This window comes from Elaeis guineensis, chromosome 9 (assembly GCF_000442705.2).
Source record: "Elaeis guineensis isolate ETL-2024a chromosome 9, EG11, whole genome shotgun sequence".
Lineage (NCBI taxonomy): Eukaryota > Viridiplantae > Streptophyta > Magnoliopsida > Arecales > Arecaceae > Elaeis > Elaeis guineensis.
The window spans coordinates 71,483,399-71,555,487 of NC_026001.2; the positions used below are offsets into that span (position 1 = coordinate 71,483,399).

Below are 72,089 nucleotides of genomic sequence, written 5' to 3' on the forward strand. Positions count from 1 at the left end.
TTGAAAATTTGAGATATGTGTCATTATACTTAATTTATAAATGGCTCCCGATCGTAGGATCATTATGGAAATGATATTTAATCTGGAGAGATTGGTGCACAATCACTTTCTTAGGGTGATGAGTCTTGAATCTACGGTGTGAAGATACCGGAGCGAGAGTGTAAGTTTTTGTTAGGAACAAGGATACTGAACATGACCAAACATGAACAGTCACTAGGATGTCTATCTTCTCATTAGTGACTAATTTAATACTGTAGTAGTATGACTAGTTCTTTGACCTGCGATGCTTTGACTGTTCATAGTAAGGTTGCTGTAGTTTGACTATACTATAACTTGGTCTCCTAGCCATATGGAGTCTTCAGGTGTAATTGGCTGTAGTAGACTCATTATCGGAATAGGATGTGCACCAAGATAGGATCTATCGACCTTGATAGATGAAGAGTAGTCCTATGTAAATTATGAGACTGAATCCTAAAGCCCATGGCCATGGCAATATGAAAGATAAAAAGGTGTTTCTGTTAGATTTCACATCGAACTTGAGTCGATTGATTCTAACATATGATAAAAATCAGATTTAATGAGTTATCCTTAATCTATATGTTGTCGGAACTCACGATAGAGGAACCAAATTATACAATAACTGCCTTTAGAGGTTCATCATTCAGTTTTACTGGATTGCCATCACATATTCCTAGGTGTCACTGGTGGATTGTGGGATCAATTAAAATTATGTTGGTGATCAATAATTCTAATTGGCTGAATTAAAAAGAATTTCGATCCATCAAAAAAAATTTCGATGATGTTGCTGATAGAGTTCACAACATGTCTCACAACCAGATAGAATTGGATCTATGGGGTCACATAAATAAGGATGTTGGTCTAAGATTGCACAATTGGGCTAAGTGTATTCTGATTGGGTTAGGATTAATTAAGTCCTAGCTTTGGATTTAAGAAAATCATGCCGGCACATGGTTAAACTCATTTTCTCCAACTTGGTTTGGGTTTCCTATTAGATAGGATCTAACCAAATCTAAGCAAGCTCATTAGGACAACATGAGTTGGAGTCCCTGAAGCCTTCCATCATGTAAGAATTAAAGGATGGGTTCCACTTTCTACGTGAAATATTTGGGAGAGATTAGATGGGATGCCCCAAATGGATGAAATCAAAAGAAGAGCCACCTTATGGATAGGGACAAGGCTCATCTGAATTTGAAGAGTTCAAATTTAATTTGAGATGATAAGGATAAGAAGGAGATGGTTATATCTGAATTCAGATTTAAATTTGAATTCGGATTCAAATTTGAAGTGTTTGAATTTGAAACGTGGGAGGATTGGTTTAGGTAACAACAACCTTATCCATGGCACTCGCCCCATCTGAATTCCTCAATGATTTTGTGTGACAAAATGAAGGAGAAATCAAGGTGGGCAGTACCAAGCAGATTCCTTCTGCTTTAAGGCATTTGATCCTATCAAATGACTATAAAAGGGTGCCCTATCAAACTGTTTGACACTAGTGCTGATAATAAGAAAACTTCCACACCTCCTCTCCTCTTCTCCACATCATCTCCCCTCTCATCTCTGATCTTTGATTCTCTCCCACATCCAAAGGTGTTGGACGTTCCATCTGGTGGTCTCGAAGTGTTGAGTTTCGTTCGATCTATACGAAGAAATAACAAGGCCGCGATCAAGTACTAATCAAAATCCTATCAGAGATCAGATTCAAAATTAATCCAGGAGCTTGCAGATCCATCTAAGAGTAGACGGATCGAAAATAGAGAGAGCATCTTAGTCTGATCCAAGTGGATACCTATAAAAATCAGGCACATGTACGGCTCAACAGCGGATCTCAAATCCACAAATCATCGGACTGCAGAGTTTTTCTACTTGCACAAGGTGATATGATCACATTATGTTCTAATTTAAATTATTTAAATCTCTATTTTTTACTTAATCTAGATGCATGATCGATCTAGCCACGATTGAGATTAGATCTTGATCGGATCGCATGTCGGATTGAAAATTTTTGAATTCCACTACACCATGATCTGATCGATTGGGCGTGCAATCTTTCCTTCAATAAAGATAGTATTTGGGATTATAGCAAATTTTTGAAGGAGTTTTAGCAAAAGAAGATGCATTATAAGCTCCTTTGCATATCGAACAACTGCCTTCAGTGTCTTTCTAAAATGATGACTAATTATTTATCCAGAATGCTGAAAACGATCTGCCACTATTCGATTTGACTCTCTTTGACCAATTATCATCAAGAATATAGCAATCTTTTCTTCAACACTTATAAATCGAGAATTATGCAATAGATTTCTTTGTCTTAAGTCAGAGCAAAAGTTAAAAAACACACAATTGTCCATCCTAAATAAATCTGGACATCTATCTAGATTCTCAAGAATTATCCTCATAACATATTCAGCATCGGTCAACTTAGCATTTCTATATAGTTGCTTACATAGATACAAATTGTAGTACTCCTCAATTGTCGTTGTAACAACAAGCTCTATAGCATCATCTTCCTTTTTATCAAATAAAGAAATTTTCTTTATTTCCTCCCCATCACTAGAATCAGAAGTATTTAAATTTTTTTCAACTTTGGAGTCAATCTCCATTTCTTTATCACTGTCCATATCCTATTAGAATGAAAGAAAATAAGAACACAAATATTAGCATGGAACAATTCAAGTGATACATAATTTTTATAGCATCATAAATCCATAGCATAAAGTTTAAAAGATAATAGATCATCAATCCAAATAAAGCATAATATGCACATACATAATTCCTGATATAATATTCTAATACTTAAAGTCCACCTAAATAACTAAAAACCATATGAACATCCTACAAACTTGTTAACCACCCCAACCTACACTCACTTGATATTTCAATAAATGTTTTCCTCCATCTCTTGTCTTGCAATTTCTCAATTGCTTTCAAATATGTAGGCATAGTCACTTCTTCAATACTTTCAAGAACTTTAATGCAATTTGCAATTGAGTATTGCTCAGAACTCGAAGTTGCAGCTGTATATTGTTGCAACATCATATTGTTCCTTGTCTAGTTAGTCTCTACTAGGGATCTGATGGCATCTGCTATCTCTGAAACTCTTGATTGACTTCTCACACAATGGATACTCTCATTAGGGATTGGATCTCTTTGACAATGATGGTTTTTTGAACCACTAGACTCCCCATTTATACTAACATCATCAGGAGGAAGCTCATTGTCTTGAGAATCATTGCTATCTGACACATCTTGGGTGCTTGCCATCGTCTCTTTACCAGTAGCAGTAGTGTCCTCAATTATTGTTATGAGCTCTTCATATTCGGAACAAGTGGAAGTTCAAAATCTCTTCGCTTCTGGATGAACCTATAATAACAAATTTATATATGAGACATACAAGATTAAATTAATTAAGTAAAAATATAATAAATTATAGAAAAGTATAAAAGAAAAGGAAAACAAATGGTTACTTACAGTAATGTAACTTTCTTAGACATTATTAGGAGCTATAGCGGTTTTCAAGACTAGATCCCATTCAAACCCGATTGGTGACTTCTTCAAGTTAGTAAAAACTTTATAGCACTTCCTCAGTTGATTGAACTTGTTTCTAGAATTGCTTCAACTCATATTTCTTTTCAGGTTTTACAAAATTTGACATGTATTTCCTTCCAAGATTCCTTTGTAAATGTTATGGTTGACCTATTTCCTTTCTGAACTTACTCCATCATTAAATCTATGAATATGTTTTCCTGTTTTACTGTCCAATTTGCAGAAGATAGCATCTTCAAAACTAATGGATGATGGAACTCTAAAACTTGTCACCGCGCAGTTAATAATCTTAAGCAACTATATAACCAATTATAATGATAAAAGTTACTTGATTTATACCAATTGCATAACAGTAAGCAAGAAATTCAGCCTTTGGTGAAACTTTAAATCAAACTCTATATAGATTCAATCCTTAGTTAGAGTCTTATCATATAGTCAATTATTACTTAAAAGCTTGGACTTACTTTTGTTTGGTGCCAAATGAGTTGCGTGGAGGGATGATAGTATTCAGCTTATTCTAGGACTAACCTATCGCAACATAACATTAACATTTAAAGCTTAACACATATAAAGTCTCACTAATATTTAAAGCTTAAGAACTGACACATAGGTCATACTAATCTCATCTCTTAATGCAGAACTAACATATCTAGTTTATCAGAACCAACTGTTTGAAGATTATATATGACTTTAGAAAGGTGTGCAAAATCCAAATCAATCAGTATGTATGTCTACATATTTTATTACTATATCAATGAGTTTGTTTCATTTGCATGAGCACACATAGAAAGCCTCTTTACTATTGCTTCTACAAAAAGTAATAAATATGATGGATTCTAGTTGTTGGACTCACATTATTTTTCTGAATGTATATTTTAATTGGAAACTCATATATATTTAGCATGAATACATAATGGCTTTGAAATGTGGATGAGCTTAGGTAAAGTATGATGAATTACCACTACATCTGGTGTACAGTTCACATGTACATGAGCCTCTTGATATTAGCCGAATGTTTTAATGGAAAGCAGAGGAGAAGATTTGGATCTTCAAATGAACTATTTGTTGATAATGACTGATAACAGATGCACCATTTCATACAAGTGGATGTATGCTAGATCATGAAACAATCTTAGTTTTGTAATTAAAACAAATAGAGTGAGTCAGGCTTTTCTTCAAATAGTGAGAAAGTATGTTGTGCTCGTCATCACAGATATGAAAGGGATTTACATCCCTAATTCATTATTTGCTTGGTTTTCCATGTCTAGAAGCAAATATAATAAAATCAAGCATGGAAAGTAGTTTTCTAGCAACATAAGACCTCTTTGATGAAATTTGCAGCCAAAATATGGCCACCATTGAATTCGCTGCTCGCCGCCGCTTATCCTTGGATTTTTAGTTCGATCGTGATCGCATCGAGAGAGATAAGGATGTAGAGGTAGAGGTGGAGGAGTAGGGGTCCTCAGACTCGAAAAATACTTAGGTGGTAGAGGCCAGAGCCTCATTGATCGGTGGCACTTGTCGGCCAGACAGGCAGAGAGCCAAAGGGAGGGGGAGGCAGTGAGCATTGGACGACTCGGGGTAAATCGAAAAGAAACAAAAGTAAATTTTAGAAAGTGAAAAAAATTTATTTTCTATATAAAGTAAATATTTTTGATTTTTTTACTTTTTGGATTATTATCAAATGCTACTTTCTGATTTTTATTTTTTAAAAATTTAAAAATAAAAAAATATTTTTTTGAGGGGTAACCAAATGCACCCTTAACTTTTTAGATGGATGATTCTATTAACATCAAGAAATATTGACATGTAGATTGGATAAAAACCTTTTATATCATCCATGTTAGGTTTGACCATTCACATGCTATTATTTTTTTTTACTTTTTATTCTTTAAAAGCTATGCCCTTCTAATATACCCACTTATCCACGTGGATCATGTCTTCCCCAGGAATAAAAATAAACAAAGTTTTTAATTCAATAGTTATTTTATTCTTTTAATCCAAAAACTCATCCGAGCATCTAAATTAAATCTTTTTTGAAAAAACATAATGAGGACGTTTGGTTCGTAATCAAAATCATAATGAAAATGAGAATTGGAATGGTTTGGAATTGGAATCGGAATGATCAAATCCTCCAAAGTATTTGGTTCATGATCAAAATCAGAATTGGAATCGAAATTGAAATAAAAAATTGAATCTATAAAAAAAAATAGAGATTGAGTTGTATATAGATTGATCTATTCTCATTCTACTTTAGAATCGGAATCGGAATGGAATTTCTCCCAACCAAATGGTTGAAATAGGAGTCATTCATTCAGATTTCGATTTCAGATCCTCGTTTCTTTCAACTAAATATTTTTAATATATATTTTTAAAAATCAGACACTCCTTCGTAGTATTTTATTTTTTTTAAAAATTCTCAAACCAATTTACCGACTTTGCTTAATATGTCAGTAAATTCATCGCGAACTCCCACTGTCCCTGAGCATGCTGCATAACTTGTTTCATTGGATCTACAGCCAGAAGAAATGACGAAGTGGGGTCAACACGTGGTCCATTCCCATCGCTAAATCCAGATCTTACGAGTTACTGGACGGACGGCCCTGATGCATCCTCATGCCCACACCATCATCATGTCACACTCCTCCGCGGGTAATCTAACTCAAAATTCAAATCCCCATCAATAAATTCCAAAATAATTGCTATAAAATGACCTTTCTACCCTCCCCCATTTCAAATCTCTCCCCCTTCCTCCGTTTCCCATCCCAACGTCTCTCTCTCTCTCTCCCCCTCCCCCTCCCTCCCCTCCCCATCCTTCTCTCCCCTTTCCTAGGGTTCCGATCTCCGCCTCTCGATCTCTAGATGAAGGCCTTCTCGCACCAGAGGAACGCAAGGGTTCCACCCTCCGAAACCCTCACTCCTCATAAGCACCGGGCGCCGCGAATCCCCAAGGAGAACGTCGACCCCGGTCCTATCCCGCCGGAATCGTCCCCCTTCAGGTCCCCTTCCGTCGCCGGAAAGCCCCTTGTCGCGAAGAACCGGAGCCCGCTCCCCCCGCGGCCGTCGCTGTCCTCGAACCACGGCGGCAACCCCCTCAAGCGGAAGCTAAGCTTGGAAACCCTACCCGAGAATGGGGTTCCGGCCTCCATGGCCTCGGATTCTGGTGTTCAGGTATGCCGCTTCTTTATAGGTTTCTTGAACCCTAGGTTGGAAAAGTGGGAAGTTTTTCTTGATGGTTCCCCTTTTCTGCTTTCTTCTCCGTTGATAATTTTATTGGTTATCAGGTGATAGTGCGAATGCGGCCTCTGAACAAGGAAGAAGAAGGGAATCTAATTGCACAGAAGATTTCCTCAAACTCTATTTCTATCCTTGATCATGCCTTCACCTTTGATTCGGTTGCTGACTCCAGATCCACACAGGTGAGCCTTTCTTTTGATTCATTATCGATTCTGAACAGTAAAGTTTACATCTTTTTGTAAGTTTTAAGTACCAATATATCTATATAAGATACACCCTCATTTGCTTCTTGATTTATGTTTTAGGAAGATATTTTCCATCTTGTGGGACTTCCATTGGTTGAGAACTGCTTGGCTGGGTTCAACAGTTCCATATTTGCATATGGACAGGTACTCACAGCTTCCTTGACTTCATTTTTTTGCAATTTCTTTGTATTTTGGTGGAATTTAATGCCAAGAATATTAATTAGTCATCTGAACTTGATATGTTGGAAAAAGACTGGCAGTGGCAAAACATACACGATGTGGGGGCCTCCGAGTGCTTTGTCAGAAGATGCTTCAGCAAGCAATGAGCGAGGATTGACTCCCCGAGTCTTTGAGCGGCTCTTTTCCCGGATAGATGAAGTGGGTAACACTTGAATGCTTTGCTAAGTAGGGTACATAACTTGTCTGTACTTACACATTCATAATTGGTTCTAGGAGCAAGCCAAGCACTCTGACAAGCAGCTGAATTATCAATGCCGCTGTTCTTTTTTGGAGGCAAGTGTGGTTATAATACTTTGGAATATAAGCATTTCTTGCTAGGTTGCTATCTAATATGTAATTTATTTGATCGATATATTTACAGATTTACAATGAGCAAATCACCGACCTGTTGGAGCCTACTCAGAGGAATCTTCAGGTGAAAAAAAAAATAACTTCAGTGTTCATCTGTTTTCTCCTCCCTTAGCTGTCGCATACTCTTCTGTTTTTGATGATTTGACTGATGTTTGTCAGATTAGAGAAGATGTAAGAACCGGTGTATATGTCGACTGCTTGACAGAGGAGTATGTGTGTACCATGAATGATGTAATCCAACTACTGACAAAGGTGCATTTATTGGGATGTCTATCAAGACTCTTTGAAGTTATATGATGTAGTTCTTCTTTTTCCATTTATTACATTCAAGGAACTTAAAGAATTTTTCTCAACAATTTGCATGAAGCTGACATGGTAGTTGGTTTTAAAACAGGATTTGTTTGCATATTTTTCATAATACATTTCATATATTTGTGTGCAGAGAACATGTAATGCCCTGTAAATTTGGGGTTGAGTATTTGGATTCTATATCTATATATTTTTTTATTTTCCTTTTGTTTTCTGTTTTAAGTATCAGCCTGCAACAAGTCTTCCTCCATTCTTTTACATCTCTAGAGTGGAGCTCCTGCTGATCCATGGCCAGCAGCTACCACCATCCGAATAGGGTCTTTGTTACCTTCATGTTCTTCTTTATTATTGCTCTTCTTTCGTGGCTGTTTAGTTCATATTACCTTCTTTGTTACCTAAATCATGATCTCTTTACCATGTGCTGCACTGACATTTATTGATCATGAAGTCTCATTGCTATCCAAGTTTTACATAGTACTTTGGAAACACATCTTCACTTAATTGATCTCAAGTCTATTACATTGACGATGCCCTAGAGTTTATCTATCTGTAGACTATGTTCGTAATTGCAACAGTGATGTGCATTTGGGGTGGCAATTAATGAGTTTGGATCGAGTGGGGGCAGGTCACATTAAAGTCATATATCAAGGTTTATGGACCTGAACAGAACCCGACCCAACCTTTAGCCAACTCGCTGATCTGTAGCCGGCTTGTTGACCTGCAATCTATTACATCAGAATTTTTGCACTGAGGAGAGCTTAGTGTGAGGTCATGCATGGTCTTGGTGATGAGATCCTTGAAGATCTGCCATTCCATGTGCATGGCATCAAACATCTTGGTGGATGGGCGGGGGTCCCAGCCATGGTCGCTGGTGATGTCCATGTGGATGGTGCTGCACTTGACATTGTTGAGGTCGTCGTCTGCTGGGTGGACCTGCTCTTGGATCCGCCACATCTCCACCCACACCTCCACACTAGCAAGGTGGTGTTATTGCCGATGAAAGACCTCATGCATTTGAAGGTTTCCCAGGGAGGGACATGGGGCATGTGGTTGTGGAGATGGGAGGAGATGAGGTGGATATGTGAGAGACATAGTTGCTTATTGTCGTGGAGGTAGGGGACAAGGAGATAGGATGAGATGGAGAAGAATGAGGAGAGGTGGGTAGGGTTGGGGACCTTGAGCCCATGCTCCCAAGTCCCAGGTCAACTACCTTAGTTGGGTTAATGCTATTATTTTTTGGTTATCTTCAATACCACTCCTACCTTGGATTAATGCTATTATGTTGGTTCATTGGATCGTTTATCCAACAACTCATTCGCTTAACAACTTAAAATTAATATAACAATATATTTGAATGTTAATTGTTATATACATGTCTTGGCCCAATAGGTCGAGAGGCCCTGACCTGAACTGCTGGTGTGTTGGGATTGGCTGAACTGTACCTAACTTGTGAACCCAATTGGCTAGGTTAGATGGGTCATGTAGGGTAAACAAGTTAGGTTAGAAATTGCCACCTCTAGTGCATTGGAAATCTCTTGTTTTCCAAAGTAATACATAGAGCACTGTCATATATCTATATATGTAAGATTTTGTTGTGTTGGTGCAACAAAACATTGTTGCTATGTTTTCTGGTATTCTCCCCATAATTTTAATACTGTTTTCATTCATTCCCTTGTTGGTTGCGAAATTATTAGATAATCACTGAGTGAAAGTATTTATGGCCCTCGCTTTTGGTGCTGCATAAACGTTCAACTGCAGAAGTTAAGGGATTAAAGTTATTCATAGTGAACACGTACTACAGTGAACTCTATAAGCATATATGCATGTATGTGTGTATGTATGTGTGTGTATGTAATATGTATTTATGTATACATAAATATGTATCTATGTCTATGTACATACATGCATATGTCTATTCTGCATGTTGCCATCATGCACATATGGAAATTTTAGGTTTGCAGATACATGTCTTTTGGTTCCTGTATGATAACTCTATTCTATATATTGATTCAAATTATACTATGGCTGATAAAATAGGAATTTTATATGATCAATCAAGATTATAATATTAAAACAATTAGAAACCAAATGAATGGCATTGGTATAGCAGTCCATGTGAATAAATCCATACTACTAATCATGACTAGTGATCTAACCATCTTAAAACACATCTACATGAAATATAGATGTGCTTAGATGCTTCTAAAATGTAGGTTGAATTAAGTCATTGTATCTTGCTATTAGATTGACCATTTCATAAAAATGTGTTACAAAGACACCATAAGTCATTCTATTCCTGCCTTGTAATGTCTTTATCTCTTTATATTCCTTCATCTTCATTCTCCATTACCACATTTCTCAAGTTGATTTCATCCTCTAGTTCAGTACTTTCCTTTTATTTCCATATTTTCAGTTGGGGGATGCGTATGAGCCTTGCTTGTGTCAGTGCCTAAAACTCTCGACAATTAGGATAACATCATTTCATAAGAAAGGGAGTGACAAGTGCTTTTTAGGGGGAGGGAATTTTGCAGTAAGAAAGAATGTGAATGAGATATTTTTTGTCCCGTTGGAGGTGAAAACCATGTGATTGGGTGGAAATGGCTTGGTAAATCAGAGGTGGAGCCTGAGCTCAGTGCCTGAAACTCAATTAGGATAACATCATTTAATTAGATAGTCCACACTCCACAGTGAGGTGCAGAAAGAGAGTGACACTTTGTGCTATTCAAGGGGGTAGGGGAATTATGCAGTAAGAAAAAAATGTGAATGAGATATTTTTGTCCCATTGAGGTAAGAAACCACATCATTAGGAAATGGTTTAGTAAATTGGAGGTGGAGCCCCCTCTCTGAAATTGGATGACCCGGTAGAAGAGAAAAAGTTGGAAATCTTAATTTTTTTTAGAGCTATCTCGTGAGTCAAAGAAGTTGATTTTAAATTATTATAAACTGTGTGTTCGTATGAAGTCCTTGTTATAAGAACATGCACATTTTCATGGTACTCATTTATTTTTTTTTATTCTAATAACTTTTCCAAATCAGTTCACATTTCTCAGTTTTTGGAAACAGGTTCAGAACTTATACAACTGCTTGTTTGAGTTTCTAAAGTTTTAACTGAAGTGCTTTTATGGAAACATGTGTACATAGTCACATGGGAAGTTATCTTAGGGGCTTTTGCACAAATGCTGTTCTCAGCATGTGTAAAAGCTTTTCATTTCCTTAGAGTTTGGGACTGGCACTTGTCATATTACGTTTGTAAAAGGGGTGAGAGTATTTGAAAATGTTTTATGAATATACCTGTCGTTAAACATGTCCATATTCTTCAAAGTTCAAACACTCTTAATATTGACTAAAATCTGGAGCAATCTACATTAAGTATTTCTTTTGAAATGATTTAGATTTTGGATTAGAGTATTTGTGCTGTTGAAATATATTATTTTTTGTAATGTGTAATTTCCAACTATACTTTAAATTACTTATGGTAGTTCCTAAGTTCTAGACGATTGGCCTCACATTGTTTCCTTTTTGAGAATAACTTTCTGTTGAGCATTTTTTTTAAAGAAGTTCATGATTCATTGACAGTGCCCCTATGAAATACAGGGACTGACAAACAGGAGGATTGGTGCTACTAGTATAAATGCAGAAAGTTCTCGTTCACATTGTGTGTTTACTTGTATTGTGGAATCTCGATCCAAGGTAATGCCTTTTTGTGCTTTGTGGTTAGAAAAGCATTTGAAATGTCGGCTATGATATGTTGTTATGAACTTACTACTAACTATTCTATTTTATTCTGACCCTGGAATGAAACTTAAGAAGGCACTCTTTTTAACAAAGAGAAAAGAAAGACTTGCATGCTTTTAGTTAATATTAATTGAATTTTTTTATATCTTTTGGATAGACTTGAATTAGATAGGTTACAGACTTAGTAATTTTTGTGGAATTCTGTTGTCATATACATATGCATGCAAACACAGTTTGTTACACTCTATTAAGGATTATAAACTTTCATGTCCTTAAATATAATTCGTAAAATCTCTAGCCTTTTACATGTTTCTTTTGTCTTTTAATATCTCATTGTGCATGGCTGACGGAAGTAGTCTAAACTTTTGCAGAACCAACCCTGTTAATCTAAGCACTTTTTTGCAGCTTTTTAATAGCACAAGTCATATGATATACTCAACCATAGATTGCATTGCTTCATGTCATCTGACTAAATATTAAAAATGTGTTTTCTTATTTTAACATCTAATAGAATGTGGCTGATGGGCTAAGCAGCTTAAGGACCAGCAGAATCAACCTTGTTGATTTGGCAGGATCAGAAAGACAGAAACAAACTGGTGCGGCAGGAGAACGTTTAAAAGAAGCAGGAAATATTAATCGTTCCCTTTCACAGCTTGGGTATGATTTCATTTTTCTTCAACTTAATTCTATTGATTACATGTATACTCTACTTGAATAAATGATAAATCTAGTACGTTCATATATTTCTATGAAATCAAATGAATCATAATAGCACATTCCATCTGTTTAGTCATACACAGAACTATGGACAAGAGTTGGAACATTGTTATAAAGCAACGAATAAATAATATGGGATAGCCCGATATCTATGAATGTGTGGATATACACTTTTCATTGTATATGCTGTTTTAAAATTTTGTTTTTTTCCATAAGCCAAGTTTAACCAAATGAAATAGCACATATTATTTTTCTAATATTAATTTGTTAATTTGTTTTAAGTTCATAAAAATCCTTTTTAGAGTTTTAATTTTTTGGCTTAAAATGTTGAGACTTGGTTCGTTTGGCTTAGCAAAACCAAAAATGAAACAAAATGTTTAATCTCAAGTCAATATAATACATAACACGTATGAATAATTTTCCACATGAATTTGTCAATATGAAGAGGGCATGGTGAATCTTAACTTTGATTTGTAAGGAGATGCTATCACAATCTGAACTCAGAGGATGAAGAGATTTGGGTTCGGAACTTCTGGGGAGAATCAATTACTGTCATGTGATGACAGCCCTTGAGTGCTTTATTTGTAAAGATAATGGTATAATATAGGCAACACATGTGCTTCAAAAAGTATAAGCATGTCATATATTGATTTCCATCCATCAAGATCTTTCATGGTGTGTGGTGTCCCACACTGTTTTAATACTTGGGATGCATTAGCATGAAATGTGCAGCACTGTCAACAGACATGCCTAATGGATGGCATGACAAACTAGAAAATACTTTTTTATTTGACTATTAGGCTACCTTGTCTGATTTTTGGACACAGTTTAAACATCAAGGAAGAATTTGATTTCATTTAGTATCCTAAATCAAATTAAAAATTCATATTGTGGTTGATGAACACAATCTGGTTATTTGTGTAATGATATTTAAAGAATTTACCACCAAACTATGTGAAACTAGTTTCTTATCTCTTGCCCTCTCTCCTCATTCTTTATCTTCTCTTCTTTCCTTTTATTGTATTGTATAGTTTTTCCATTCTTTTAATGAAAAGGCGGGTGGGCTATCTCTCCCTTTCCCCTCAAAAGAAACAAAGAGAAAGAGCTTTTTTTAAAAACTTAGAAGTTATGAATGTGGGAAGTGCATTTTTATTAGTGTAATTCTGGTAATCTTAATTAGTTTGATGGGATTCATAGCAAAAATTAGTTTGATGGGGTACTGAACCATGCTGTCTATATTGAATGTATTTATTGCTATTCTGCCATACAGGGGGAATAGATTGATATTTTCTAAAACAGGCCAGTTTATGACACACCTACATGTAGTGTGCATATAAATTTTAATCATGATAGAGACCACATGGCAAGGTATGCTGTGATCCATCACTTAAATTCTGGCATTGTACGAGTGATACAGCTATGAAAGAGGTTTTAGTGTAGATGTTGATGTAACTCCACAATTTCTTAGAAATATGAGAGACAATAGGTGTGTGAATAGTAAACATTATGCTTGGAGTCATTTAGCAAATTGAGTGACAATAAACATTATGAGTAGATGACTCTTCACAAATATCACCTTGGGTGCAACAACAACAACATAAGGCCATTGGGGGCATCCTAACTTGTTAACCTGTTGGTTTTGAAAGTGGTTGCAGACTGAGAATGGATGCAAGACCAAACCCTTTAAGTGGACATATAGGTAAAAAACTAATTGAACTTTATAAATATGTAGAATCTGTCACTAAATTTGAAATAATACATAAGGGAATTATATTTGATGCCTTGAATGAAAATGCTTTGTTGGCAAGACAAGTGCAAGTGATGAATAGATATATCAGCACATCATGGGTGTATTCTGCTCATGCCATGTTGTAAGAGTGGGTTCTTCAATCAATCTGGAGCCTTTCCAAATTGAATGGTGATGAGGAGTTGGAGTAGGCATGCATATTTAGAATTACGTTCAGTGATGTGGAAGAAGTGGTCTTTCCTTTGAAGCAATTAGATGATCCCACATGTTATATCACCATAATGAGTGCACATGGCAACAAAGTCATGATCCATCTGCTAAAATTGATATGGAAAGTTTCCTTTTGAGAGTGGTTCACTATGGCATTGCATTGAGTTGCTGGAAATGTTGAGGCTTAGAAGACCAATCATGGAAAATGAAAGAACATGAGTACTTGAGGAATCTAGTTGCATCATATATTGCACAGTAATTGTTAGATCCTGTTATACATCTGCAAACTCTAGAATCATTAGAAGACAATAAGAGACTTTGAGTTTGAGAATGTAGTAAAAGTTCTGTGTTGGTTGCCACTTAAAGGAGCTAGGGTGATTATCTCCTAAAACATATGTTGAGGGAGTTTATTGCGAAACCTTGAACAATGGCACAGCTAAGTCAAAATATATATATTGCTAATGAAATTGGTTGTGTTGGTATATTTATAAGGTGGTAACATCTTCATGCTGATGCGTTTTCTTGATGATTATCTTTCTTAATGTGTGAATTGTGAACCTTTTTTATATTAGCTAGGAAGTACATTCAATTAGAATTTATTGTTTTTGCTATAATAAACTTGGAGGGCTAATCATGTGCCAATTCCTTTGAAGTGTTTCTATTTACTAGTATGCTAGTTGAACCTTTTAAATGCCTGTTGTTTCTTGCCCAAGTAAGGTAATTAATACGTCCTGACCATTACAGTTAGAAAATTATATTTTGTAGAGTTCACAGCTAGAAGGATGCTCCTTTAGTTTGTAGTCTATCGTCATCTACCTCCTTCACTAGTGGATTTGTTTCATGGAAACTTCAATTAACTTGACATTCACTATAGTGGTCTTTTTTCATTATATTGCATGTAAGAATGAATTTTTGGTCATATAAAACTAACCATGTTGGTATGTGGAAAGCATATTGGTCAGCATTCCCCAGTCATATGTTCAAAGAATGTTTTATGTACCTGAACCGGAATAGCTAACATTTCTTCACCAAAGAATGAATTCGTTCATCTACACTTTTCTAGAGAAAATGCACAATTCTATATGACATTTCATATATAATGTCTTAATTCTGTTTCCTCTAATAAATGCAATCATTATGGGAGCTTCAGTTCTTCTCCATATATCAAATTAACCCTGGTTTGGTGATTTTTCTTGTGTGGGAGTTGCAGGAACTTGATTAAAATTCTTGCAGAAGTTTCACAGTCTGGAAAACAGAGACATATTCCGTATCGTGATTCCAGGCTGACATTTTTACTGCAGGAATCTCTTGGTGGTAATGCTAAACTAGCAATATTATGTGCCATTTCCCCATCACAGAGGTAAAGTTTCAGAGACTCTGGAGCTATGTTCCCCCAATTTCCGCTCCTCTTTTCTATTTTGTAAGGAATTTATTGATAATTGCAGCTGTAAGAATGAAACATTAAGTACCTTGAGATTTGCACAGCGTGCAAAAGCCATAAAAAACAAGGCAGTAGTAAATGAAATAACACAGGATGATGTTAATGTCTTGCGTGAACAGATACGCCAACTGAAGGTAGAATGCTATCATATGTTCATCATTTATTAAAGGTTATCATTTAATGAGGTTTACCTGCAGTTGAATTAATTGTATGAATACATTTTCAATAGGATGAACTTCTACGAATGAAGACCCATGGAACCCAATCAGAGAACAATGGAAGTTATTCAACAGGATGGAATGCATTGCGGAGCTTGAATCTTTTGAGAAAGAGCCTTAACTGTCCTACAGCAGCATTACCCGTTATCAAAGATGACAGTGATGAAGAGATGGAAATTGATGAGAATGATGTCGAGAAGCCCCATTTCGAAGCAGGCGTACAGCCATCTTCTGAAGACAAAGTACCTGCAGCATTAGAGATTTCAAAGGAGGAGGTAAGGTCCTGTAAGTCTGATAATAAAATGGTTCTTGGAGATGAACAGTCAGGTTATATATCTGGGTCTGGCAGTGGCACTGATCAAGTCGATGCAGTGGAAGGTTGTGAATTAGAGGACAAACAAAAGGCACATATTTCGGTTTCAGATCCACCACAAATTTCTTCCAGTTCTCCAAAATCCATCATATCACCATCCAGCCTTAGTATTGTGCCATGCCAGACATCCCCCCTTCTTCAGTCACCTACATTAAGCACCTCACCGATGGTCGAAAATTGCAGCAGGAAGAGTCTTAGGACATCATCGTCGAAGTCAGCATCTCAGAAAAATATGCTAGAAAATGTGGAAACTCATTCAGGGGATCTAAAGTTATCCTTTGCAGACACTTCAAATCACAATTCCGTGAATGCTTCTATCATGCAAACCTGTAAGAAACTCCTGGCACCAACTGAACATTTGGCAGCCAGTCTTCATCATGGTCTTCAAATTATTGGTAACCACCAGCGTAGTTCGGCTATAAGGAGGTCATCGTTCATGTTTCCTATTAGACCTGTTGATGTCAAACCAATGAGGCCAGCAAGCAAGGTTGATGCTGGTGTACAAACACTTGTTCAAGAATCAGAAATATCAGAAATTTTATCTACATTTATCTGTAATCATTGTAAAGATAGAGCTTCTACGGATGAATATAGCAATGGAACAGATTTGCAATTAGTACCTATTGACAGATCAATGTCTTCAGACAAACAAAAGATACAAGTTCCCAAAGTAGGTTTAAAAGCATATGCTTAAACGTTATCTTTATTATATTGGTATTTCATATTTTCTTGTAAACATTTGTTAGACTTGTTGGACCTAGGTTAACACATTGTACTAAAGAGGGGAAAATTTATTGTGACCTGTAGGCAGTGGAGAAGGTATTGGCTGGTGCCATCAGGCGAGAAATGGCAGTTGAAGATCAGTGTGCAAAGCAAGCTGCTGAAATTGCACAGCTAAATCGTTTGGTTGGGATCCTTTTCCATCTTTCAGTTACTGAACTTTTCAATATGTGCCGTACTCTCCTCATCGTCATGACTTTTGCAGGTCCAACAATATAAGCATGAACGTGAATGCAGTGCCATAATTGCACAGACACGTGAAGATAAAATTTCTCGCCTTGAGAGTCTTATGGATGGTATTTTGCCAACAGAAGATTTCATGGAGGAAGAGTTTGTTTCACTTATGAATGAGCACAAGGTATTTCAGGTTCTTCTGCCAGTTTCATGAATTTTTTGGTTTATGTAGTTGTCAGATTCAAGGTTCTTTATGAAAATGTCTCCATCAATATTAACTGTACTTATATCTACGATTATTATGGCAAACACAGCTTCTTAAAGAGAAATATGAGAATCATCCTGAAGTTTTGCGGGAAAATATTGAGCTTAATAGAGTTCAGGAGGAGTTAGATCGGTGCAGAAACTTCTGTGATATGGGTGAGAGGGATGTGTTGATGGAAGAGATTCAAGATCTAAGGGGCCAACTGCAATATTACATGAGTTCTTTGATGTCAACTCAGAAACCAAATCCACTGCTTCAGTTGGCTCATTCAGTTGAACCCAATTCAACACCTCTTAGCCCAATATCAGAGTTGGCTGAAGAAAGTGCTGATGAGAAACTTAAACAGCAGAGGTGTCACTGTGATGAAGCTGAAAGTAAGTGGATTTCTATTTCTGAAGAGCTTAGACGCGAACTTGAAGCAAGTCGCTCTCTCGCTGAAAAGTGGAAGTGGGAACTTGATTCTGAGAAGAAATGCTCAGAAGAGCTGAAAGAGGCATTGCATACAGCAATGCAAGGTCATGCCCATATTCTGGAACAGTATGCAGAACTTCAGGAGAAGCATATTGCTTTACTTGGGAGGCACCGGAAGATCAGTGATGGGATTGAAGATGTAAAGAGAGCAGCAGCAAATGCTGGGGTTAAGGGAATTGAGTCCAAATTCATTGATGCCCTTGCAGCTGAAATTTCGGTTGTAAGAGCAGAGAGAGAAAAAGAGAGGCGCTATTGGAGGGATGAAAATAAATGCCTTCAGGCTCAACTTAGGGATACTGCTGAAGCTGTGCAGGCTGCTGGAGAAGTGCTAGTGCGGCTAAAGGAAGCAGAGGAAACTGCTGCACTTGCTCAGGTAAATTTACTTGCAGTTGCACAAATATTTGCTGCAATCAATTTGGTTGCTCCAATGCAATTATACAAATGCACATGCATAGAGTTGTGCATGCTTGTGTGTGTGCAGTGTGCATCTTGTTTGGGATGGAAACATGATACTGTAGATGTGACTGAGATGAGTAGGAATAACAATACATAGGAAAACTAGCCATACCCTAAAACCCATCAGCTAGGTAAGTTTTTGGTAGTCTAAAGCATTCAATATATGAATATGTGAATGTGATCAGATACATGTGCATGGACATATGTGCATGAAACAGATAGGAAAAGGCGTGAAATTTGCTTCAATTTTGCATGTCTGTCTGCTTGTGTTTATGTGTGTTTATAGAGAGAGAGAGAGTTTACAGACCACAAAGCTTCTTGCTAGTTGCATATGTTGCATAAGCCAAAAGGTGCATGGAGATCAGGACATTATCACTTTAAAGACTAAGCAATATCCACCTTTTCTTATGTAGTGTTAGGGGTAACAAGTTGATTCAGTCTAGGCCTAGAGTCATTGTTGAGCTGGGTCAGTTTGGGCTTAGAGTCAGTCTTAGTCATAAGCTCAAGTAGAAGATGGTTGGAGGATAATTTTAGTTACAATTCAGATAATAAAACCACAAGCTTGAGTTGACCCCAGATGTGGACCTACTAAAGCACAGGCCTTATATCTTTTGAGCCAAGTCTTCAAGCTATTTTGGTCGGTCTGAACCAATTGCACCCTTGATGCACAGGTTTTGGTGCTTTTGTATGGTGTTCATGGTTAAAAGATTCCGCTAGCCAGTTCCATGGTGCTTGATGGTAGCATATGTGGTAGTCATGATAGATTTGGAGTATCACAAGGGACATGTAGCATGGAAGTGTGGCTGGTATGAAGGTGTTGCTATAGTTAGGGTATGGCTGTGCTTATCCACCAATCATGTACTAGCCACTAGGAGTATGTAACTTTCACATATGTGATTCATATACAACTGCCAAATGCGTGATCTAATTCGATCATTAGCTAAGCAAAATTATGAACCATACACAAATAAGTATAGTCTTTGTATGAATAGAATGTATTCAATTGAACACCACTTGACTGGTGATCAATCATTGGTGGTTCTCACCCTTCTTTGAATCATCTAGAGGCCCTCTTAAAGTAGCCTTCTTGCATTGAGATGTCTTCTAGAGGAGCCTCACCTGTCATGCTGCAGTTTCTCTGGTTTCATTGCAAGTTTTAAATGTAAAACAAGATAAACTACTTTTAGTGGTGTAAAGAACAATTGGACCTCTTTGACCTTTAATTCGATCAAATATTGATGCAAACAACAATAGAAAATAGAGTAGATAAACTAGAAAATAAGTGCTGAAAATTTTCAGAAAAGCAAACTAATGCCAAATCTTTCACAAACAACTGGTACTTGGAGTAGATCAAAATAGGACATCAAGTATTCACCCAAAACTAGGAGAAATACTTGAAATCTAAACACTTATCAAATTGGGACAACAGAGAAAATCATTGGCTTTTGTTAGTCTCTCGTGCGTACCGCAGTGATAGAGAGATCGGAAGGCACCGCAGGGTTGACTCCTCAAAATCCTAGCCTCCTAATGCTTCAAGACCTTAGCTGGTGAGTTGTAGCTCTCTCTAGAATCTCTCTTCAGGAAAAATGACTAAAAGTTAATGAAGTTGGAAGCTTCAAACTTATATCTACCCTAAGGCTTCTTGAGGAAGTCGACACATATTTCATAAGAACCCCCCAAAAGACCACATAACCTCCTAACATCCCACGAACATAACTTTTAATACAAAAACATCCCAAAGGCACATATAAGAATTGATGCCCTTGACCAAAGTCCAAAATGTGAACTGACGATATTACCCTTGCACCTAATTAATAAGAAGATAATTGGAATACTACTACACATATTATTTTATATAATATGTATACATTTGCATTATCCTCCCCTCGTTAGAAAGAACTCGCCTCCATGCGAGTTGCCATCTTGGCAGCCTTGCATTTATCAGCATCCACCTTCATAAACTCCTTTTCACTTATCTATGAGTTGTCATGATCAGGCTTTCCTACCCATTTGACAAGGAATTGGAAGTATGTACCAGCTCTAGTCTTGATCTCTCGTACTTGGATTACCCTTTCAATAGTATTTTTCATGTTTCTAGGCACTGGGTTGATGCTTCACCTTTAGTACTATGCATTTCTGATCTCAAATCACCATGAAAACTATAAAAATCAGCAACATTGAAGATGGGGGAAATATCTAGACCATAAGGGAGCTCAACTTCATAGGCATTTTCACCAAATCCATGGAGGATTTTGCAGGGCCAATCTTCATGCTTTTTAGCTTGTGATAAGTGCATAGTGGAAACCTTTTCTTTTGAAGAAAAACCATGGCCCAATCCCAAACATTGTATGCCTTGAACCTTTGATGGCGATTAGTAACTTCTTTGTATCGTTTGTTCACTTTATCAACTTCCTTTGAACCTCTTCTTGAACTTCTTTCAGATTTTCTGCATAAGCAATAGCATCATCACTAACTCACGGCTGATTTGATACATCCATAAGGTCAACAACCTAATTCAAATTCTGCCCATACACCAACTGAAAAGGACTCTTCCCAGTCGACCTGTTGATAATGTTGTTATAGGCAAATTCAGCCTGTGGTAGGATTAAGTCCCACTACCTAATGTTGTCTTGTATAAGGCACTATAACAAATTTTCTAAGTTGCGATTAACCACTTCCATTTAACCATTTGTTTGGAGGTGATACGTACTGCTGTATTGCAAGTTGATCACCAACAGCTTCCATAAGGTCTTTCAAAAATGATTAAGAAATTTGGAATCTGATCGGATGTGATAGGCATCCCATGCAATTTGACCACTTCTCAAAAGAAAAGATTCACCCCATGAAAATTAGCCATCTTGGAGAATCGATCCACAATGATGAAAATGGAATCAACTCCCTTTACTGTCCTTGGCAATTCCAACACAAAATCCATGCTAACTTCAACCCATGGATCTATAAGAACCAGTAATGGGATGTACAGGCCTGTATTTTGCTACCGTCCCTTGGAAACTTGACATGTATGACACCTATCAGCATGTTGATACACATCGTGTCTCATAGTTGGCCAAAAGTACTTATCAGCCATCAAATTCAATGTCTTCTCTCTGCTAAAATGACCTCCAAGACCCCTTCCATGTAGTTCAGCAATTAGAAATTCCCTTAGGGACCCCTTGGTATGCACAACTTAACACCTTAGAACAAGTACCATCATTAACAACATATTCTGCACACACTATGTTGTTCTTTGCTGTATGTTTTTCAAGTATTTCTTGAAAATAGGGATCCTCTGAGTGTTGCTTCTTAATCACCTCTAAGCAAACAATACTAGTATACATAGTCTTTAACAAGTAGACCCTTCTACTCAAAGCATCAGCAACTTTGTTTTGCACACCAGTCTTACGTTGTAGGAAAAATGTGTATTCTTGCAGAAATGCCACCCATTTTGCATGTTGTCTATTTAGCTTCTTTTGAGAATTTAGGTGTTGCAAGGCTTCATGATTTGAATGCAAGATAAACTCCCTTTAGATTAGATAATGATGCCAAAATTTCAATGCCTGGACAATAGCGTAAAACTCAATGTCATCAGTTGAATAATTTTGTCGAGCTCTATTGAGTTTCTCACTAAAGTATGCCACCAAATGTCCCTCTTGGCTTAAAACACCTCCAATCTTAACCTTAGATGGATGCATCACAATCCACTTCAAAGAGCTTATCAAAATTCGGTAAGGCTAGTATTGGTGCTTTTGTCATCATTCTCTTTATGTCTTGAAAACTCTCTTTGGCCTTTCATTCCAAGTGTACTTTCCATCTTTGAGGCATGTTGTAATTGGAGCTATTATAGTGCTGAAGTTCTTAATAAATCTTCTATAAAAAGTTGCCAAGCCATAGAAACTTTTGATTTTTATCAATGTCTTTGGAGTAGACCAACTTGTAATGACTTGAATCTTCACCGGATTCACCTTTACACTCTTGATTGGAACACCAAACCCCAAAAACTCTAAATTTTCTACCATAAACCTGCACTTTTTAGCATTTGCATACAACTAATTTTGTCTTAGAAGCTTTAGGATTTCTACATGATGTTTGCTATCCTTGCTATATACCAATATATCATCGAAGTAGACAATAACAAACTTCCCGATTAAAGATTTTAGCACCTGATTCATGAATTTTATAAAAGTGTTGGGAGCATCTGAAAGCCCAAAGGGCATAACTAGCCATTCGTAAAGCCCTTTTTGGTCTTGAAAGCTGTCTTCCACTCTGATCTTATTCTTATTTGATGATAACCGCTCTTCAAGTCAATCTTCGAAAAGATTCCAGAGCCCGATAACATGTCCAGCATATCATCGAATCTTGGGATTGGAAATCTACACTTGATTATTATCTTTTTAACAGCTCTACTATCCACACATATTATTCATGATCCGTCCTTCTTAGGAGTTAACAAAGCTGGCACAGTGCATGGATTTAAGTTTTCTTAAATAAAGCCCTTCCTAAGAAGCTCCAAAACCTACCTCTGAAGTTCATTATGCTCTTTTGGACTCATCCGATAGTGTGGTAGGTTTGGTAGGGTAGCCCCATACCAAATCAATGTGGTGTTATATCTCCGTCATGGGAGGTAAACTATCGGGTAATTCTTCGGGCATAACATCAGCAAATTCCTCCAAAGCCCCTTCACATTTTCAGGCACCATTTGTGGCTGCATTTCTTCCATCCCAATGAGAACATACACAACTCCACTTTCTTTGCTTTCATCTACAAGCTCATTCATATTTAGAAGAGAAGATGAACACCCCTTTCCTTGTGATATTATCATCTCTCATAGGTTTCAACACAAGAAGCTTCTTCTTATTACCATTCTTCACAAAAAAAGAATAAGTGTTCTTGCTGCTATCATGGAGTGTACCTCGATCATATTGCCAAGGCGGCCAAGTAGAATGTGGCAAGCATCTATTGGCACCACATCACAATACACCGTTCTTTAAAAGATCCAAGAAAAAATTAACAAAACATCTTGAGGAGACAATTTCCTTATTTCCTTTGTTAAACCAAAGAATGCGATATGGTTGCGGGTGTCTCTCTAGCTTGAGTTTAAACTTATCCACCATCTCTTGAGCAATCGAATTCTCACTATTTCTACTATTAATAATCAGATTGCAAAGCTTTCCTCCCATGGTACAATGCATTCGGAATATGTTCTTGTGAAGCCACTCATCTTTGTTGTTAACTGATCGTGCAAGCATAGAATGTCGGATGATAAGCACTTAGCCAACCTTATCACCTTCAATTCTCTCTTCCTCAGCATCAGATGCCTCGCAAGCTTCAACTTGTTGATCCACATCATCCACATTAGCGAATTTTTCTTCAAATGTGTCATGATCTTCAGCCAGATTAACATGAACACCAGTCCTTTTTGGACACTCATTGGACTTATGCCCAACTTCAAAGCACCTATAGCACTTGTTATTCATAAGCCCTTGAGTGTTTTGTTGTGTTTGAATTTCCTTCCAATTGTTGGTAGTCACTTGTTGATTAAGATGGGTGGGAGCTGCTATCCGCCACTTCGAGCAGTATTACTTGCCTTACTAGTTGATGCACCACTGCTGCGATCATTCCTAGCCTTTTTAAAGGATCCATGATGAGTTGGGACTCAACTTTTAGTGCAAGTTGATAAGCATCACTCACTTTAGAAGGCCGTTGTAAGCTCACTTGATCTTGTATGGCCAATATGAGACCATTCACATATCTGCTGACCCTTTGGCTCTCAGTTTCAGCAAGATTACTTCTCAATGATAGTCTATGGAACTCTTGGGTGTACTCCTTCGTAGTCTTCTCACGTTGCCTTAAGTTCTGCACCTTTTGGTACAAAGTCTGTTCATAATCTCGAGACAAGAATTGAGCTTTTAACTTCTTTTTCATCTTGTCCATCTTCTAATCTTCCCTTTTTCCCTTGATTCTTGATCATTTTGATAGTGTTTCCACCAAGTAGAAATGGATCCCCTTATAGCTTTGCTCTTACAAGTTTCACTTTCCTTTCTTCAGGCACTTTTTCCAATCAAAATAACTTTCAATGCTGTCCATTGAGTCCAAAAGTTCTTCTACTTCCATGTCTCCATCAAATTCTGCAATATGAACTTGAATCCCATATTCTTTAGAATTTTGTAGAGGATGTACAATGCAAGTTTTCTATCGTTAAGGCCTCTCATTATGATGTACAGATCTTCCCAAATCAGATCTGCATCCATCACTAGAGCTATCGCTTTCTGCCTCTGACACATGATCTAGTTCATTTTCAGCCTCCCTAACATGATCAGATTCTTAGTCACTCCCATCCCCATGATTACGATTATTATTAGTTGAATAACCAAATGAGTAAGTTGCGGAACTTGCTCTTGTAGCACTTTAGCGCTTTAAACATCTTAACAGTAACATATCTGCCTCTATTGTCACGGTTTCCTCTTCCACCTCTTGCGGTCATCATTCTAACAATCCTACTTAATAAACCAAGAATGAACAACCACAAGGAAAGAACTTGCTCTGATACTAATTTGATGCAAACAACAACAAAAAATAGAGTATACAAACTAGAAAATAAGTGCTGAAATTTTCAAAACAGCAAACTCGTGCCAAATCTTCCACAAACAACTGGTATTAGGAGTAGATCAAAATAGAACATCGGGTATTTACCCAAAACTAGAAGAAATACCCGAAATCTGAATACTTCCCAAATTAGGACAATAGAGAAAATTAGCGGCTTTTGCTAGCCTCGTGCATACTGTAGCAATAGAGGGATCAAAAGGCATCGCAGGGTCAACTCAAAACCCTGGCCTCTTAATGCTTCAAAATCCTAGCTGGTTTGGAGCTGTAGCTCTCTGCAGAATGTCTCTTTAGGAAAAATGACTAAAAGTTGATGGAATAGGCCGGAAGCTTCAAACTTATATCCACCCTAAGATTTTTGAGGAAGCTAACACATATTATATAAGAAACCCCCCAAAAGACCATATAACCTCCTAACACCCCAAGAACATAACTTTGAATACAAAAATACCCCAAAGGCCCACATAAGAATAGCTGCCTTTGACCAAGGCCCAAATGGTGAAATGACGATATTACCCCTGCACCTAATTAATAAGAAGATAACTAGAATACTACTACACATATTACTTTATATACATATGTATGCATTAGCATCAAATATGAATGGTGATGTTGGCATTAGTCCATCCTAAATGGAGTCAAGGCTTCTTGGGATGGTTAAGCATTGATTTAAAGGAAAAAGTAGAGTACACGGCCATATTGCCACTAGCCATATTGTACCATGCATTGATGTAGTTGGCACCTCTATTAGCTGACATGTAGCGCTGTGAATTGGCATGTCTTCGTACAAGAATATACACCCTACCCTCCTCTGTGCCGCTTCCTGGAAGCCACCCTTTGAAAAGAAGAGACTTGGCTTTCCATATTTAAGACCAAACTGCCTTCTCTTCATGCAGGGACCTCCACCCAACTTTCGCCAGAAATGCTAGGTTAGTTGGCTCCAAGCGTCTGAAGCCCAGAACCCCTTCTGACTTAGGCTTACATACCTACTCCCATAAGTCAGATAGATGCCTTTGGATTCGACGTTCCCTTACAAAAGGAATCTCCTCTGGATTCTCTGGATGCATTTTCTAAAAGATTTCCCCCCAAAGAAGAGCAAACATCTCTGAAGACTGATTATCCCTGTCTCTTTAGCCCCACTTCCAAATGTGTTCTTCCTATGGCCATTTCCAGGCCTTTCCAGTCAGTTAACAACAGCATTTTGGGGGCTACTGGTGAATTTGCCTTTAAGCTTAAGAGATAACACATGAACACACCCTTAATTAAGTAGCAGTATGATCTTTCGTCTCTGGACTGGGACTAAGCAAATGAATTTATTAGTTCCATTCAAGTACAACTAGATTTGCCACTACACTTGCTATTTATCCAGCTTCAAGCAGCTCTCTAGTTACCAGCACGGACAAGTCTTATATCAGTAGCCAGTAAATAAATGTAGAGGCACAAAATTATCAATTGAGCACCACTTCATATTTGATGCATCAACAAGCACTTAAGGCACCAATAATAATATCCCAACTACTAGAGGAAACAAGATTATATGACGTAAGAGACATTGTTTTATTATGAAGTAGGACTGCTTTTGTCTAAGTGCTTTGACAGCTTGCTGGCCATACATTGAAATATTAGAAAAGAAGATCACTTAAAGTGGCAAATAATTGCCTAAGCATAGGGGTTGGTCGCATGATCAAGACTGAATGACAGATAGATGTGAATGTCTATAAAATGTATGACGCAGACAAGGCAGAAAGAGGATGCTCTAAATGCAACAAAGTCCAAAATTTTGGCCCTTAGGGTAGATCATTCACATAATAGAACTGGGAGGATACATTGGTTCAAAACTGTGCTCAAAGATGCTTTCTGTTGATTTTCTTTTTCCACTGACATACTACTCTCCTTTTACTAGGACTGTGGCTTTAATCCTACCAGAGCAATTGGGTGTTTTAAATTAAGTATCCACACCATGGATGATCATGATTTATGACATCTAATGTACCTGGAACCACCCATATGTTTTGGAGTTCATTTACCATGTATTTCTGGTCAGCAAAATTAATACCAGTTCTATGTAGTTTTGATTGCATAACCTTGACCTGCTACCCATCTTATCTGAAATTGATTTCCCCATTTTCTTTTTCTTGAACTCATTCCTGAGTGGTTGAATAAGAAATGTATCCTGTTTCATAAAAATAATCTTCAATGTGATGGAGGATTCCTTAATAATATTTATTTGTGCTGATAATTTTTGAGAACTTTTTTTGTTGTGGTAATTACAAAGAACTTGAATTATAGGGCCCTTCTCTCTGCTTCTGAAAGTTATATAAGGCACTATATTACTGTTTTTTCAGTTTTAGGCCTGACATTTTAAGGAATGCTTGGCAAATGAGGACCAGCCAATCCCAAATAGTTGGGAGAAGGCTGGATTGTCCTGGTTATGCTAGAGTATGGCATATAACAATTTCAAATTATGTTATTGTTGCTAATTTAGAAGTTATTTTGGTTACCTGTTTGTAATTTGTTTACAACCACAAGATTTAATGACTGCAGAGCATTTAACATGATAGTGTTTTGAAGCCACCTTCTCATACTGATTGGCTTCATACTCTCTCTCTCTCTCTCTCTAAGCAATTGTTTGGTTCATACTCAAGTTCTTATTTTAGGTTGTAAAAATGAATTAGTCAATGATATTGGAAAGTCTATATTGAATATTGGGAGTTTGGTATTTTTTTTGTTGAATGGTACAAATTTAAAGACAGACATCGTATGTGCTGGGGCTTTGCTCATAATGTCTTATTTGTCAAACCTTAAAATTCAGTGTTGGATACACAAACTGATGGCTTTTATGTCACGTCATTATTATTATGAAGTTGGACTTTGTCTTAACCACCCAATCATATGCAAAGAGCCTTTGGGTTTCAACATGATGGAATTTAAACTTGTTATAGGCACTTTCTTGGCATTATTTACTGAGTCCCTCGTTGAAAAAAACAACAAAAGTTGATATATTAAAGTGTCTCTGGCTGTGGGTTTATTTTGACAGTTAATGAAGTTCAAGTATATTAAGGCATTACATGTTCGGCAGACCAATGAATGGGAGGCTTTTTGGCTATATTTCATTGTTATTGCATCAGTATTTGGCATTGAATTTCTTCTAGATAAACATGCCATATCTTCCTTTTTTTTTTTTTTCAGAAGCGTACGTTGTTGGCAGAACAAGAGACTGAGAAAGCCTATCAAGAGATAGATAATTTGAAGAAGACTTATGAAAAAGAGATTTTATTATTAAATCAGTTTCTTGCGGAGTCACGTCTCCCAAAAGAAGCTCCAAGAACTGCAGAATTTGATGATCCTGCTGCAGCCAAATATGATGGTGGGAGGACTCTCACTGATCAACCATGGGTACAGGAGTTCGAACCTTTTTGCCATGAGGGGAAAATGAATTTTCTAAGGGCACAGATCCCAATTCATGGTTTTCTGGTTATGATCGGTGCAACATCTGAAGCAATAAAGAACTGGATGTCAGCCATCTGTTTGTATCACAAAAAAAATGTTGTACACTCAATTATTGATAATATCTGCTGTCAATTGGTTATATCTACAATTTCTGGCTCTCACTGGTTGTGAGGACCTGTTGTTATTTCGATCAGGTTATCTCGTGTCACATTCATGTTTTGTATGATCAGAACAGATCTATAAGAGCCGGTTCTTTGTATTGTTGTATGAATTTTGAATATAATTTTCTAAATTGATTATCCATTATTCATTAAGACCAATTGCAAACCTTATTGCACGTATCAGCTGGTTATCCTAGTTCAGAATATGGTAATGTAGAAGAAATCTAACAGATTTGTTCTTGTTCTTTAGATTTGATGCTTGGAAGGAGATTTTGGGATATTCATTTCCTTAGACAGCAAGCTTATTACCGCAACTTTCCTTTTCCTGCAGTTTGAAGAATTCATTTAATCTTTCATAAACAGTTATGATGTGATAAGATCATGATCCTTTGTCACAAGCAAACAGAACTTCAGTCGCTATCAAGTGGATAGAATGGCCATTTCTTGGAGGGTCATCTTCGCATGTTACGGAAGGCGTCTTTCTATGATTTCATAATTGTGCTCTGAACCATCTTAATCACTTCCCAATTCCTTGACTATTTTCTAGTCATAAATCTCTTAACTATGCTTTGAAACAATCTTAATGTCTCCTGAGACATCCCATAAGCACTAGCATGTTCATGCTTGCAAGTTGCAACAAACAAGTTTAATGAGAACGACATGAGGTTGGCTTCATTGCCAGTTGGTTGACGAAGATATTTTGAACACTTGCGAGTGTTTGGGTTGAACCCAACTTACCTATAACGTAGACATGACTCTCCAGTCTCCATAAAGGAAATAAGTAACAGGATAACATAGGTAAAGTCAATGGATTAGGAGTGACAACTCCATACGTTGCTTCAAAACCTACTTTTAATCCTGAACCCATCCCTATTTTGTATCGATCAGCATGCTCAATTACCCTGGGTGGGTCCCCCTCCCTTTCAATAAAAAAAAAGCAAAAAAAAAAAAAAAACATGCTCAATTACCAAAAGGGAAATCCATATGTAACTAACTCTTATCTCATTTAATCCAAGGTAGTACAATCCAAAAGTCTCGTTTCTGTCACACTAGGAGGCTCTAACAACTCCTAGAAAAAGGTCTACAGACTGATGGAAGGTGTCCACTTGCTAACACAAAGCAATGGCCTGAACAAGATGCTAGCTTGCTCTTTCCCCGAGCTTGCTCTCATTTCCTTGTTGCTTTGGATGTCAAGAAGATGGTGTGGAGAAGGGGGGGACGAGTCTTCAAGTGGTTCAGCGGCAATGCCCATTTCTTCTGCTGATTTGAAATCTAATGCAGACATCCTACCTACAATGCATTTGGAACACTCCCTGTGGAAGGACTGGATTGTGGAGAGTCTATAGTATCAAAGAGACCATAAAACAGAGGTCTCATGGCCTTGTCCCCCCCACCATGAATGTAATTGTGGACCAAACCCGAGACATCAGAGGACCGTGGGAATGAACTCAGAGAATCAAAATACTCTGGGCCGGGGTAAGATTCAAACCATAGAGTTTAAGCTTGCAGAGGGAACTGTGAGTCCCCCACTTTTATTGTGGGGAAAGGGAGGCAATTGGATCGCAACATTTAATTGCTATGCCTCGATACATTTAATTAAAGCAGACAATATGGGCCCTACATCAGCAGTAATACATCCAAAAGCTGAATTAGTGTAGGAGGAAAAAACACATACACTACAGGAACAAAGGAGGTTGGAGAGCGACATGAGCAGTCCCAAGATCTTATTTTGATAAGGGAAATATGCTCGCAAATCTGAGCTGCTCGTGCTGCACTTGCAGTTGGAAAGTAGCATTGCAGGTTTTGCTGATTAGGATGGTTGGTGAAACCAATGATACCTAACAGCCTGTGCTTTGCCACCAGCCTGAGTGAAAAGCAATGCTTGTTGAGGTGAAAGCAGGGGAGGACATCACCAATGTGGAGCTGATGGGAACTACAGAAATTCTGGTTAATGGGCCTGGTAATCATCATGTCTACCCCACAAACTCATCTCAATTCCTCCTAACTGTTTCCTTTCCCATCACTTTGGACCACCACCTCAACATCCGTATTCACCCGAAAGCTCAAGGTTTGTCTACCAGAGCTAGTTGCAGCGGTGCCGGTCCCAGTTCTTGCAGGAAATTCCCATAAAAGTAGCCACAAGTATCGAGCATAAATGCAAACCAAGCATTGAGCTCTGGCTGAGGATGAGACTGGGGAGATGATCCTTAAGTTTTATAAAAGTAAAAGTAGAGAAGCGGACATGCAGTGATGATTAGCTGCGTCGACCTCAGAATCAAAAGGAAAACACCCAAATTATGCTGGCCTAAATTAGAAGGTGGCAGAAGATAATGACATGCAACCTTCTATGGCCTTCAGCTCCTCATGGTATTTACAACAAAAGCATCACCTGAGGCATTTGTTTACATGCAAGCCTTCAAACATTTGTGATAACAAACTAACTGATGATCAGAACCAAGGGGGTATTTGGTTCGCAATTAGAACCAGAATCAGAATGGATTGCAATCGGAATCGAAATGATCAAGCCTTTCAAAGCATTTAGTTCATGATGAGAATCGGAATGAAAATTTGAAAGAATAGGGATTGAGTTTTAGATAGATTGGATCAATTCCATTTCACTCCGAAATCAGAATCGGATTAGAATTCCTTCCAACCAAATAGTTAGAATGAAAGCTATCTCTCTCCGTCTCAGTCCCCAACTGTATATAACCAAAACACCTCCTAAACAGATTAGAAAAGAGGGACAAACTACTCTTGGGCAGCGCCACTCCATTCCTCTCCAAGAGCAGCAGTCTCCCGTGGCAGTCGTGGATTGGTGCGTACATGGGAATCCTGTGGGTGACAGGTGGGCTCGATGTACCATCCCATCAATCACCGCACTCTGGTGCTCCGAGTTGGCACTAGAAGGGTGTGGATATTGGGTTTGTCACTGTGATCTTTCTGAGAAACGGCCCCCATACTTGAGGGAATCTAATCCACTCTGGAATCCAGTTCCAACATTTTTTTCTTCTGCTGTGAACTGTAAAGCTATAGTAGATTGGACTTTAAAACAAGTTTTTTTGCTCGACCAATCCTTGTCGAACTCAAATTTGCCAACCTGGTCAGTTTGATGCTATTCCTCTCATAACAGGGTTGTCTACCTTGCCATCACTGGAGGACAGCTTACATTGGTGTTTCGCGGAATAAAGAATGGGGTCGCTGGGAGGTATATTTCCAGTGTTAGGTAGGGCATGTAACGTATAAAGGGAAGACAAGGTGTTTAGATTCCGCATAAGTGCAGCTGATCCAGCTCAACTGGTTAGTATTAAAGTGGAGAAGGTGTAGGATGTTTCAATTCATCTCCAGGACTTGAAAGAGACCAGTTGTGTCATCTCAACAGCTGTTTACAGAAAAAAGCAACTCATTTTCCACAAATTAAGGGAGCAACAGTATGCTTGAGATGATTCAGCTTTCAACACCTCTCCAAATTCATCTCACAGAGGACCCGATGCCGATGTGAGAATTGCAATGAACAATGATAGGAACATCATGAATTAAGAACTAATAGTATTCTCATGATAATAGATTACAACATCATAATACCGAATTTCCTCTTGCTCTCGCACTCACCGGTTACAATCTTACAAGTGGTGTCAAAGAAATCTTTGCACAAATTTTGCGCTCAGACCTAATGGTTTGTTAGTTCAAAGCTTCCTGTGCCATCTCGAACCAACATCTCGATATATACAAAGGTCTCTCTTACTCTGAATTCAGAGAATTAGAGTTCAATCTTCATGTGATTTGTGGGAATTGTTCCTGCACTTGGATCCACAGGTTATCAGTTTTCTCCCCAAAATCCTCCTCCATTATGGATTGACAACCTGACAGAAGTGGTCTTCTAATTCAATTACCATGGAAGCCCTGCGAGGAAAATGCATTCTCCTGGCCCTGCCCAAATCCCATCTGAACAACACTCTGGAGGTCATCCTCCCAGAAAGTCCCAAGCTGAAGAAACAACATTCCTTTTATTAATTTGTCATCTATTCTGGTCTACAGATAACCTCATGGCTATTCTCTGCTAGCAGAATATATGCCATGTTAATTCAGCAGTGAGACTATTACCTGAGAGGTGGCATCCCCAAAGCCATCGAGGGGAGGTGGCTGCATGCTTAGACTTCGATGCAGAGAGGTGTCCAATGGGTCTAATGAGCACTGGTTCTCAAGGCCATTGGTCACAACACTCTGCAGAGAGGTCCCCTGAGGTTGGTGAGCATATGAGAATGCTGTGCTGGTGGCGTCTAATGGATAAAGCGGCGGTGGCGGCATAGGCCCACTCGCTTGATGCATCTAAATTCACAAAGGCAATCCAATTTAAGGCACACAGAAATTAGATGGATGGATGGGTGCATTTGGAAAGATAACCGGTAAGATCACAAAAGCTTACATCTTTTGGGAGGAGATTTTCCATATTGAAGTCTAACCTAGGATTCACGGTTGCCAGCTTCATCGAAAGGAACTGAAACCAGAAATTTAAATTCAGATTAAATTTCAGTCTTCTCGGAGAGTTATCTCGAAAATGATCGATCATTCTACATGCATACCTCAACTTGGCGCTGCAATGACTGTACATAGTTTATAATCTCATCAAGCATAACTGCTTTCCCAGTTACCTACAATTTCCAAAAGTTTCAAGCTTACACTCTGCTCATCAAACAGATATGTAAAAGGCTCATGGGTAATTGGAGCTTCTGATCATCAAGCATTGGCACAAAGTTTTACCTTATTGCAACCTGGCACTAGATCTTGGAGCAGTTTCATCCTTTCACTGATCTTCTCTCTTCTAACCTGGTAAATTATGAAAGAAGGCATTGACAAAAGAGAGATCAAGACAATTGCAAAACTGAAAGGAATGCTTGTCAGTTGCGATTGGCACTTTCTGCTTACCCTTTCGGCAAGACTGTGGCTATCGGTGGCTTGGCCTCTTCGAGCCCTGACATGGATATAATCTTTCGGAGGCTCGGGGGCCTTGACATTATTCTCCTTTCCCTGTTTTTGACCAGCATCACCACTAGAAATTGCACTACCATTTTGCTCGGCCTTGGGCTTAACCGCTGTATCTTTGTCGCTTCCATTGGTTTCAGCTGGTTTACTTCTCTTTGGACTGGAATCCTCCTCCTCCGCCATCTGGAATTGGAAAAATCTCAAACTTTATAATGCCGAAAGAGTGAATATTACATATTGAATTGAGAGAATAAACAAAATCAAAGAGCTAACTTTGGCCTACCTTGGGAGGATTTGTGCCAGAGGAGGGCAAAGGTGCCTCCTTTCCTTTCCCCTTTGGAGGTGCCTTCCGTTTCCTTGCATTGTTCTCACTGTTGCCCCTCAAGGAGGCTTCCCCACCAGCTGCAATCCGATCGGATGCCGATGATTCCTCCTGCCCACTGCCGAATTCTCCATTGTCCAGTATCGAAGACCCCGACATCCTACCGCCTAACTTAGACCTCATTCCCATCTCCAATTGGGCTCTCTCCTGCATTGCAATCTCCTTACCATTCTCTGAAATGTCCATCTGAGAACCACCTCCCATCAGAGACTGGCTGCTCGAGACCCTTGACAGCTTGCCGGTCTCCGACGGCCCGAATTGGCCGGTAAGCCCGCCATAGCTCCTCCCTCCGAAGCATGACCTCGCGGCCCGCTCGGCAAAACCTGGGTCGGCAGCGAATGGTGATAGTTGGGCGGTGGGCATCGCCATGTTCCCGGAAACCGGCAATCCTCCCCTGCCCTCCATCATGGACAAATTGAGCTTGGGAGGGGAATTCAGGGGAGTACTATAACAAGAGGTGTTGGCACCATGGTAGCGAGAAGTCGGGGAGATCTCGCCGGAGCTGCAGATGCTGCCGAGGCGGCCGATGAGCTCCCGGATGACGACGCTGTCGTTGGCGGCAGCGGTGTGGGGGTTGGAGGACGGCGACGACACGAGGGAGGAGAGAGCCGAGTCGAAGTGGGTGCTCTGCTCGATCGTCTGGTCCCAGTTGAGGTTGAGGAAGCAGTCCGCAGCGGGGACGGAGGTCATCTCCGGCGGCGGCGGCAGCCTGGTTTCGCCGGCTTGCCAATTTAGAGCAGGTGTGGTGGTGAAAAATCCCTCCTTTTCCATTGCTAAGGCTCGTAAAAGAGGAAAAGAGCACGAAAAATAGATAAAGGTGGGATTTTTGTGAGAAAACTGGGGAAGAAAGAGAGGTGAGAGAGAGAGAGAGAGGGAGAGGGAAGGGGGGAGGTGGGGAAGAGGGGGGGTGGGGGGATTTGAAGAAGGGAGGAGGGGTGGTGGTGGAACACAGAGAGGAGAGGACAGGGAGTTGTTGACCTTTATATATATATATATATATATATATTTATAGATAATGGCAAGGAGGGAGGTAGAGAGAGAGAGAGAGAGAGAGAGAGAGAGGTGGTGTCACCGCGATCGGCGGTGAGGAGATGCCGGGCCTGGGACGTCAAAGAGAGCCGTGTCCCCCCTACTGCTGGAAACCCTTATGGGAATTAGCTCAGCTTTGTTGCAGAGAGAGAAGGGAAGGGAAGAAAAAAAGGGGGAAAGAGAGAGGGGGCTTTGAAAAGGGTGGGATGAGGAGAAAAGAGGGTGAGAAGAGGGAGTGGAGGGGTAGGGAGAGAGGTGGTGGGGTTTTAAGTTTTCTTTCCACAGCTATGAAAACGAAGTGGAGAGTGAACGACAGAAGGTTAAAAAGAAAAATTTTTGAAAACATAAAAATACGATCACAAGTGATTTTTAGGTTTCAACACTTTGGTTAAAATAAATAAGATTTTGGGCTGATTTAATTTTCAGATTTTTCAAATTTTAGTTTACCTACCATTAACAAAGGTTCTGGATCTTGCATACCATCTATAGGAGATTAAATAGTATTGAATAGGAGTCTATTTAATGGATGAAGATATGATTTTTATGAATAGCATGTGGGGTTTGTTCCATCATTTTTGTTGCCTTCAAGTATAAGCCATGCTCAAGAATTATTTTTACTGAGCATGACATTGGAATGGCTATACCAAAAAAATAAATCAATTATTTGTATATAAAAATTTTATGACTTCTAATTAAGTTTTATCTTTTTTCAGCCAATGTTGCAAAGAGAAGGCTCTCTAGTCAAGTGAAATTTTTTATGTTATTATTTTATATATGAACTTTGTAAGTGCAATGCAAAAAATGGTGTTCTAACAATGTAATAATTTTTTTTCAGAAATAAGTTTTATTCCCAAAAGCAAGAGTTAGCTTTGAGATATTAATTAGTATGAACAAAATTTATAGGTCAATGTAGATATTAATTTATCATGATCTTCACTTAATTATTGTCTGATATTCTTCATATAGGAGATAACTCTAATTTTTCTTTTAAATTTAGGAAACTCAATTTACTTTGCCGTATGGAAATTTATGAACATAAAAAATTTGGTTTAATCATGTAAAGAGTTCTTTAGATCACAAATTTGAAAAGTTTATTAGTATGATTTTGCAAAATTGACTCTTCTACTATATTGAAAATTTTGATTGGATATTTAAGTTGAAAATATCAAGATCTTAACTCAAATGAGTACAAGGTAATGATTAAAGCATTTTAATAGTCATTCTAGTAAAGCAATTGATTTAATTTGGCTAAGAATTAAACATCTATAAGACTTAAATGGTAATTTGTAAAATATTTTTGTGAAAGAATACTTTGAAAGAAGGTCATGTCCAAGTGCAAAACAATGCTTCATGTATTTTTATGAAAATGTTAAAGAAGAGTAATGGGGCTTTATCGGATATTTTTTTCTAGCAATCATGTAAAATATATGACTATGAAGTGCAAAACAAGACATTCGTTAATTCTTCTCCATAGAAGTTATAACCATGATGATTACAATGAACTATAATTCTTAGTCGATCTATACTTATAGTTATAAAAAAATATTTAAAAATATTGGTATAGAAAATTTACATGTTCGTATTTGGGATTGGAGATTGGGTATGGCAATGGTTAAATTAGTAGGAAAATAGAGAGGTTTGTGGACTAAGCTCTACGACGGAATCAAACTCGAGAAGTCAAGATGCTTCTAACGTTCACATTATATTAGTAGATGAATTATTTTTCTTTTATACTTTATCTTGATGGAGAAGAAATGAGCAAGATAAGAAATATTTAAAAGTAAAGTTGAAAGAAATTTACGAGCATTTGTAAGAGGTTATAGGATGTTGTCACCAAACGAGAGTCCTTTATGTATAGTTGTCTAATAGTGCTCTTAATGCTATTCTATCCCCAGTGCCTTTGGATTTCTGTTGATAGTCACATGCTAGTGAAGGTAAAATACATATATTTGATTTGAGTGGTGGTGGGCTTCCACCAATCCCCCTTCTCTCCCACCCCCTACTCTACCTCATAGAATAACCTAATTTAATATAAAGTAACTAATACAGTACATTCATCCCGTTCTATCTGCCACTTAAACTATTATTAATATGTTGGCAAAAAAATATTATTAATAAATATTATTTTTCAAAAATCAAGGTGAAATATGGGAAACTTTTGAAATTTTTATCTCTTGCAATCATTGGAGTCAAAGGAAGAAATGGTCAGTGGGGTTAAAAAGTCAGAGTGAATTGGAAGCAACAAAGGTTAATCAAATGGAGAGCATCATTAATTTATCATGTACTTGTTGGGTATTAGTATTAACACTTGAGGGGTTCTTAAGTATTAAATTAGCCCCCCCTCATGCCCGGGTCAATCATTGCAATTAATTCCTGCCTTCTCCGCTTAACCCGGACCCGGTCGGGTTCCCATGGCCCGGTTCAGTCCCCCAGGCGGCCACCATTCCCGGACATTTCTCGCCTGACCGTTTTGCCCCTCAAGGATCTAACATTTACATTCAGTTGAAAAGACAGCCACCGTTCCACCGGTCAAAATTTCCCTTTGTACATTGTTCACAACTTTTAAAAACGATCTGTCGCACGTGTTCACCTCTTCCCGTTGCAGACCCACACGTGTGAAACCAGAAGGTTGTGGTGTGGGGTCCAAAGCCAATAACAGAAAAGAGGTTGCTATTTATTTTGGATCTCGGAAACAAATAGTTAGAGCTGTAAATGGATCGAATTAAATGAATGGAAGTCGATTCATTTTGGCATGGACGATCAATTTTAGCTGTATAGTCATCCAATTAGTTTGGTGTTTGGACCACATGCTTTAAATTTAATTAATAATTTTTTTTTTTTTTTTTGGTAGCGAGTTAGATTCGGCCGGATAAGTTTGTGTTGAATTAGCATAAATCTCTTCTAACCTGAACTAGATTCCTACCGGGAAGTAGAAAGGATAAGATTTTATAATTTTCAAATTAATTCTCACTGGCTTTAAGTTGATTTTTAGTTAAAAGACATTCACCACTCCTATAAAAGAGCAGCAATAAGTGTGGCTTGAGGGAGTCCTAATAATGTGACTTGCCCTTAGCCAATCAATCCTTTATTCAATAATCAATATTACATTCAAGAGTCCCAGTCTAGCTAGAAACTATGCACCCAGGTGATCTTTTTTGGCACACATCTAATCACGCACCTAATCATTTTCATAGAAATCATGCATGGTCTTGACTTAAGATTCTTGGTGGGTTAGGCCGAGATTAATAGTGAGCAGCTAAACTTGTACAAATGCTTCTATCATTATCCATGAGCTGTAGGTAGGTTTCTGTTTTATTCTTCAGTGGACCATCCTAGTAGTGATTCAGATGAGCACCCCAAAATATGCTATCAAGAAATTTCATATATTTGAAGTTTCCATTATAAAGGTTCCGAAAGATGGAAAAGGTAACCATAAATTAGAAATATTGATCATATTGCTGGAAAATTTTCAGATTTTTGTTTCCTTCTCCTCTTGTGGTTGTTGTCACATGGCCAAGGTGGTTCAAGCAGTCGTAGCTGACCAGTTATGGTGTAATGATTTACTTTAGGTGGCATGTTTTTGGATCCATCCATGCTTACATATCGCATGTATTTTAGGACCACCTCACCAACCTCCTAGGAAGGTTGGAAAGGACCTTTCATGACTCATTTGAATTGAGAGGTCCACCTATTCTATTTAGGTTGGTTCTTATGGTCACCTAGTACCATGCATGGTCATAAGAAAATTCTCATCCTCATAAGTACACATGAATTCACCCGGTTATAGCTAATTGCAGTAGTAGCCATGGATGGCCTTGATGTTAAAGCTTCCCAATGGCTCACTATTAACCTTTGTCATACTTCTTCCAATGATATCTATCATTAGGAATTTAAGTATCATGTTAATGGATGCCTCTAGGACATTCCTGAAGCATGTTGTCCCATTTTTTATGATGAACATGACTATGAGGCATGAATAATCCCTTCCTATATTATTGCACAAAGAATTACTTCTCAGAAATAAATGCATAATGCCATCCAGTCTATAGCACTGAATTCCAACCGCAAATTCTATGATGATGATGGATGGGCTCACAAGCAAAATCTAATTCAAGATCAGTGGTGGGTAACGAAAACAAAGAATTGCCGAGTAAGATGAATCATTTTATTGAAGTGGTTAGCAAATGTGAGGAAGCGAGGTAAAATGAGACCAACAAGGTGCCTAGGTGTGCAAATGATTTAAATTAAGAAAAGATACCAAACGGGCAATTCAAATCATCAACATTCTCACATTAAAATAAGCAGTAATTTAGATATGCCAATTCCCAAACTTATTTGCTTAGGCTCTTATCCTTTGTTTGGTACGAAGAATAGATTGGAAGAAGGATGGATAGAGGAAGAAAGATGGAAAAGGAGAGAATAGATGGAAGAGGAACGATAGATGAGAGAGAGAAGGGATAGATCTTCCATCCATTCCCTCATGTGTTTGATGAAATATGGAAGATTGATAAAAATAATTTCTTCCTTTATTTGATATAGAAGGAATGAAAGAAAAATAGATGATATTTATATAATATTTTTACTAAATTATTATGTGATAAAAAAAATATTATTATTATTGATTTATAATACTTATTTATACTAAAGAAGTAAGCAACGTACAAACTTATAATCTTGATAATTTATAATTACCTAAAAAAATTATACAAATATTTAATTTAAATTTAATTTAATTAAATAATCTTATAAATTAATTATTTATGAATTAATATATATTAATTATATAAATAACTAATTAATCTATAATTTAATTTAAACAGTTAATTAATTTTATAATAATAATTAATTTGAAATATTAAATATAAATATAAAAATAGAAGATAATTAAAATTATTTAATTAAAATTATGAAAATTATTTACTAAAGTTAAAATAATTAATAATAAAATTTAATAGTATAGGATTAATACTGTAGATAAAATAAAAATATGTATAAATAATATGAATGAAAATAAATAGGTATTATAGTTTTGTCAAAAAAAATTAACAAGGGTTAATTTTGTTAATGCAAAAATCCATCCTTACATACTCCATCCATTTTTGTATTTTTCTAATTTGGAAGGATATAAATTTATGGGCCAGAGTGGATAGCCAATATCTTCTATTTATCTATTCTTTCTAAATTTTTTTAATCAAACGGTGGATGAAGACCATCTATCTTTTCAATCACACCTATCTTTTTTCTCGTAACCTCAATCAAATACAGAATTAGTTTCCTTCCACAGATCAAATATTCCATGACATCCAGAGCAATCATATGGTACTATTCTCTTTTTGAGAAGAGGATGGGTAAGATTTATTAGAAAATATGGAGAACATGAAAGATGGCGAAGGTAGCATGCGAACTCAAATAAGTCACCAAGTGCCAAACTCATAATAACTTACTGCATGAATTGGAGAATGATAGGCTTGTGCAATTTGAAGTTGGTTGTTTTGGATGATGAAATGGGGCACTTGGCAGTCACCAAAATTAAACGGAGGGAAGGGGGCATTTTAGGTTGTCATCCCCATTTGTCCACATAATGAATTCATGAGGATGGCGGGCAGTAGGTGATGCAACCACTCTTTCCATGATGGGCATATAATGCCAGCCAGCACCTGAAACAAAACGTCTCTTTTTCTTTACTAAAAAGTGGAGTTCTGAGTCTCTTGACTCTTGTATATATGGAGTAGGGTCCATTAGAAACCTGGCTTCTGGACTCACCTCTGTCTGCATGGCTACTTAAAGCTGTGCAATTTCGTCCATGGCAATAAATATGGAGTGCCATCTAATGGACGGCATGCCGACTGCCTGAAAGAACACTTGTTGGAAGGGAAAGACAAGATATCATCACTTTGGATTGGATAAACATTATCACTTTCCCATCTCCTGGGATTGGATAAACATTATCACTTTCTTAGTGGGCAACTCTTGAGCTTTTATTGCATATCTTTTCGGCTTAAGTTGAATGTCTCAAGGAGAAATTATATCCTATATGGTGTGCACCATGTGGCTGTGTATATCGATAAATACAGCCATTTGTTCATACAAAAGTGCACCAAGGTGGGTGCTTAATAATTGGAGCCTATTGGAATGAGTGATTGCTATTGACAATGTGCATGGCATTTTCTTATATCCCTTGGTCCTGACAAGAGAATCATTTTCTTGCACATTCCCAATAAATTGAAGGTTCGTGATTGGCTAGAATTATATGGTCTACAAATTCTACAACAAAAGTCAGTATATTAAAATCTTGCCGCAAATATTTTCACGACAAGATTTTGGTTGTTACATATGATTCCGTAGCTATAAGTTTTTATAATGACATAATGATGTCATTGGAAGGTTGTTATATATATATATATATATATAATGACATTTAATATCAACAATGGTAATAATGCTTTATTATTTGGTGACAATAGATACTACGGCAGAAGCACTTACTTTTGCTGACATATATTGTCACAAAAATCATTATCATATTAAATTCATTTTGGAGACCCATCAAATTGAGCCTCAATCATACGCATGACCAGTTCCTTATGGTCCCAACCGGAATGGTTGGTTTCATTGACTCAGGACAATTCTCCCCCCTTAAAATATATTTTATAATAAACTCCAATTCTCTTCCTTAAAGAATAGATAGATTGAGCGTAGATTAGGGATGCATTTGGATTGGATCAGATCGAATCATGAGTGACCTCGACCCAACTCTGTCCTTTAATCAGATACTAATGTTAGACCTAGGCTCAACCTAATAGAAGATCAAGTTGGATTGGGTCCGTGGACAAAAATTTTGTCCTAATAGATTATTCAGATCTGATTTGGGTTTGGATCGGATCCGAATCAGATCTGAGTATATAATCTCAAAATGCTGCAGCACCCATTTCTTAACTATGTTGAGGATCTATAATCCCATCTACTTTTTTAACTAAATTTCATTTTTTTTCTTTCTTTTTAATTTTTTTATTTAATTGAGACAAGATTCTTTTCTAAATGTCTTCTTTCTCACTTCCTCTATCCAATTTTAATTTGTAACTTTTATTGCAAATCTACTACGGCAGCCATTTGTAGATGGAAATCATGTAAGCAAAGTTTTATATTTTAATATTGAATAACTGACAACACTATTGTAATTAGTTGTATTTGGTATCTTCACAATATTTGTATAATTAATAGTTCAATCAAATGTAGCCAAGCTCCTGGCCAAGAAGCAAAAGCAAGCATCTAGTCATCTTTGCCGCTTTGATTGAAACTTTTGAGTATCGTTTGCCTACATAAGTTGTTGGTCCTCAAAGTCATTATCAAAAGCTAGTTATTTTTGACAATTTCACTGTATGTAGCTCGATATCCTACAGTCAGAACGACAAATGCTGTAAAATTCAATAAATTTGAGTCCCATCAAAAGGTTTTCAAAAATGATTTATAGAAGGCTTGTAAAGAATAAATCATTGCTATTGATTGATCGAACAGTTTCATTATGATAAAAAATAAAATATTAAAAATATAATAATATTTTATTATTTTCAAGTCTTTATTTAGCTTTTTTTTTTTTTTTTTTTTTTTTTGACAACAAGGAGAGGTAACGATAAAAATAGGAATGTGAAAGCTGAGCTCAATACTAAGATTAAATTAAATTAGATCATTAAGCATAAAATCTAAAACATCTTATAAAATTAAGTGAATCGAATCGGATATGAATTTAGTAAATCTAGTTCTAATCCAAAAAGTAGAATAGATTCAATTTTAAAATCCGATCTAGCTCTATAGATCTTTTAATGTAGATCAGATCAAATCTAAATGGATCAGATCAGATCGGATCAATCTGACCCAACCTTAATGTAGATTTAGCCTCTTAATAATTAAGATAAATAATTAACTTATAATATTGCTATAATAAAATATATCTATTCTAAAAATAGGTTTTGTTGAATTTATTTACAAATGTAAAAGAATCTGATGCTCTCTCAATTTACATCATGAAACCTATTTCTTAGATCAGGTGAGTTCTTGCAGAAGTATGTAAATGAATAGCGAAAACATATTATTTGTAGCTTTTTATTTTTGTAAAAAATAATTGAACATTTATAGTCCCAGTTTTTCTTAACAATGTGAAATTTTGGATATCAATAAATACCTCTTTATCTATGAAATATAAATTATTGTTAAAAATTTTCAACTTTTAATATTTAAATTAGAAAGTTAATCATTAGTAATTATGCATATTTTAAACCAAGTGTGACTGATTGACTTGACTCTTTTGGCCCCAATAGTCCCATGTTTGCATTTAATGACTATTAGTGTTTTTTGTCTTAACATAATTAATATTCCTACCACGATATGATAAATAATCACCGAACTCTTATAGGTTGCAAGTGACAATTCAAATTCCTCAATTGGATGCTAACAAATTTTAAATTAAAACCAATAGTTGGAAACGTCTGAAATCATAAATTTTATATTTTTCCCAATATTTACGTTCAAGAAGAAGAGGTTTTTTTTTTTTTAAATTGTTGATCGGATGGACTTAATAAATTGGTTTGTCTTTGTACACAAATTACTTTATATATTTATATTTATATAACAATAAAAAAAATTATTGTAGATATTTATAGGCACAAAAATTTGCTTGTCACAAAAAATTATCACCTTCATGATGACTTTTCTTGCCACAAATTTTTTTTAATAACAACAAATAATTTTTCATCAGCAAAAGATTGGGTCTAAGTTTTATTTGATATACAGTAATAGAATAATTTCTTGATGGCAAAAAAATTTTTTGACAAATACATACCATTTATAGACAATGACAAAGAATTTATCTAAAAAAGTTTAGAGGCTTTTATAATATTGATGTATTAAACCAGCCTCAAGATATGTGACATCATCGTATGAGATCAAAGAGATGTCAATTTGAAAGTATCAGATCTCAATGGACTAATTTACCAATTAGCAGATTCAGCTCGGTATTATATCGATCTGAATAAAGAATGTCTTTGCATTCTGTTTGAATGACGTCTCGCTAGCAAAGAAATGATCAGATCGGATATTTATCGACCTCAATTTGAGTACCTCATCTAGGATAAATGTTATGATATCTCTATTTCACCCCGATCATCTATCGAGGTAAACTATTATAGTGACAGACTTAATTGTTCTGTGAACGTCTGCAGTGGTTTCCTCGACCAAGCCACAGCTGGACACGATCTCATGTCCAGCTCATATATATAGCTGCTCGCTAGCTCACTTACAGGTGGCTCTCTAACTATCTAACAGACTCCTTTAATGGTCTAACAAACTCTAGAACGGTCTCCTCAATCTCTCTATAAATAAAGGGTCAGGGATCTTCCATCGATAAATTTTACTTTCTGAAACTAGAAGACACTCTGCTGGTAAGAAATTAAGCCAGACTCTTGGCTTCCACCTAGTCTTTTTTCAATTCCACTCAATCTCTCTTGCTCTTCTACTCTTTTCCACTTATGTTCTCAAGGCTCAAACTGACTTAAGCATTGGAGGGTCATAGGCCGGAGGATCTCCGTTCAATTTCTTGACTGGTTTTGCAGATTGAAAGAGTTTTTGTCAGATTGCAAGGATCGCTCCAACCTAATCTCAACCCTGTCGATCTACTCTACTCCAAATTTTGAGTCTTGCAGCAACAGATGGGTATTAGAGGAAGGGCCCTGATTTTTTTTGTGAAAAAGATGGTTAAAGCATGAGCTCAGCACCCCTCTCTCTTTGCTCCAAAAGAAAGAGCATTTAAGGTGCCACCACAGTATCCAATTATTGTTGATCCTCAATAATTCAGCCTCCTTGTTTAGCAAGTTCAAATCCTGACAGCAGCTGTTCAACAGTTTCAAAAGAAGGAACAATCATCGAAAAAAGCTCCTATCCCAAATGCTTCATCCCAGCACTGCCCTCAATCCGCCGATCAAGATGAACACCAAATTGATGAGGCTGACAACGAATTTGCCTTAGTATTTTGAAAGTTCAAAGAGGAGACGATCTGGAGCATAAGATCTTGGATCTTGAAAGATGATCGATGGAGCTTTAGGTAGGAGGTTGATCTCAGAATAAAGATAGTTTCAATCTTCAATCTCCATTCTCTCATAAAATTTTAAATGAACCAATTTCGAACGGTTTAAGATGCCCACCATCGAGTCTTTTGATGGCTCTATTGATCTGATGGATCATATCAAAGATTGCAGGACCCTCATGGCTTTACAAAAGACTTCTGATGGCCCATTGTGCATTATTTTTCCTGCAACCCTCAAGAAAGTGGCAAGGGTGTGATTTTTTAGATTCTCACAAGGATCCACCTCTTCTTTTGAGTTGCTTGGGAGACTGTTCATCACTTATTTTAATACTAACAGACCTCATTTGAGGCATGTGGATAGTCTTTTCTTTGTTCAGCAGTAGGAAGGAGAAGATCTCTAGAAGTATGTGGCTCATTTCAATGCGGTCATCCTGAAAGTAAAAAATTTAATGAATCTATTGCCATGTCTGCTTTGAAGAGGAACTTTGGAGCAACTGTCTGATTTTTTTCTTTGAATAAGAATTTTTTGAATTTCTATGACGAGATGCTTGATCGGATGTATAAGTACGTCCAGGCCGAGGAGGAGGAGGCTATCTTAAGGTAGGCAAAGAAGGATAAAAATAAAAAAAAATGATCAAGGAAGAATGATGAGCAGACTGAAAATTTAAATCGATCTCAAAAAAATATGAAGTCAAGAAGCCCACCTCGGTGCTTTAATTCTTATGCCCCTCTGTCCACTTCTCGAGCTTAGATTCTGATAAAAATTGAAGGGAAGAGATATCTTCGAATGCCTAGTCCATTGAAGGCCCCTCCAAAGAAGAGAGACAAGCAGAAGTATTGCCGCTTCCATGGAGATCATAGTCATAATATCGAGGAATGTAGGCAGCTGCGAGATGAGATAGAAATCTTGGTGCATCGAGGTTACCTCGGCAAATATATTAGAACAGCCATAACTAAGGAATACAGGTCTCCAGCAGAAGAAATTTTGATGATCACAACCGACCAACTGTTGGTGTTATCAATATAATATCCGGCATCTTACCTGGCACTGATGACCCGCTTCCCATGAGGCAGAGAACTAAAGATGTTATTTCTCTTTTTGAAAATGATGTAAAAGGGATCCATACCCCTCATAATGATGCTGTCGTCGTCTCTATGATGATAGCAAAATATGATGTAAAAAGAGTTCTTGTTGATAATGAAAGCTCTGCTGATGTATTGTTCTATGATGCTTTCTCAAAAATGAATCTGATCGAACAACTCAGGTGGATCGATACTCTTCTCATTGGATTCTCAGAAAATCTGATGGCAGCTGAAAGAAAATTACTCTATCAGTTACAGCGGAATAGGAATCAAGGCAGTTAATGGTGCAGCTCATTTTTTTGGTAGTCAGAGTCCCATCTGCTTATAATGCTATCCTCGACCGACCTGATCTCAATGCTCTCAAAGCCATTGTCTCTACTTACTATCTGCTGGTGCATTTTTTGACTAAAGAGGGTGTTGGTGAAATATGTGACGATCAGACGGTGGTTCAATAGTATTTTATGATTTTTACTAAAATAAATCAACCAACGAAAACTGTACCAGTTGACATATCTGATACATTAGATGAGGTTAGAAGAATCTGAGGTAAACTGATAGAAAAGCTTAAAGCCATTTCTTTAGGAGATGATCCAAAAAAAACGATCCAGATCGATGTAAACCTTAAGCCTGGTTTAAGAGAGAGAATGATCAAATTTTTATGACCAAATGTTGACGTCTTTGCTTGGTCAACTTCTGATATATCTGGCATCCTTACAGATGTTATCAGTCATAAACTAATTATGGATCCAAATTTCAAGCCAATTCAGTAGAAGAAAAGAAGTTTCACCCCGAAAAGGCAAAAAGCCATCGATGATGAAGTTGACCAGCTTTCAAAAGTAAGATTCATCAGAAAAGCTCATTATCTGAAATGGATAGCCAATGTTGTTATGGTCAAGAAGGCCAATGGCAAACGGAGGATATACATCGACTATAAAGATCTCAATAAAATTTATTTGAAGAATAATTTTTTTTATCAAGAATTGATCAGCTCGTAGATGCTACCTCCAGTCACAAGCTCCTCAGCTTTATAAATGCTTTCTCGGACTATAATCGGATCCAAATGGCTCTAGAAGATGAACAAAATACTGCTTTTGTCACTGAAAGAGGTTTGTATTGTTACAAAATGATACCTTTTGGTCTTAAAAATATAGGTGCTACATTTCAATACCTCGTCACTAAAGTTTTCAAGCAATAAATTGATCGAAATATGAAGGTCTATATTGATGATATGATAGTAAAGAGCACTGAAGAAGATCAATATATTACTGACTTGAAGAAAGTATTTGGAGAACTTAGAAGGCACCAGATGAAGGTCAATCCTAATAAATATGCCTTTAGAGTTGGCTCAGATAAATTTCTTGACTTTCTCATTAATCAAAGGAGAATAGAAGCTAATCCTGAAAAGATTAGAGCATTATTATAAATGAAGTGTCCGACCTCTATTAAAGAAATCCAGTAGCTCACCGGACGAGTGATAGCCCTCAGTCGATTTATTTTCAGGTTAGCCGAAAAATATCTTTTTTTTTCAAAATATTAAGAAATATCAAAAATTTTAGCTGGACAGAAGAATGTCAGACTGATTTTGAGGATCTTAAGAAATATTTTGGCTCTCTACTTCTTCTTTCTAAGCCATTCGAAGGTGAAGAATTATACATCTATATTTTTATTTCACCTTATGCAGTCAGCTCAGTTCTTATCCAGAAAGAAATAGACATTCAAAGACTTATCTACTATACTAGCAAATTGCTACGAGATGTAGAGATCTAGTATAAAAAGATCGAAAAGATGATATATACTTTGATCATGGTAGCCCAGAGACTCAAGCCTTACTTTTAAGCTTATACTATTAAGTATTGACGGATCAACTGCTCAGATCAATATTACAAAGGGTTGATACTTTAGGTTGGATCGCCAAATGAGCTATTAAATTCAGTGAATTTGATATCTACAACCGACCTCGAACTACACTTAAAGGCCAGATACTAGTTGATTTTAATGCAGAATGCACTATTCCAGATGATGGATCAATTCCGACAAGTCCTAAAAGTGATGATTCATTCTGGATTCTACATGTGGATGAAGCCTCAAATTCTCAGGAAAGTGACGTTAGTTTGATTTTGACTGGTCCTGAAGGGCTCGTGACTGAGCAGGCTCTGAGGTTCAATTTTAACACTTTCAATAATAGTGCTAAATATGAAGCCCTAATGGCGGGTCTTAGAATAGCAAAAGAGCTCAGAGTCAAAAAATTAAAGGTGTTTACAGATTCACAACTTGTCATCGGTTAAGTCCAAGGTCAATTTGGAGTCAAGAATTTCACGATAGTCCGTTACTTACAGAATGTCAAAAAGCTATCTGAAAATTTTAAAGAGTTTGAAGTACTCCAGATTTCTAGATCGAAAAATATCCCGATCGATGCTCTATCCCACCTTGCCACTTCAGATTTTTTCGAACTGAATCAGAAGGTACTGATTGAACTATTGGACAGGCTTAGTATTGAGGTGCTCTTTATATTTAAGATCAATCATAGGTCGAGTTAGATTGATCTCCTCATAAATTACATATCTAAAGGAGTTCTACCTAATGACCCAACCAAAGCTACAAGCATTAGAAGATAAGCTCCATGGTATATTCTTTAAGAAGGCCACTTATATAAAAAGTCTTATTCTCTTCCTCTACTTCGATGCTTGACACCATATGAAGCTAACTACGTACTTTGAGAAATACATGAGGAGATATGTAAAAATCATTTGGAGGATAGGCCACTTGCTTATAAAGTAATCTAATAAGATTACTACTGGTTGACTATTTAAAAAGATGCAGCTGATCTCGTCAACAAGTGTGACCAATATCAAAAGTATGCTAATATCCAACATCAATCTACTGCTAAGCTTATTTCTATTACCGTCCCTTAGTCCTTTGCAATTTGGAGGATGGATATACTGGGATCTTTCCTAGTAGCGGCAAGCCAAAAAAAATTTCTGATGGTAGCCATTGATTATTTTATGAAATGGATAGAGGTGGAACCTTTAGCCTAGATCACAGAGACAAAGATGTAAGATTTTGTCTAAAAATCTATAATATGTCGATTTGATTTATCTCGGATCATCATCACTAATAATGGTCGGCAGTTTGACAACCTCAAGTTCAATGAATTCTGCTTCAAGTTTTATATTGATCATCAACTCACTTCAGTTGGATATCCATAGTCAAATGGTGAGGTTGAAGTAACCAATAGAACTATCATTCAAGATTTAAAAATAAAGCTCACTGATGCAAAAGGATTGTGAGCTGAAAAGCTGTAGAGTGTACTATAGGCATACTGAACCATGTATTGGATTTCGACAGGAGAGACTTCTTTCAGACTCACCTATAGGACTGAAGCGATAATTTTCAATGAGATTGGCCTATTATCTGATAGAGTCAAAAATTTTCATGAGATAATCAATTCTGATCGATTGAGGATCGACTTGGATTTTCTTGATGAAGTGAGAGAACAAGCCCATATCAGAATGGCGACCTATAAGCAGAGAATTGTCAAGTATTATAATGTCTGTGCAAAATCAAAGTTATTTCAGAAGGATGACCTCATCTTGAGATGAACTAAAGTCTCAAAACCCACTGAACAAGGTAAACTAGCTCCCAATTGGAAAGGACCCTATTGGATCACTGATATAGTTCACCCAGGGGCTTATAGAATTGAGAATTTAGATGGGTCTGTTATTCTTCGTACTTGAAATTCTAAAAATCTCAAAAAATATTATCAATAAAAATATTCTAACGAGTCCTTTCTCATATGTCATGTTTTTTTTTTTATCGAAATTCTAATTTCAGTCCGGTAAGACCCCAAAGGGCATACACATTAATCTGAATTTTGATCCGATAAAGTCTTGAAGGGTATACACATTAATTGGATTCTAGTCTGGTAAAGCCTCGGAGGGCATACATATCAATCCAAATTTCAGTTCGATAAATTTCAAAGGGCATACACATTAATCTGGATTCCAGTCCGGTAAAGTCCTGAAGGGCATACATATTAATCTAAATTTCGATCCGATAAAGCTCCGAAGAGCATGCATGTTAATCTAGATTTCAGTTCGATAAAGCCCCAAAGGGCATACATGTTAATCTGAATTCCAGTCTAGTAAAGCCCCAAAAGGTATACATGTTAATCCAGATTCTAATCCGATAAAGCCCAAAGGGCATACATATTAATCTAGATTTTAGTCTGATAAAGTTCCGAAGGGTATACATGTTAATCCGGATCCTAGTCCGATAAAACCCCAAAGGGCTTGATCCCCCCATCAACCAACAAGTCTTATTCTGAATATAAGACTGAGAGGATCTTATGTCGGTTTTGAACCGATATGATACTATATTGATCTCTAGAGTGAGACTGTCTTTGGATTCTCTTGAAAATATCGATCTTTGGATCGAATCTCAAACTTGCTCCGTTCAAGATCGTACAAATAAAGGTACGTCCGAACCTTGATTTTCAATTAATTGATGATGGATGAATTTAAAGTTATCAATTTTTGATTCTGTCGAATTATAAAGATATGTGTGGTTATTTTATCCTGGCAAGTAATGAAATTTATTAGAATGCATGAATTAAATCATGACATTTGGAAAAATATTTCTTGCATTGATATGCAAAGAAAGTATAGAAGCGGGAAACCGCATCGGGTTTACATGTTTCAAAATGGAAGAAAAAAGAACAAAAGAAGAGGACCTATATCAAGTCAATACATTATGAGAAGAAAAAAAAAATTTACTGGATGATCACCAGTGCATCGGAGCTCTCTTTGGTTGGTTCTTTTTTGGCTTGCTTTGGCTTCCAATAGTATCGACGGTAGCAGGCTCTACGGCTGGAGTGGACTCCGATTTCTTGTCAGTCTCAAAGACTTCAATCTTTATTGGAGGCACCATAGATATAGGCTCCGTGGTGATGGTTCCAGTTATATTCACCTCGGTAGGAGACTGACTAGATTTTTTTGCTGGCTCTTCTATCGCTTTAGGGGGCGACTCAAGATCTCCCTTTACGCCCATCTCGACTGCCACCTTTGGAGTGACCTTGAAGATATCTACTTGGGGCTACAATTTTTTGATTAGATTGTGGCACTAACTGAAGGTGTAATCATATGTGCCCTCGGAGTTCTCGGATGCTTCATCCTCGAACTCTTTGGAGGCTTTGTATATCTCCACCACCTTAGCCATCTTGTCCTACTCCTTAATTTGTCTCTTCAAGGCCTTTATGGCCTTCTCATGAACCTCATTGGCCTTCTCTACTTCTCTAAACCTCGGCTCCAGTTCATTATTCCTCTCGACGATAGTATGCAGATCAAAAATCTTTTTCTCCTTTTCATTGACCTTTCGCTGAAGATCTAGTAGGTTTTGATTTTTCTCCTTCAGTGCCTTCAACCTTTTTTCTAGTTGATGTTTGAGTCCCGCAATGAGTTCGAACTCATTTTTCTTCTCTTCCTGGAGAATGATCAGATTGGCATCTATGGCTTCTTTATTTTTCAACAAGTAGGCCATGTTCTCATACACGACCTTAAAGTCGACAGGACTTGCAAAACAAAGATTCAGATCGGTCATTCATCGAAGTAAAAAAAAAGAAAAAAAAAGAAAGAAAAACTCACATGCATGAGCTGTTCGAATCCGTGGTTGGCAATCTTCTCTGATTTATTGTTTCGATGCACCTTCAGATCGACAGTCGACATTATTGACTCGAGAAGATTGCAGCCCAATCGGAGCCGCTCTAAAAGTGACATCCTAGTCATGACATCTTTTTTGGATGAACTTGATGGGGCCACGAAAGTTGCGATCGGTTTGCATCCAGTCTCTTTGGAAGGCAGTGCAGGTTGGGCAGTGTTGTTCTTGATCCTCACCATAGCGGGTTGACGAGGTGGGAGTTCCAGTGATAAGGCCCCGGGAGAATTTTATGGTCCCCGAGAGGCTTCACTTCTCCCTGAGTTAGCCGAAGAAGGGATCACTGAAGAAGATCAGGACGCTGCCTGGGCAGTATGAGGCACCACACCTTTGATTCTCTTCAGTGTAGGATCAGTAGTAGATGACTTTGGTTGATCCTTTCTCTTCCTGTCCTCCACCTTTACCGGATTGAACCTCATTTCTATATTTAATAGGTATTTAAGAATAGTAAAGATAGAAAAGAAATGATAAAGTTGAAGAGTAAAATATTTCGATCTTACCCCAAGGAGAGTACAGGCTGATATTGGCATCATACAATGCCTGATCATTTATCAGAGAAGATAATTTGAATGTTTTGATGGTAATTAGGGTTGAATGAGCCACCTCATTTTTGAAGAGAATTTCATCATTGGAGTTATGTTTGATGTCCGGACGCCCCTAGGAAGTCCTAAAATCTCATAGAATAAGAGTCCGGACGAAGAAAAAATGGCCTTTCCAGTTGTGAATTGAAGAGAGAAGATTAGGTCCAAATTTATGATTTTTTCAAGGTGAGAAGTACCACCAATCTTCTTACTCGGATGCCTTTTCATAAAGACCAAAGACCTAAATAGGGAGATCCTAAGATCTATGTGAAAAAAATAACACATAATTATAAATATTATAATCATCTTAATTGTGTTCGGAGTTATTTGAGTGGAATAGATCCTATAAAAATCAAAGACATTGCTGAAAAAGGGATGCAGTGGGAACCATAGGTCGGATCGAAGGGACTCATCATAGAAAGCTATACAACCCTCAGAAGACTTAGATATTCGACCTTTCAGATTCGGTACTATCATTTCATACTCATCGAGTATATCATATTTTTCACTAAGGGTTAGGAGATTTTTCTCGATCAAAATAGATCTTTCTATCTCTGGACCAAGATAGTCCATGAGACTACACACAGGAGATTCTGCACTGTGATCTAAACTCTCCTCATCTATAGGACTAATTTTAAGATTCTTTCGGGGCGGATTTTCTACCTCAATGGCCAGTAAAGACTGGGTCGACCTGATCTATGAGACACCTACGGTCTCTTTCCCCTTCTACCTTTCTTGGACATATTTCTCGGAGGAAAAATGTGAGAGAAAAATAAAAAGAATCGAAAAGAAAAAAAGGGCTACCCTACGGCTGAAAGAGAACAAATAAGGAAGAACCGATACCTAAAAGAGACAAATAAAATTCTCCCAAGAGATGAAGAATGAACTCCTCTCCTCCCACTCTAATGAAGCTTCTTACTGTCTCTGATGACCTTTCAATGCTAAGAAGCCTTTGAAAATAATTTGGTAGCACCTTCGCATGATAACAGCAAAAATAGACAATGATCGAAGGGCAAAACCCTTTTATAGACAGACTGATGGCCTGGATTGATTTATCTCCTTATCGATTTGTGACATCTGACGTTGATTTGATACTTGATCAGACGGCGATCAGGCACACCTTCACCCAGATTTAGCCACAATAGACCGATCTGTGCCCAAGCTGATAATCCAATCAGATGTTGACAAATGGTACACTTTTATTTGATATTTCCAAAGCATCCATCCTAGCAATGATGGTACAAGATCTGGAAGATCATTTTCTGAAAGATCAAATCTCTTTATTTTCGATCAAGTAATTAATTTTTATGCTCTCGAGGTGTGGCACATTTATTCCAAGTGACAGTAACACTAGTCTGAAAAGTCTCGAGGTAAAACATAGAGATAAGATCTTTGGATCGGTGAACGATCAAGTCAAAAAATAAATATAGAGATAAGATCTCCTGATCGGTGAAAACTGAATCAAGAATTTAAGTACAGAAATAAGATCTCCTGATAGATGAACGATTAAGTCAAAAAGCAAATGCAGAGATAAGATCTCCTGATCGATGAAAATTGAATAAAAAATTCAAGTATGGATATAAGATCTCCTGATCAGTGAACGACTAAGTCAAAAAGCAAATACGGATATAAGATATCCTGATCGATAAAAATCGAATCAAAAATTCAAATATGGAGATAAGATCTCCTGATCGGTGAACGACTGAGTCAAAAAGTAAATATAAAAATAAGATCTTTTGATCGATGAAAATTGAATCAAAAATTCAAATATAGAGATAAGATCTCTTAATCGACAAACGATTGAATCAAAAAATAAATATAAAGATAAGATCTCCTGATTGATGAAAATCAAATCAAAAATTCAAGTATGGAGATAAGATCTTCTGATCGATGAATGACTGAGTCAGAAAGTCAAAAGCGAAGATAAGATCTAAAAATTTGGCCAAAAATTATAACTCGAGAATAAGATATTTTGGCCGATAAAATTCGATCTCCATAATAAATGCCTTTCAAATTGATGAGAATCCAACTTTATGAAGATACTTTTACTTCCTAGTCTAATTAGAGGATTATCACCTCAGACATAAGAAGTGGGGAGCAAAATGTTGATGCATTAAACCAACCTCAAGATACGTGACATCATTATACGAGATCAAAGAGATATCAATATGAAAGCACCAGATCCTAATAGACTAATTTATTGGTTAGCATATTTAGTTCAGTATTGTATCGATTTGAATAAAAGATGACCTCGTATTCTATCCGGATGATGTCTCAGCTAACAAAGAAATGTTCAGATCGGATATTTACCGATCTGAATCCGAGTACCTCATCCGAGATGAATGTTCTCTATTTCATCCCAGTCATCTACTGAGGTAAACTATTATAGTGATGGACTTAATTATTTTGCAAATGCCTAAGGTGATTTTCTTGATCAAGCCACAGCTGACCACGATCTCATGTCCAGCTCATATGCACAACTGTTCACCAGCTTATTTATAGGTGACTCTCTAACCGTCTAACTGACTCCTTTAACGGCCTAACAAACTCTAAAATGGCCTCCTCAATCTTTCTATAAATAAAGAGTCAAGAATTCTCCATCGATAAGTTTGACTCTTTGAAACTAGGGAAGACTCTGTTGGTAGAAAATTAGGCCAGACTCTTGACTTCCACCCAGTCATCCTCCAGTTTCACTCAATCTCTCTTGCTTTTTCACTCTTTTCCATCTCTATTCTCAAAGCTCGAACTGACTTAAGCATCGAAGGGTCAAAGACCGGAGTATCCCCACTTGATTTTTTGACTGATTTTATAGACTAGAGAAGTTATCGTCCGATCGTAAGGATTACTCTAACCCAATCTCACCTAAGTCGATTCACTCTACTCTAGATTTTGAGCCCTACAGCAACACATAATAACAAAAAGATGATCATAGAACTCAATTATAAGTGATAACCAAACTATTCTCATAAAAATCTCAAAAGCTTTCTTAATAATAATATTCATAGTGAAAATTTTTATTAACAATACTTAAATTTCTATCATCAAAAAATTTTTGTCAAAACTTTTGGCTCCAAAAACTATAGTCACAACTTTTCATGATAAGTATTAAACTATCATCACCTAAATAATTATTTTTACATGAGATTTTTGCAATCACAAATGATTATTCATAAGTGTATTTTTTGTGACAGTGGTTAATTATCATCACAAATTCACTACAATAAAAATGGTGATTAATGATATTTTTTACATGCTGCTATAGATAAGAAAGAATATCGCAAATTCTTTTATTTAAAAATTTTTATTTTAGCAGTATATTCAAGTGCCTTTAAAGTTTCAATTCTATCAGTAAGTGCCTTTAAAGTTTTAACATTAGTATTTTATATATGCTGATAAAAATTATCAAAAAATAATCCATATATCCTAAAATTGGAACCAAGAAAGGATTCCAACTAGCTCTTGACCACCAAGCTAGCACTTATACTATCAACATATAAAAATAGTTTATTTAACTTATAACATGCACTCATGTCATTGAGTAAGAAATGCTAAGAATATACATATATAATAATGTATTTTAAGGGATTAGAATGACTAAATCAAATCTATATAAAATTTAATAATTTAAGATTTAGAGATAATTTTTTAAAATTTTATAAATTATGATATTATTTACTAGCATATTAGTTAAATAGCATAATAGCAGTTCTAGTTTCTAACACTTCAAGTTATATGCCATAGAATATAAATTTATAGCATCATTTATAATAATGTACTATCTATAAAAAATATTTATTAAAAAATAATGATATTTTTATCAAAATATAGAAAAAAAGAATTTAGTAGCATATAATAAGAAATGTCATAAGTAATTTTCTACCAAAAGTCATTTTTGTTGCAGAGTAGATATTTTCATAATAAGAATCTATATTGTCACGAATAAGTTACCACAGTAAAATAATTTTCTTACAATGATATTTGTTCAACTCAATCGACTAAAAACAAAATTGAATATACAAAGAATAATTACATAACAATTTTTTCATAGCTAGCAGTTTATTTTGTTTTGGATTTGTATGGTGAGCTTGTGCCACAACCTAATTTCATCATCTTAGTGCATTTTCTAGGATACTTCTTATGCTTTGTAGGTTACACTCCATATGTCCTTGAAGAAAATTTGAGAACGAAGGAAGGATGACCCATTTGTTATGTATTAACATTTTCAATCAATATAACTAAATAGTAGCGGATCTTATGTTTAGTGGACAATATCAATCCATGACTTTTGTTAGCGAACATGCCTTTAAAGCTAATTGCAAGTAGTTGTAAATATTTTTATGAATTAATACATAGATTTCTTTTCCATGATTGTATGAATAGTATAGGGTATGTCATACATAGGTCAAGGAGCCAGAAAATAATCCATGAGTAATCTAGAGGGTTTATTTAAGTGGATAGAGCATTTTCTATAGGGAGAATTGCATATGCTTAGGGATTCAAAATGTGTGACCATTATGAATGAGATTGGGCATCTCATTTATGAGGCTATTGATATAGAAAATGATTTTTGGGAGCTCCTCCACCATGGTGAGACTTTGCACTGTTATCTGGGTATGCCATTACATTGAATAGTCAATGCTGGTAATACATATCATAAAGGTACATGAGTTTGTAAATGGTCCATGGTTCGAAGGGTAGGATACCTTGCTATATTCTAGAAGTTAGTAAACTTATGGTTAACTCTTATATCAATAATCATAATCTAGACTAGGTCCTTGATAAGGAGCATAATGGTTTACTAGGACCAAATGTGATGAGGGCCTAACTATATAACATAGAAGCATCATAAATATAGTGCCCATATTAGAAAGAAGACATGGTTAGACATATAAAGCCTAGGAACAAGAAATAACATGAAAATCTTGAAAATAATTAGTTTCACAAAGATATTATAATTAATAATTAATTACTTTTAAAAATAATTTGGGCCAATATTTTTCGTAAAAGGATGTGCAATATGAGCTAGGGTTCTAATGGACTACTAAAGATTTGATAGAGCAGTATTCAATAGTCATATGAGGACAAATTGGAATGACAAGGAACTGAATTGAAGGATATAACTTATGCAAAGATAGAGAACCAGCCAATTTCATCCTACATACCAAGAGGTTTATTAAAATGTTGTGGGCTCCGTATCCTTATTTTGTAGAATGTTGCTAATGCATGACTAAAGGATCTGAATGGGCAAATTATTGGTAAGCAAGAGCTTGAATTGATCTATCTATTAATACATCCAGCTTGTTCCATCTACTTTAGATCAATTGGAATTGTATTTCAATAGATAATTCTCATAGATATTAAGTCAAGAAAGATTTGGATTTGATTGGGGATGAGATTGGGCTAAAGAAATGGTCCGAATAGAGGGATCGGGTTAAGTTGGGTCGAGCAAGATGAGACCTAGGCTAGCCCTAGATCATCTACGGGCGGATAGCGAACTAGGGAAGGTAGTTAATTGCCACCACTTTATAGTGAAATACCAACTACATAGTGCACTTCTATAGGAGTGTATGTATCTAGAAGGAAGAGTTGTCGGCACCCTTTTGCTCTCCTTATAGGAGTCGAATAAGGACTCTTAGAGGCAAATGGTTAAGAAAAGGCAGGTGCCACCTTATGATGCTTATCCTGTCACTCTTAGAGGAGGTGTCCAAGGCTCCGACCCACATTCAATCCTTACACGTCCACCATCACATGCTGAGAGAGAGAGAGAGAGAGAGAGATAGATGTGCAAGTAAATACAAGGGCTCTTTTTGTAATAATAACAGAGAAAAAAAGGAGAAGAAAAGACTTCTAAGACAACTTCTTCTAGTATAGCACTTGTTTTGCTTGTGGTTCCTAGAGATTGAGGGCCCAGAAAGATCTGAAAGATAGGCACATGGACTAAAACAACTGAGAATAACATTTCTTAGAGGATCATGTACTTTTGCTGCTTGTGTCTCTCAGGAATGCGACGATCAACTCTAGAGAGAGAGAGAGTGTGTGTGTCTATATATATATATATATATATATATATAAACCAACATGCATATGTTACTATATGAAAATATCACAAACAAAGATCCTAAAATACCATTGCAAGAGAGAAAGAGAGAGAAGGAGGTACTAGTAAACATAAGAGGTTTTACTTCAATAAGAAAAGAGAGGAATAAAGAAGAAGAAGACATATGAGACAAGCTCTTCTAGTAGAGCACCTCTTTGGCCTCGATTCTTGAAGATTCAGAGCCTAGTAGAGCTCTAGAAGATAAGTGCTTGGATTGAAGCGGCTAAGGATAGTAATTCTCATATAGTGTCATATACTTTCGTATTTTGTGTCTCTAGAGAATATGAAGATCAACTAGAATCACCATCATGGAAAGGTATAATTCTTTTTAATCTATATTCATGTTTTATTAGGTAAAAACATCATGAATAAATATCTTAAATTCTATTATAAGTATTCTGATGATCCTCAGGATTCCATTGATTTTTGCTAACATGCAGTGGAGAGTGTTATAATATTTAAAAAGATTTATAAAATTGAGATGTAACTCTAGCTCTAGCCAATGTACTTTCAACTTGAATATATTCCATGGAGCTATAGATAGCTACAACTATAAGTTCACATTACTTGAATGATCAAGCCATGCTTCTTGAATGGTGAAGAATTATCTTTGGATTTAGAAAACCCAAAAATGCATATGAATAATTTCTACATTTTAAGATGATAGTAACTGAACCTCACTAATATTTAATCTTATATTGGTGTTTCCCCTTTTCATTAGGATTAAACTACATTTTCTATAATTGGTCTTTTGAAATTTCATGTTTATTAGGCATCAGGTTGCTTTCTAATGAAATTCTTATTTTATTTTTCTGAAAGCAATAATTTCACAAAGATAAATGGTATGAGATATTGGAGTAAAACAAAAAAATAATATTTCTTTCAGTGGATTAAAATAAAATCGGTTAAGTGAATTAAAATATTTGTTAATCTTTTGGTAGTTGTTTTGGAAGATACATGGATATGTCTTTTGATACATGAGTATTAGATTTTAGACTCAATTATGTTTAGATTGTTTTGTTAAAAGATAGAGGAAAATAGACAGAAAATGAGTTTACTGAATCCAAACAATTATCTATATTTTTTGTTGGTCAAAGTAAACAACATAGTTCTTTATTTTTTTAAAAAAATACTTTAATCTTTTGTAATTATTGTTGATATTATGTCGATGTTGCATTGAGTTATTTTTGCTAAGAGTTGAGGCTATGCCTCTTTTATTTATCATTCTATGCATATGCAATATAAGAAATAGTGGTGAAGGTAGCACAAATTCTTAGTTTTAGTGCAAAAGAAATTGTATTTTTATCACAAACTAAATCCTTTTCATCTATTTCCATTATCAATTTTTAGATATTGTAATTGATATAAAAAAAACTTTCATTTTGTTAAAAAAAATAATAACATCATGTAAAGTTAATGACATGATTGTCATCTACTTTTCAAGAAGTTTTTTTTTCTCTTTTAACATTAAATATGTCTAGAACTCAGATACTAACTATAACATTGTCTTCGTGGATAGACATTTAGTGACTAATATTAATATCCATGATAATTATAGTGACATTCATTTTCCAAGGTGTCTCTAATATGCAAACATATACAAATAATGAATTCGATCTATATTACATAGAACATGGAAAGGAGCTAAGATATATATACTAGTTATTTAGTCTATCAAACAAGTGAGTTGTTTACGAGCCAGCTCATGTTTGACTCAAAATTTAGCTCAAGTTTGAATGATGGCAAACAACTTGAGCTAGAGCGAGGATTATCTCACTCAAGTACTAAATTATTTTTATATTTTTTCTATTACATATTAATATAATTTATACATAGAGATTAAATTATGTTGAGGTTGATTTTGTACTAATCGAAGACATGAGGCAAGTGGAAGATTCAAACAAGTTCAGATCTTGCCAATCCCATCTTTTGACCGAATCATCTTGAGTGGCACTATCAGTCTCCAGATTTCGATCGTTGATCCCGACTTCGATCGCTGATCCTAGTTTCCAGTACTAAAGAGATACCCATGCCAGCCATGCCGTCAGCCGATCCAAGATCTCCTCACTGGGCTCGATCTGATCTTAAAATCTCACACCTCTTTTTAAATTTAAATGACCATGACATGACAGCTGACCATAGAGCAGATAAGGAAGAAGATAATGAGCATATCTCATCTAATAGGTCAAAACTAACTATTTGAGCCAGCATTCCTAATGAGATAAGAGATAATAAATATATCTCTTTGGATAAAGCAGGAGACAATAGGCGTATCTCACCCAATAAGTCAAGGCTAAGCACCTGATTCTCCTTCTTTCTCACAGCTCTTTAGCCTCGCCTATAAATAAAAACCTACAAGGGATCCCCAAGATATGAAATCACTTTTTTTTTTTACACACTCACTCATTGCCATTGTGCCAAAGATTTAATTTGAGCATCGGAGAATCTGCATCGAAGCTAACTCCGATCAGAGATTTTTTTTTGTAGGTCTACCACTGCATCTAGCCATTATAGTCCTGCAGTTGCCGTCGCACTCCAGCCAATCCGACCTCAAGACGGATTTCCACTGTAACAAATTAATATACTAGAATCCATAACATAATCAATAAGCCTCATTTTATATTTGAGATTAGGTATGATATAGCTAAAATATTTAGCTCCTGGTATAAAAAGGAGAGTTTCAAAATGCCCAAGCTTTTCACTAGATCTCTTAAACAAGCCGTATATGAATGGTCTATTTATGCTCAAAACTAAATGAGCTGGCTTGAACTTGGCTGGTTTACATCCTTTATAGGGTTGGATCCAAATCATTATCATTCTTCCCCCATGATATATATTAACTACAACAAACCAAGCCCCAATGCATATACTCTTCAATATATATAATTACAATCTTATTTTACATGGTTAAGGATGAATACCACAACGTGAGGATCAATCAAAAAGAAAAAGAAAAGGAAACAAAAATAATAAGAAGGGGATAACTAATATCAAACTCCTTGTCTTAGGATACAACAACCTAATAACTAGCCTAAGAAGGATTATTTATTGCAAATATACTTCTGGTCTGGTGAAAGGTGTGGTTCCATGTAGATACTAAGAAGAAAAAACAATCGAATAATTGCTACTGCATCCGGTCAAGATCTAACCACCCTTCCCTTCCATCTCTGACCGGGCACCGCCCCCTCTACCTCCCCTTAGGATAGAAGAACTGCTAGCCTACTCCTCCCCATCCCTGTTCCCCTTCTTCAATGCATTAATAATATCTACAAGCAATTATTAAATTCTTTTTTTGTTCTTGATGGAAGCAAACACTTATTAAATTCAAGCTTCAAAGATGCTTCCTTTAAGGTGCATGTACCTCTCAATTTATCCATATGAATCTTTCCTCCTCATTGGGTTGGATACTATGGTCTTCAATCATTGAAATCTATAGTAACCCATGTGTTCCTATTGCTTTAATACTATGGACGGTGGACGCTAGATAGAGAGAAACAAGAGAGCTCAGAAGAACCAAAGGTTGGTGGACACTTGCCACGTCCTAAGTGGGTGGGATATTCTTTGAAAAATATATGGATGTTGGATGGCTATTGGGTGGGTTCTTTCCTATTCACACTCAAATGTGAATGGAGGCTGTCACAGAAAACTATGGAGGCTCTGCCCAACAAAGGCTGTGGCAGAGGGAATCATCAGTGGCAGAGGATTTAATGATTAGAGAGCGAGTTGGTTTCTGACCTTTATTTTCTTTTCTTCTGCTGCTACTCCATGTGTTAAAGCTTTCTCTTGCGTAGCCAAATTTGGTCTTTTCATTTTTTTTTTTTTTTTTTTTAAGGGGGCAAGAACACTATAAAAAGGCTTTAGACTGTACCTGTAATCTGGAAGGGCAAGCAACATTGGCCTGAAAACTAATGGCATTGGCCAAGGCTTGGACAATGGAGTTCTGACATGCTAATTTTTAACATGGTTGTTAGAGAGATATATAATGCTCAGCTTTAAGATCTAAAGCATGCAGAAATAAAGTATTAGTAAAGTTTTACATACTTGGCTGCTTCCATTCATCCAAGGTCCTGATCCACAAAAATAAAACAAAAAGGAAAAATGAAGGAAAAAAAAAAAAAACCTTACCCATAATCTCTGTTTGGAACCAACGGTTATGTTTGGTACAAATGGTAGATCCATTCATTGATTTTAATCTTTTTTTGTGTTTGAAAATTATGGCCGTTACAAAAATTAACCAACTTGAAAATGCCATAGGTGGGATGAGCTTGGCTACACCAAGGCTTAAATATTGATGAACCAAACACGACCACACCTAACCTGTACATAATTAGACTACCTTCATTTGACAGAACCTAATTTACTTTCAAAGTGTAAGATCTTACCATGTTACTTGGACCAATTTTAATCTAGTATTTGTTATGACTAGATCAACAAGTTCTTTGTTTCGTTTTCTCGAGCCTTGAATGCTTTATTGATGACTTTAAGCTCCAACAACCTCAAAATTTCACTCTTGAACTTTTGATTGAACCGTGGCGGGACAAATATATTGTCCCAAAAAATCTACAAACTGCTGATTGCTATGCACTAATCCATCTTTCTACACTCTTGGTTAGATATTCCAATAGATGCCTATAACCAAAACAAGTTTATAATATTGACGACTATAGATCTTATATTGTTTATATTTATAAATCACGAATGATGCATCTGGCAAACGAAATTGCAATTAAATTTTCTCATGCAACGAGCGATTATTTTGAACCCAAGAAGTGTTTTATTGGACTAAATTAACATATTTTCGGCTAATGACGTTCCTTAGTGGATCATAGCAAATTCGTTAAAGTAAAATGTCCTAACCATGATCTTTCAGTTATGCCTCTCTCTTTTGTCCAATCTTTTGTTTTGTTTCCTTTTCTTCAAAAAGTAGGATAAAAGGTAGCAAACATGCGTGGATGGGGTTCTCAGTCCCAACAAAACCACGCCCATTGGCATATACATGACAAGATTTGAGTTAATGGCTTATTGAGTTAGTGGTTTCTATGGTCCATTGGTTTGTAGGACCCATTAGTAGATCTCATGATATCAAACATTGTACATGGTCCTACCATAACTATTAGGGCTTATGCACAGTTTGGTATTGGCATGAGCAGTCCTTTTTCACCATTGGTTCTTTTAAAAGGTCACCTAAAGGTGGCATCAGCTTTTCTTGCAAATTCTCAGTTTTCTTAGTCGGTGACCTTCACAAAAATTTAAATTTCACATTGTTTTGGCCTTGCTTCAGTCTTCATTGAATGTCTTTGTTTTGTCTTTTTTTTTTGAAAAAAAATTGGTATCTAAGCTCGCCAATATCCATCCACATGCGATAGATGACAAGTATCATGTTGTCTGTGGCGGTGATTATCTGAAATTAGATCAATATCCAAATCTTTTGTCTCCACTTGCAATGAGATGTGACATTGTGACCTGAATTGTTTTGCAAATAAAATGGAGATTTGTAGCTATCATGCAAATGGCATGGTTTGATGTGATATATGTTAGTTATCTAACTTTGCTTCCGCTACTAATTTTCTAAATCTATCTCCATGCCGGAGACATCTTTTTCAAACAATGATCTAGCATGCCGAAAAAAAAGGCTAATTTCGTAATATTCTTAGAGTATAAAACATATATCTTGCATCTTGGTTTGCCCTCGAGATTTTTATCTTGATTGCGATCTCTATTTATAGATTAGCTCAACCAATACATATAGGCATGATAAACTGAAACATGGATCTAAACAGTACGTATACACGCATGGGCTAATATTTATTAATCATTCATTTATTTTATTAGATAAATTTTTAATTAACAAATTTCAAAATCAAAATCTAAATAATTGCTAATCCTAGATTTACTATAGGATCCCAAAACATTCTAATTTGTTTCTAAATCTTTTTTACCCAAGATCTCAATAATCTCCATCTTGGTCACTAATGATCTGATTAGAGAGAGAAGAAAATATTTTTTTCTAACCACCGAGCTTAGATCATTCAAAAAAATAATAATAAGTAAACTATTTGAAAAATAAGTTAAGTCCTTTTTATTTTTATTAATTCATCATGCTATTACAAAGATATTACTGGAATTCGAGTGCTTAGATCCGAGTCGAATTCCTTTTCTGCTCTGGTTGAAAGTAGGGTAAGATCATTTTCATTTTTCTAAAGCAAAATAGTGGTATAATTTCTCTGTTTATATTTGTTATAATCTTAATCTAAGATTGCGAGTCAAGGGATCATAGCAACTACCGTATACTCGTAGAGAACCCTTATCATAAGTATACAAGGTATTCCAAATATGATATTAATGCATCATAGTGAAATTAATTTAAATAACTAAAAGTCAATATTCAATTAACAAATTCAACTAATGAATATACTCAAAAGTTTTTACATTAAATAAATCTCAACTAATAATAATAGATCTAAATATAAACAATATTGATATACTGAATTTTGCTTCTAATCTTTCTTCCAAACAGTATCTATATGTGAAACTAAGTATTTGAATTTGAAAAAGAAAGAGAGAATAATAAGCTAGATAGCCCAGTGAGCAATGAATATATTGACTAGATAAGTCATGTGATAATATAGATTGTAATAATCAAAATATATTTATTATTAATTAGTACATAAATATAATAAAATTTATTTTTAAAATATAAATTTAGTAATATCAATATCTTTCAAATATTCATATGTATAATCATATATCTAATTCGAAACTAATTATATTCAATAATCTAATTAAAAATAAATTTTATGCAACCCATCAGTTTTTAACTATAATCACACTTATATCTTATAGTCAAGCTAGAATACTATACTTATATTCTATGGTTGGATCAGAATACCATACTTATATCTTATGGTTAGATTGGAATACTATAATTATACCCTATGTTTGGGATGGAATACCATACTTGTACCTTGTTGTTAGACCAGAAATAGAATCATGAGCTTAGTGATAGTCAGAGTGCCAATACATAATCTTCAATTGGCAGGGTTCATAACATAGTCAGACTGAGAATCTAAATTCAACTTATATCAAATATTTTTTTACAGAATAACATATATTTCATAATCTAATCAAAATATGTATATATGATTTCAGATCAATAAATAGTTACAGCAATAATACGAGAAACATTACTTCAAAACTCTATATCAATTTCTATTCAAAACATATTTTCATAAGATTCATAAATCACATATAAATCAATTAATAATTTATTTGATGTTAAAAATATTATTGTAAAAATAAAATATTTAGAGAGGATGGATCATGACTTATCTTATGAGTGAGATCAATTGATTAGTCCAATTAACTCTAAGAACCTCTCTTAGAGTCCATTACCACTGCATCGAAAGTCTACGCATCTTATTGTATAAGAATATAGATCCTTCCTTGGGTCTGGGGTTTTAGATTTTCATCCTTATTTTATGACCTATCTTATCATATTTAACGCAAGCACGAATGATTCTATGACATTCATTATTAGCATGAGCTTTACCATATTAGAACATTTGATGTTGTTAGTTGGCTTAGAGTTGTTACTTACTAATTTTTTATTCGAACTTGGGTATGCTTACTATTCTACTCTTGAGATTCGTTCAACCTATTTCTTTTCTTTTGATTTCTTTCTTTTTCTATACATTCTTTATCGATTTTTTTTAATTATTAATATTTTATTCATCATATTTGTATAAATAGTTAATTTATATGGTACTAATTACTTTCTAATTTCTATCTTCAATTCTATCTCAAATTTATGCACTCGATTATGCTCATCCTTGATCGACTTTGAAAAAAAATTTGATAAATTTCATAAATTTAGCTTCATATTTTGCAACCATCATATTTCTATAAGAAGTTTTAGAAAATCTAATCTCCTGGTGCATGTTGAAATTTAAAAAAAATCTAGTAGCAAAATTTTTTTAGATTTGATTAAAATCTTTTCAATCTATCATGCATGCAGTAGATCTAATCTATTATCATCCTAGGATCTATCACATGTAAGATTAAGCTGCTGAAAATAAAAAATCAGATTTAAAAGGATCAATACCTTTGCACGGATAGTCGAACTCCACAATCCGATGATCATGGATGCCTGATGAGGTCCTAACAAAGCTGCATAATTGTCTGGCCTCTATGGATATCCACTCGGGATAAATCTAGATCGTTCCTCTCGGATCTAGATCCTTCTTCTCAAGAAGATCTTCACGTGCTCTCGATTTGAACTTTGGATGATGATCAACTCTTGATCATGGTGCGGTCTTCCCGGGATCGCATAGCCTTCTTCTTTCTCTGGTGTAGATCTAAATCGCCAACAATTTGACACTCCAGATGGTGGACACCCAACACCTTGGGCATGGAGGCCTTGGGACATATGAGAGGGGAGGGAGAGGGGTGGCATGGAGGAAGGGCAAAGGTTCTCTTGTGGAGCATTGAGATTGCTTAGAACTCATAAAAAATTAGCCCTTAAAATAGAATCCTTAAGCTAAGAGTCCCTTCTTATCTCCCGAGGTTTTAAAATCAAATTATCTCTTATCACATAAGAGGCTTCGGAGCAGAAGGACTTTTGGATCTGAATTTTTTACGAAAAAAATTCAGAACAAACTCCATGCATAACCCATTGGCGTGCGCCCCATTGGATCACATCCAATGGTTGCCATGCGCCCAACCATCAATCCAATGTCCAACACAATAGAGTGTGATGCGGCCCCTCCTCCTCTTATCCAAACATCTATGCCGCATTTAAGATCATGCCAAGGGGAGAAAAAATTGGGGCATGGCCCCTATCCAATCTCATCCAAATGTGGCGCCAAGGGAGGATAAGTCTTGAAGTGCCTTAAAGTAGAAGGACTCTTCCTTCTGGCACCTCAAATTTGATTTCTCCATAATATTTATGTAGAATTCTGATGGAGAGCATTTAACTTGATCAAACCCTATATAATAGGGGGTTCAAATCCAAGAGGATTTGGGTTTAACCATGTGCTAGGATGGTTTGCCTAAACCCAATAGGATTTCATCAAATCCTAACCTAATTGAGATTCTATGAGTCCAATTAAACAATCCAAGATTAAATTTTGTTATTGTGTGATCTCACAGATTCAATTCTATCTGATAGTGAAATATATTGTAATCTCCATCATCAATATAAGTGAAATCTCTTTCAATGGGTTGAAATTTTTTTAATTCAGCCAATTAAGAATCATGGATCATCAAAATAATTTTTAATTGATCTCATGATCCATCAGTGACATCTAATACTATGTAGTGGCAATCCAACAAAACTGAATAATAAACCTCTAGGTGTAGTTACAGTGTGATTCGGTTCTTCTATTATGAGTTCTGACAAGACAGAGGTCGAGGATAACTCGTCAAATCTGATTCTTGTCATATGCTAGAATCAATCGACTCGAGTCCATTATGAAATCTTATAAAAATATATTTTCATCATTCATATTGCCATGGCCATGGACTTTAGGACTCAGTATCATGATCTATATAGAATTACTCTTCATCTATCGAGGTCGATAGATCCTATTTAGTACACACCCTATTCCTATAATGAGTCTACTATAGCCAACATATATCTCAAGACTCCGTATGGCTAGGAGATCGAGTTATGGTATAGTCAAACTATAGTAACCTCACTGTGAATAGTTGAGACACCGCAGGTCTAACAACTAGATATACTACAGTAATATCAAGTAAGTCACTAATGAGAAGGTAGATATCCTAGTGATTACTTGTGTTTGATTATACTCAGTACCCTTGTTCTCTAACAAGTACCTGCACTTTGCTCCGGTGTCTGCATACTATAGATTCAAGACCCATCTATCCTAAGGAAGTGATCATGCACCAATCACTCTAGATCAAACACTGTCTCTATGATGATCCTATAATTGAGAGCAGTTTATGAATTAATTATTAATGACACATATCTCAAATTCTCAACTCTTGAGAATATGTGTCATTATACCCATTAAGTCAATAGACGATTCATAGACACTTAAACATAGATATGAATGAAAATAAATGCAACTTTATTTATTTATAAGTCAATATTATGAAATATGCTCTAAAAAAGTTTGACAAGTGTCAGGCAATCTGACTTCTAGAGCATACATCTAACAGTTTCTTTATTTCAGATAAATAAATTTATATTTTTTATATATCTTTATAATTCGAGAAATATAATGGTCATAAAATGCCTTTCAGAATCTCTCCAAAGTGAGTTGTTTTTCATCTTTTGTATATTTGTGTTGTCTCTGCCATTAGTTGAATGCTTCACTTTGTAACGAGTAAGCTATATATTGAATCTTTTCATCATCGCGGCAAACACCTTCTCCATCTCAATAATCCAATTATCGGCTTACAAAAGTTTGATAGTCCTTTTGAAAGCCAGTGGAGACAACTTCTTAAATTCTATAATATTACTTCATTGATCTTGCTTCTCTCTACATCCTTATGGTGGCAGTGTTTATTATTGCATTTATTGTTGTTGTAGTAACTATTGCTTTAAATGCTATTGCAATTACACCAAACCAATTAATATTTGTATTATTTGGGCCATGCTTGATTTTTGCTACTCCATCTGAGTATTTTTGATAGGATCAATAACTCATTCCTACTGAGAAATACCACCAACCCACTAAGGAGTATAATCATCTTGTTGGTTTGATGTCTCTCTAGTAGCACCTCGAGCAATCCTTTTTATTCGATATGGAGCTATCTTAATCTTGTACGAACAACAAGTTTTCAAATTTTTTTTTCAAAATTTGATACCCAAAATCATACTTTTATCAAAATTTAATCATGATTATTGTCAAAATAAAATTCTTAAATATTGAAATCTTTACAGGATTGGCCATGCGGTAGCTCTCGACATCTCAATCGGTTTGATTAGGGTATCCAATTTATCAACTATAATTTAAGGATCAAATTAGGATGCTAGGTTGCAATTGATGATAAAATCTAATGATGTTCGATCTGATCAAGATGGGAATTGGCAGGCTGTCTGATAGTTAACCATCAACATCCCTTCACCGAGGTCTATAAAGGTTATTAAAGGTCTTCCTAATATCCAAAAAATCCTAACAGAGAGACAGAATCTAGAGAGAGAAAGTGAAATATTTTTAGAAAGAAAGTATAAATAGAAACTAGAGACACAAGTGGAGAAAGAAAGTGAGAAGAGAGAGAAAGACATAAGAGAGAGAAACTCTCTCTCCTTTTTTTTTTTTTTTTGCTTTTCCTTCATTTTTTTCTTTTCTTCTTTTTCTTTTTCTTTTTCTTTTTCTTTTGCTTTTTTTCTTTCTTCTTCTTTCTCTCTTGGTGGAACAAGGGATTCGGTTGATCCCCTCTTTTCCAGTATAGTAGGGGTTCCACCACCGATGGCCATGGTCAATGGTGGTCGAGGCCTTGGTGGTGCATCAATGCTTCCTTTCCCAATGATCGGCGGTGATGAATGACGCTTGAAATTCAAGAAAAATCAGTGGGAAAACAAGGGAAAGATGTTTCGATTTCTTTCAAGAAAAATTCGATGATTGTCGGTCGGAATTGAGGGTTTGATGGTTAGGGAAGCTAGGAAAAAGATCCATCTAAGTGTCTCAAGAATCTAGCTTTTTTGGCGATGTTTAGGTTGAAATCCAGTGGCCATAATGATGACTTTCAGGAAAAAAACTCTGTTGATCTCCTCTGTTTGCCGATCTTGGACGGAAAGAAAAAGGAAGCTCTCTTTATTTTAAATAGGACGGGGATGAACTCTTCCCCGGCATTAATTTTTGACTTCAATTAAAAGTGGACTTCCAATTGGGGTCTTCTCTCAATTTTTTGTAGTGATGTTTTAAAAAATATGGGATTTTTTTTGTTTGGCTGCCTTTTCTCTAGTGGCACCTATGTTGTTTGGGCCTGGGCATTACAATACAGGTGAAGCTTACCTTTGGAGAATTTAAGTTGAATTCCTCTTCTAATTAGCAAATATAAAAAACAAATTTGAACTAAAAAGATTTTGTCTCGAAATGAAGTTTTGAGTGCATCTTAATTTCTATATTAACTTTATTTTCTGCTGTGTCATCTGATTCTTTTCAAATTAAAAGGTACGGCTTTCAAAAGCTACGATTCATGATCAAATATTTGATATAGTTGATGGTGCTCATAAATTCTGTTTACACAGTGGGTCCAATGATTCTCAAAGTCTACTAAATGAGATGATAAGTTAAGAACTTGCTTGTTTGATGAGGCAACACTTGTTTATTGCCAACCCATGGGTGCACACGAATAGCAGCACACTGTTTCACTCTCCTTGTCTTCGACGTTGCTTCATTTATTTTCCAATTTTTTTAACATTTAACATACATTCATAAATTAATATTATTATATAAGAAATGTTTGTACTTTTTCTTTTAAAAAACTTAACCATTACCACGCAAAAGTGTAGGTTTCTTTATGCCAACAGCGGCCGACCTGAGCTTTTAAAAGGCGGTCGAGTGGTGCCGTGGCGGCCTCTTGTTTTGGTCCCCTCTGCTTTGAAGGTAATAAACTATAGAAGCTAGCATGTTGAACCGTCCCGATAACCTGCTCTCACTTGTATGTTTGGCCTTCCCACTCTTGTACATATGTAGGTAGCTCTCCCTGCAGCTACGGCCGTTAATGTGTTAGGCTGTCAGGTCTTGCTTAAGCAACTCCGTTCCTTGTCATACGCCTAGCTCAAAATAATAAAAATATGCATCCGTATGAAACTTCTTGGAGCCATTAGATCGCTTGACCAACAATGGACCACACATGCACACACTCGGCCTTAGCCGACCAGAGTTTGGTTGAGATAAGTAAGAATTGACTACAACCGATCACAAAGAGTTATTGAGGATGATCCTAGATTTGGCAGGGCATCCTGATCCGACAAGATGATCATTTTGAAAAAATAATCTGCCTTCGATTGCGAAAATGACAAATAAGGAAGTCCTAACCATTAGGATATGATTATGTCCCAATGAAAACTATTAGCCGGCTCCAAATCGCAAATATGAAAAATATGATCTTCGTTAGTGCGATCTATGCATACTTTCCTGGAATGGCCAGTCTCCTAGGCATACATGACTCTAACTCACCCTATATAAATAGAGGAAAAAGAGAACCCTAGATAAGCTCTTGCAAGGCCTCAAAATGCCCTCTCCCTTGTTGTTCTCTAATTTTCGGCTGACTTGAATATCGAAGGGTTTCCATCGGAAAACATTCCAGTTAGAGATTTTTACAGATCCAACTTTAGCGGTTGTTCACCTCAACATGTCGTTTCTAGTTGAGGACTATCTCTCTTCATCTTCCTCCGAAGAGCTTTCGGCTGAGGAGTCTACCGCCCATCTTCCTTC

General features: G+C 36.2%; 2 protein-coding genes across 2 annotated transcripts; one reads left to right on the forward strand and one right to left on the reverse strand.

Moving 5' to 3' along the window:
* The first annotated feature begins 6,356 nt into the window (after positions 1-6,356).
* On the forward strand, positions 6,357-28,850 carry LOC105033951 (kinesin-like protein KIN-12B). The gene is given in 17 exon segments (XM_010908937.4): positions 6,357-6,735; positions 6,849-6,983; positions 7,107-7,190; positions 7,299-7,424; positions 7,500-7,559; positions 7,648-7,701; positions 7,797-7,889; positions 11,541-11,636; positions 12,193-12,338; positions 15,566-15,715; positions 15,801-15,930; positions 16,026-17,057; positions 17,195-17,293; positions 17,373-17,525; positions 17,656-18,450; positions 28,323-28,557; positions 28,560-28,850. Coding segments are annotated over 17 exon segments (3,768 nt in total). The 5' UTR covers positions 6,357-6,426; the 3' UTR covers positions 28,631-28,850.
* Positions 28,851-32,416: 3,566 nt separating this feature from the next.
* On the reverse strand, positions 32,417-35,005 carry LOC105033952 (transcription factor bHLH62). Its single transcript, XM_029261454.2, has 7 exons — positions 34,008-35,005; positions 33,668-33,907; positions 33,503-33,568; positions 33,325-33,393; positions 33,168-33,239; positions 32,846-33,070; positions 32,417-32,728 (listed from the first exon to the last, which is right to left on the reverse strand). The coding sequence occupies exons 1-7, from the start codon at positions 34,875-34,877 to the stop codon at positions 32,627-32,629; spliced, it is 1,644 nt and encodes a 547-aa protein (XP_029117287.1). The 5' UTR covers positions 34,878-35,005; the 3' UTR covers positions 32,417-32,626.
* Positions 35,006-72,089: the final 37,084 nt, after the last annotated feature.

What these genes read in the sequence shown, in the direction of transcription:
- LOC105033952 (XM_029261454.2), bottom strand. Translation starts at nt 34,877, where the DNA reads ATGGAAAAGGAGGGATTTTTCACCACCACACCTGCTCTAAATTGGCAA. An exon ending in GCCACAGTCTTGCCGAAAGG is followed by an intron (nt 33,569 to 33,667) that starts GTAAGCAGAAAG and finishes ATAATTTACCAG; the next exon opens with GTTAGAAGAGAGAAGATCAG. An exon ending in CATTGCAGCGCCAAGTTGAG is followed by an intron (nt 33,240 to 33,324) that starts GTATGCATGTAG and finishes TTCTGGTTTCAG; the next exon opens with TTCCTTTCGATGAAGCTGGC.